Here is a 72,089-nt window from a genome sequence, read left to right on the forward strand (position 1 = left end):
AAAAAACAAAAAAATAAAAAAAAGCAAAAAAAGCAAAAAAGAGAAAAAAAGCAAAAAAAGCAAAAAAGAGAAAAAAGTAAAGAGCAAAAAAATGATTCGCCCTCTAGTGAAAACCTGGTAAACAGGCGCTTTGGGCAAGTACCATGGTGAAAACCTGGCAATCAGGCGCCATGAGTAATGAGATTATTGCTCCGTCATCTATCATGACTTCTAGCCATGTTTTCTCTCGGCCAGTTATCATGCCTATCTTTGACTCAACCCAATGTTTTATTCCAGGCCTGTTATTGGTCAACATCACTGTCTCACTTACTCCAGTGTCTTGTACATATGTTTTGGTCCTGGTTTATGTGTCTTTCAAGTGCGCATTGAGTGCTTTTCCCTCGTCATGATCAATCACTGGAGCATTTAAATCCAAAATGTCCTGAAATAATCCATAAAAATCCAAAAAATGTCCTGAAATAATCCATAAAAATCCAAAAAATGTCCTGAAATAATCCAAAAAAATAAAAAAAAATGTCCTGAAATAATCCAAAAAAATAAAAAAAATGTCCTAAAATAATCCAAAAAAAATCCAAAAAAATGTCCTGAAAAAAGTTTAAAAAATCGAATAATGTCCTGAAAAAAATCCATAAAAATCGAATAATGTCCTGAAAAAAATCTCTAAAAATCAAATAAAGTCCTGAAAATAAAAAATGAACACAAAAAAATTGTAAAACTCGAAAACAAAGCAAAACAAAAACAAAAATACGCATTTTGCAATAAAGTATTCCCTTTGTGCATTGATAGCTCACTGAGTATACATCCAACGACTCGCAATCAAACATTGTGCTTTAATGAAATCACGCTTAAACAGGTGAACTTTTCAATCGAATCAAGTATTCAAACTGATCCAAATTGTCATCTCAATTGCATATCAGTATCCAATTCATTTGTCCTTGTTCCTACTATCATGGGTCTTATACAGGGTGTGGTATACTTGAAACCAGACTGTGTCCTGTCTTAGACGGGGTACCGCATTTCCTGAAACCAGACAGCATGATCATCCTATCAGCACGTTCAACTTTTGACAATGAAGATCACGATGTTTGTTTGATTTGTTGGAATTTGTGCATCTTATCTTTTTAATTGATTTATCTTTGGCTTCGATCATGTTCCTATGTTGCTCGATGATGTCACCGAGTGATTTAGAGTGACCGGGATGGTTCATGATCCTTTTCTTTTTTTGATTGTGATTGTCGTTTGTCTATGTTGTGTCTGTCTTTCGCAAACCGGGTGGCATTTCAGCTCTGGCCTTCAATGCCATGATGCTACGCATCCATTTTGCTAAATAAAAATAAAGGTTCTCACCTACAAAGTGCATTACTGAAAGCAAGTTTTCATTATCTCTAACTGTCTTCTATCTCATTTCTTCTTACTAACACTTCTTCCGTCCGGTCGGATAGTCAGTTCGGTCTAGTGCTCTGATATCCACGCACATATGCTGCATCCTGCATTTGGTTAGTACATTTGCATTCCATCACGTATATTACATTAAGCATTTTTATCCATTTCATTTCATAAATACATAAAAATACATCCATACATGTTCATAAAAAGTGCATAAGTCATCCATACATAGAAAAATAGCTACAAGTCATCACATATTGCATCCAATCATATCGATGCATATCATATCACATATCATAATAATGTCGGAGTACAAAATCGGCCTATCTGTCCTAAGTATGGCCCACAGGCTGACTACAAAATGGCAAACTACATATGTCCACTGTCTGTCCTAAGGAGTACGTGCCTCTGTCATTGGGTGCTCCCTCTGTCCTCCTCATCCCTGCCATGTCTCACAGATGATGTCCCTCCTGGTCCTGGCTGTGGTGGTCTCATCGGTCCACTCACCCCCATGCTGCTCAATGACCTCCGAGAGCGTGACCTGCTCTCTGTCCTCGATCGTGCTCGATATGAAGGTGCTCTCCGCTCCGGTGGAACTGCACCCTCATATAGTGTCCTCCAATACAGTCTCTCCTCGCCAGTTTCTACCAGCATCTGTGCCATCTCCCGTGCACTGGCATCCCTAATCGACCCAATGAACTCAGTGACTCTCTGTCCCTCTCGCTGTGCCTGAGCTAGTGCTGTATCTCGTTCTGTCCTCAAAATGGCATTCTGTCTCTCCAATGTCGCAATATAATCCTGCTGGCTTGCTATGGTAGCCTTGCACCTGTCCATCTCCTCTGTCCTAGCTATCTCTGGCTCTATGGGAATATCCTACAATGTATCCTGATCCGCTGCGTATGGCTCCTCCTCATCCCCATCTCCATCATCTCCGTCCCCGTCATCCTCATCATCCTCCTCATCATCATCCTCCCCACCACCATCTTCCCCGTCTCCGTCATCCTCATCATCCTCGTCATCCTCATCATCCTCATCATCTCCCTCCTCTCCTGTGAGTGGGAAGTCCTCCTGTCTCCTCGGTATTGGAATGTTCGGATCAGTCAAAGGCACTGGCCGTCACTGTGCGAACCATGTCCCATACTCCTCTGTCATCCCAGCATCTACCACATCTGACCACCACTCCCACTATCTCTACTGTAACTGTACAAAGTCGGCATATGCTATACGTGGCTGAATCATACTACCCCACTGACTCGTCTCTCAGTGAGATCGGGCAAAGCATGAAGTCCTCCAAGGAACATCCTGTTACTCTCCAAACTGTCGCCTGACCCTCTCTGGCAGGTACAACTCAATCACTCTCTGACAGTTCACTGGTCACCCAATCAGGTACCTCTCCTATCTGCAATATGGTAGCTCATCATGATCATCTGACCATCCGGGGCAATCTCGATATGGCCTCCATATGAACTCTCTCAGTCTGTCTAGCTCATGTCGCCAGTATAATATGCATCCAAACGGACCCTGTCTCAGTTCTCCACCATAGCTATACACATATGGTCGGTGTGGTACAACCTGTCTATTTGTAATCGGTCGACATATGGCAATATGCTCAAATGCCCATACTTGCAACAATGTAACTCCACAACTCAGCGTCTGCACTCCCTGATATGCTATCTGATGCAGCTGGAAATACAACATAGCAAGTACACATGGTCCCCACACATACACTGTCCCATCTGTCACCATCCGCTCTAGTACTCATCCCCACCCAATAGGGAATCCATGTCCTCGTCTGTCACCTACTAGAAGACATGCTATCACAACTGCTATCACCACATATCGTCGGTCATACTCGGCAGCCATAGTCTCCTAGCGAATCTCCCTCTCGACAATGTCCAGATCATCTGCGTCACACTCAAACAGTCTGCATAACGCGTCTCTCCCTATCACTAGGTCATACTCTATCATCTCCCCATGTATTAGAATGCGGAGGATGCGCCATACATCCTCTAGAGTCACCATCACCTCTCCAATCGCCAAATGGAATGAGGAAGTCTCCGAATGCCATCGCTCTACCAATGCGGTAAGCAATCCTGTGTTTGCCCTAATCTCGGGCATGTATGTGATATAATATATCCCCAGTCCTGCTAATGTGTCTCTCTCTGTGCTCCTGAGTCTATGTCGTAGCATGAAACAGTCTGGTCGATTCTCCCGCGTGATCAACGGATACTGTCGACTCTGCATCACAATCGGGGCATCATTTTGTCAGTTCTAGGGTTTGCTCCTATGAGTTGCATATCCTCTTTTTCATGTCTCAATCAGGGTGTTTTTCATCTGCATTGGCCTATCTCACCCTTGTCCCCCCTTTTCAAGTCATTTGCATGCAATTTTGAGTTAAAATTGGGTCATTTATGCACACTTGTGCCTGTGTCTTCTAACTTGCGCCTGTGTCAGGTGACCTGCGCTTGTGTCTTCCTACACAAGCGCAGAACTCCCTACACAAGCGCAGGAGTCCATTTTTGCATCCCCTGTGGGCCCCGCAATGTCCCATAAGCCATCAAAATTCATGAAATTCAAAACATGGGTTTTCGAGATACATACCGCTGCTCCTGCGTCGTCCGGTCATCTGAATGTGCATACACGTTCTCCAAGGTGATCCGCCATGGGAATGTTTTCCATCTCTCTGCAAGTGTCCTTGTCCAGAGCAACAAATCCTCCTCTTTAGCTAGTGCAAATGAGCAATTTTCACCCTCTTGGTCTCATTTATAGCTTTTTGTCATTGCATAGATGGACGTGCATCCTCTCCATCTTGTGTTGGTCACGGTCTTTTGTGTCGTCAATTGATTGTCCTTCATGCATCCGATCTCCGATTGTCAGTCAGTTTGCTCCTATCATTTTCTATCATTTTTATCGATCAATTGGCCTCTTTTCTGCATGTTTCCGGCCAATTCCTCGAGGGGGCATGCATATATCATTATTATTGTCCAGGGCATTTTCATTACTGTTCTTTGAAACAACGCTTAAAATCGCATTGTCTCAAAGAGGGGCAAAATGTAGACACCTAAAAATGGTCAACACTTGCGAGGTCATACTTTAACATTTGCGCATTGCCTCATTTTAGGTTTTTGCGTCGCATTAACATTTCTCCTATGATTCGCACTTGGTCTTTATCATTTGCAAACATCGAGTCGTTCTTCTACATTCTTCAATCATCTCGTCCTCAAATTTGGTCTTGTCGACAACATTATCCAATCATGATTTTGATCGAGCTTATCTTGTTGCATCAATGTGCATGCTAATTTGTCATCATTTTGGACATCGTCAATCCTAATTAGGGTTTTGTCCTCCTGTCAATCTTGCGATCGATTTGTCATCAATCATTGCTCTCTTATCAATCTTATCATCAATCTTATCATTTTGGACATCGTCAATCCTAATTAGGGTTTTGTCTTCTTTTCAATCTTATCATCTGGTGATCGGTTTATCAATCTTGTCGTTTTACGATCGATTTGTCATCGATCGTTGTCATGTTCGATCTTGTCATTTGCGATCGATTTATCATCAATCGTGGTCATCTTCAATTCTATCATTTTGCAATATATTCTGTCATCGATCGTTGTCCTCTTGTCAATTTTGTCATTTTGCGACCGATTTGTCATCGATCGTTGTCTGTCTCAATTATGTCAATTTGGATCAATTTGTCATTGTTCCTCGTCAATTGGCACATTTTCTTAATCAAATCATTTTGTCGCATTGGTCATTTATCAATTCAAAATCATGACATTAATTATCTTCAATCAAGACCTAATTGTCATTTTCGCATTTCTAATTCGTCTTCTAGGGTTTTATGATTTATTCATTTAACCTAATTTGCCATTTCTTCCTCTAGGATTACTAAATTATTTATTAATCCTAAGTTACAATTAAATCTTTATTTAGTTGGCTAATTATTCTTCCTATTGTAAACTAATTAATAAATGACAAATTGTTAATTAATTTACCTAATTTCTTCTAATTCACTAAATTCTAATTTCCATCAATTTCTAATTCCTAATTTTCATCAATTTCAATTTTCTAATTTTCTAAATTTCTAAATTCTTTTCCCTCCTATTTCATCTCCTAATTCTATGGGAATGACATTTCAATTTGTCATGAAATTGTCATAATTGATAATCAATCAATTTTGACATAGAATGTGTCATAATTTGTCATCAATTATCAATCAATCAAATTGTGCATGGAAAGTGCATAATTTGTCATAATTTGTCATATTGATTTGAATTTCTATTCGAATCACTTTCATGCTAATTTGCTCATTTCTCCAATTCTTCTATAAATTGGATGATTTTCTTCAATCAATGCCTTAATAATCCGAATTTTCTATCAAACTACCGAACTTACACTTCTAGTACTCTTGAGCTTTTCATCAATCTTGCTTTCAATTGTGTGAGCACTTGTAGGTGAGATCCACAAACCCATTGAAGAGGAAAGAACAACAATGGAGCCGCATGGAAGGAGTATTCAATTCTATATCTGGTTTGCATAATTTTTCATCTTTGAATGCTTTGTTTTCATATCTCTATTGAGTGTGCTTAGGATTAGGTTCATTTGCAATGAGTGCTCTCATGATTAAGTTATCATGTCTTGTGTTTTGATTGATCTACTTATCTTGTGATGATTCTTAATTCTTATGCTACAGAAAGATACATCAAAAAAAAAATGGAAGGAATCATCAAATGTCTCCAGGGCCTGTATACATCAAAATAGTAATATGGCATATCAATCTAAGTTGCGCTCCCCCCTGAGGTGGTAGGTCTAGTTGCACCTCCTGCTACTCCCCTAGATGGCCCAATATTCGGATCTCGATGAAGTGGTCCTATAACACCCTTTCTCTCTATACACGATTGACTACATCCTTATCTAGTCCCAGATACCATTGCAAAACTAGGGGCACGTTGATCAATAGGTACAAGACCCTCATATATTTTTTGGTAATACTTAACCTCCTTGGTTGAGTGGCAGATCTCTCTAATAGTGTCACCTATAATGCTCCATGTAGAATCTCTCTCTATCCTATTATCATGAGCCTTAGTACGTCCATAGCATGCAATAGCTGCATATATCTCTATTGTTAGAGAGGCAATATATCCCTAGGCTTGCGCAAGTTGACCCTATACCTGCATAAGCTAACCCAATAGTTGTTGTACCAAGGATTGCAATGCACTAATCTAAGCCTGCTGCTAATGGGAAGGCACCCTAATCTGTATATGTTGTTTTCCAGTCTGTTGTTGTGTTGGATCCTGACTAGGGCCATCTAATCTTCCTATGCCTTATGTAGGAGGGATCCCAGATCTCCTCCTTTGATGTACCCTAGTCTCCCATCCACTAGGCTCATCCTACTACCCTCTTTGTTGACTAGAGTTGTTGGCACCACCTCCACCATCTCCCCCATCATCATCGTCCCCCCCATAATCCCCATCTCCACCCTCTCCCTCTCCACCCTCTCCCTCATCATCTCCATCCCTCCTCCATCTTGGTGCCCTCAACTATGGTCTGCCATCATCATCAAAGGAAGGCATTGACTCATCTAGACAAGAAATCCTTGGTACTGTGTGTGCCACAAAATAGTGTGAGTACTCTGTAGTCATTACTCCATCAATAGTCATTCCTCCATCAATAACATCTGATGCATAATCCCATGTCTATGTTGCCAATCCAAATTACTCTACAAAAATTGTCTCATAGGATATGGTCGGACCCCACTCTGAAACATCCTGCTATCTCTGGGCATATAAGGAAGCTCCATGTGGGACTCCCTATACTTGACCATACTATTTGAACACCCTTGTATGTATAAATATCTTAATGATGAAGGGTGTATTCCCAATCAGATATCTAGAAGTGAACACATAAGGCATCTCAATGGTATCATCTGGACATGGCTTGCAGTCTAAGTAAGGTCGCCATATGATTGTGTCTAGATCATCCAAGACTCATTCCCAGTACTCCAATTTTCCCAGCTTCCATTGGAGAATAACACTTGTACAACCATAGATGTAAGGTATCCCAACTGGTCAATCTTTGCCTACTAATGGGTGGGTGACAGCTATATGCTCCCATGCCCCAATTTGTAACAATGTAACTCCAACTGATATGCTAGTAGCTCCAAGATATACCACCCGATGAAGATCATGATACAAATGAACTAGCATACATGAGCCCCATACATATCAGACTCCCTCAGTGAGCATGCTCTCAGGTACTTGACCCTAGCCAATTTATAGTCCCTTCAACCTATGGTCTGGACATTGGAAGCCTCCAACAAACCCAGCTAGCACAGACAGAAGTGGCTCATAAACAACCAACATATCTTGCCAGGGGATCTCATAACCACATATCTCATCATCATTGAAGATCCTCCTAAGTGCATCGATACCTCCCTTCTTAGTGTGATCATACATAATTAGATCCCCAATCACAAAAATCCTCAAAATCCAGTAGACATCCTCTACAGTGAATGTCATCTCATTGATCGCCAAGTGGAAAGTGTTGTGGTGATTGTGCCACCTTAGCCAATGCAGATAGTAACACCCTGTTTATCCTATATTGGGGCATCTCTAGAAAATATGATAAGTTTCATCTCATAATAATATCCAAATCCACCTGCACTAGATGGGGAATCAATTGCCAAGTCTTCTAGTATCACTCATGAGACTGAAGCACTCCTAAGTTCTCCTATAACCATGACATATTACAGTGTCAACATTCAATCAATCAACTTATCTATCAATCTAATTAGCTCATGTGAGAATTCAATCAAATATCATTGAGCACCTATCATTGACTATCATTCATCATGAGGTCAATCATCATCTATTCTACCAAATACCAACAAGATAAAAGCTAATACAATCGAAAAATCTCAATAGAAAGGAGAAAAATCAAATTTCTATCATTTTGGTGTAGATGCACTAAAATAGTGCTTATATGCGCTAAAAACATATATCTGCCATTTTGTGCATTGGATGCAATACTCTGCACAATCAATGTGCCAAATCAGGCTATGCGCTACATAACCTATTATATGTGCTAAAAATTTCAACCAATGCGCTACAAAACTCTATGCACTGAAAAATTGACTCAATGCGCTAAAATATGTCATGCCCAAAATTTAGGGCAAAAATGGAACAATTTTTTTTTTTTTTAATACTAATATAACTAATTGATTTACAAGTTCACTCACACGACAAGCGTTATTGAAAACTTCCATAATTATACTCGAGCTAATTCTGAAAAGAACCAAGCATCGAAATTTTGTTTAATTTTATTTGCGGAAAGCTATCTAGTTTAATTTTATCTCCACGAGATGCCTAGTCATTAGGTTTATTAAATCCATCACATTAAAGAAAATAGGAGAGGGAATTTAATTCAATTCCCAATAAGACACATAGTCTAAACATCCAATTTAAAATTTAAATACTCTAATTAAATTACTCGGGACAAAATTAAGTATTTATTACATTGAATACATTTAAAATAATAAAGGCTAGGCTTACTTATAATTTATATATTTCACTTCCCTTTTTACTTCCTATGAGTAATCCTACGGAGGTATTTAAATGTTTAAAACTCTATTAAAAAAAAACATTTAAATATTTAAAACTTTATTAAAAACTTACTCCAATTTATAACCAGAATATATATATTTATATATATATATATATATATATTTATATTTAAATATATAAATATATATATATATATATATAATTTTACATTATTTTTAATCCATTTAGAATTATCTCCCCAAGATAATAGTTAATCTGCTTCCCAACCCTAATTAGGGTTTTATATTTTTTTTTTACACATTTTAATAACTCTGAAACTTATCATAATATTTTATTTCATTTACCCTAGCCCTACCCGGGCTAGGGTTTAATCCATTTTTTTTTGTTTATCACTGAGTATTTTTTTACAGGGCCGAAACCCCAAGGTGGCGGCCATTTTCGTTGCAGGTTCAAAGAAGGCGACAGGGAGGGTCGAGGCGCCACTGTGTGGGCGCACAGTGGGCGCCGCGGCACCACTGTGTGTCCACACAGTGGGCGCCGCTAGTGGCTCACACCACTGTGTGGCCACACAGTGGCGGCCGCGGCCGTCCACTGTGTGTCCACACAGTGGGAGCCGAGCGGCCCGCACTGTGTGTTCACACAGTGGGCGCCGCGCGGCCCTCACTGTACATACACACAGTGGGGCCCGCGTGGAACCCAAATTTCCCTCTTTTTTTTTTAATTTTTTTAAAAATATATATATATTATATATAAATATATATATATATATGTATACATATATTTATATATATATATATATTTATATTTATATAAATTTATATATATAGAAGTTTTAAGGGTGAATATATATATATATATATATATATATATTAATAAGATTTACATACAAAATTTTAAACAAAATAACAATGGGAAACACATTATGTAAATCCAAAATTACATGTGCACAAATAAACATTTAAGTATATATATATAATTGATATATAACTTAGGCTCTTTTATTTATTTATTCTAATTGCTGATAAAAGAAATAGAAGTAGATCTTTTGCTAAACTTTTATTCTAACACCTTTTTTTTTCTCTTAAAATACATCATACTATTCTGAATAAAACACATTCATTGATTTTTCCACTAATAAAACAATTACTTAAAACACCCTTATTCTTTTTAAATACTTAGAATTCTTCAGCAAAATAATTCATACTTTTCAACAAGTAGAATATAGATAAAATTTATTTGAAACTAATCTTTCCATAATACTAAAGAAGCTTTTACATGCAACTCAAAGAGGCTTTTCTTTTTCTGAAACCCAAATAGAAGTAGAAATAAAACAAACTCTTTTTTTTTTTACAACTCCAAGATATTCTGCAAATTTTACAGGATGTTTCTTTGTTTAGCTACAACAATAAACCTCAAGTCTATTTTCAAGAATTACAACTTGCTTCTCCTTTCTATGAATGAGGCATACTTCTATAACAAATTTAAACAAATATTTGCAACTGGATTTAAGTATCTTCAACAATAATCTTCTGTGTCTTTTTATGGTTCCTATTCTCTTTCTCCTAACTTTCCTGCATAATAGAAAATACAAATATGACCACGAAGTGCTCACCTCCCAGCCTAGGCTAACTGGTAGCCACCCCCGAGCTCGGAGAACCAATTCCTAGACGGGTAACATACAGGCAAACACATAGAAGGCAAATGCATACAGATTATCAGGCACACTCCCAACTTGGCTTCACAGCACCACACTTTGGTGATGATCTTTTCAAAGGGTGGTAGTGGACCAATACCCTGAGGAGAACTACAAGTATGAAATAAACAAGAAGCCACCTCATGGCACAATAATTATATCAAGAATCTCAACCCCTTATTCCTTATGCCCCCCAAAGGCATTCTAGCCTTATATCCCTCCTTCTGACCCCCATTGCACAAACAGGCCATGCAGCAAGGGTCACACAAAGATCCCTTGTGATCGCTCTCAAAAGAGAGTCTCTCACTCGAGGGTTGTCACTGCTACCACCCACAAGATCCTCTTCTCTCCCAAGAGTAAGAGGTCTTGAGAAAAACTCCCAAAACACAACACAAATCATAATGCAAAAATACCAAAAGAGTTTTCAACAAAAACATTCAAGAAACACAGATTTCTTACACCAACAAACTTCCAGACATAAGCAAGAAGAAGACATTTTAATGAATAACTGAAACCAACCTTAATCTGCCCAAAGGTATTATGATATTTGATGAAGAGCTGCCCAATCCACGAATCTTTTTTCCTTCTACCCTTAATCAATTTTTCTATTCCATAACATTATTTTCTTTTCAAAATTTCTCTTGTCTCCAAAAATGGAGAGTGGGTGATTACCCTCAAAATCTCAAAATCCTGCTTAAGAAGCTCACTCTCTGAGTTCTCACAAGTTTCTAAAACTAAAAGGGAAGAAAGCAAAAATGCAAAAAAAAAGACTTCCATTCGAATAAGAAAAATCTAAATTAGATTTAACTTCTAAATTTTCAATTTTCGCACAACTCAAAAAAGCCAATTTTTAAAGCGTTAAAAAGATCATTATAAAGTAGAAACTTGCCTAAAATTACCCCTAACCCCTAGGTATACCTTATGGGCTTTAGGAAACCCTATTAAACTACCCCTAGGTGTTCATTTAACCCATTTTAAACCCCTCTGAAGTTTATTTTCGGGTCAAACATAAGTTGACCACCCCAAATATTATATTCCCAAAGTATTTATGACAACACATTATTTTATTTAAGAAGAACTATAATTAAACACTTTCCCACCAAGAGACAAAATAAAACATTTAAATTTAAATCCACACATGTGTCAAGTGACACAAATAAAACACTTTTACAAAAATAAAACATGAAATTGTCTCTTGTGGTTTTTACACAATAAATTTAAATAACACTTAACACTCATGCAACATATACTGTTACGAATAAAATACAACACAAATGGGGTGTTGTCTCTCTAAATAGACAACCCCTGGCTTACAAACATACATAAGTCTAGGTTTGATTCTCCATAATTTTCCATGGTCACATGGTAAATTTCCTACGCATCTCAATTTACACATTAGTACTTCCAAATATCCATATATAATATAATTCAATAATATAACAATACACATCATTACTTGCATACAATTTTCATCTACACAGATTGAATACATCTTTTATCCAGCAAATTCACATAAGCAATTTCATCCCCATTCACATAAACTAAACATACATCATAGTTCTATATTTAGAGTAAAGTCCTGCAAATTCAATAATGACATCTATCATTGCAATATCATCCTATCTAACAATCATGTAGTGTTCTACCTCATAAAGCATATAAGTAAAATCATCAAATCATAGCAATGTTATCCAAATCCTGAAATCATATAAGTTCTAAGTCTCAAAAAGCATCAAAATAAAGTATCCATCATAGTCTAAATATAAAATCCACTGAATGTCAGACTGAGTCAAGGTGAGGCCTCACAAAATAGTGCTCTAAAATCTATGCGCTAAAATCATTAACCTATGCACTAAATCAACGTTCGCATGAGCTAAAATGACTAAACCTGCACTAAAAATCAACAAAAACATGCGAAAAGTTTAAAAAAATTTAACTAGAGGGTTTTCGAGGTGCGTACCGAAGTTCCATACGTTGCTAGCCAATTGCATCACCAAACTGGCTCCAATTTGTGAGTATGATATGGGATCACCATTTTGGTCTCCAAGCTCACTTATTCACTTACAATGCACAAATGACAAATCAAATGATACACTTTTTACCCCTTTTAATGCATGAGGGAGGGTAATTAAGTGGGAATTATTTTCCACTTGCTCAAATCTAATCAATCAGCAACATCACTTATTCATTTTATTGAGAGAAGAATTAGTTAAAATCCTCAAAAATTAAAAATTAAAAAAAAATCGTAAAAATTTTGAAAATTTTGAAAAATCCTAAAAATTCAAAAATTTCTTTGATTCATCTCTTGAGGGGGGCATACACGCACTATCAAGCGACGATCAAGATCTGGGGCAAAAAATTGAAATTTTTATCATTGTCTGGGGTATCAAATGAATTTTTCTTTGAATCAACATGTCGCAAACACCTTGCTTCAAAGAGGGGCAAAATGTATACACTCAAAATTGGCCTGGAGAGAATTAATAAAATACGAGTTATTTAATTAAAAAGCCTTTAATTCTTCTACTTATAAATAAATTGAAAATTCTATTTAGATAAATCACTTTTACTTAATTCTTCCTATCATAATTCATTTCTTTCATTTTCCTAATTAAATAAACAAAATCAATTAATTTAATTTATTTTATTTTATTTTATTATCCCTTTCTAATTAATTTGAATTTTTAAATTGTCACATGACTCCTAATCCTAAACCGCCTAACCTAACCTTCTTCTAGCCTAACTTACCATCTAACCTTGGGTTTAACTAACCCTACCCCCTCCAACTTCTTTAACCTCATATGGAGTGTTTGTTCTCCCTTGAAGACACATGGTATCCTTGCCACATGTCCTTCCCCTTCTTGTCACTTTCCCTCTTGTTGGCATTTGTTGGAGATTCCTTTGGCACTTGTCCTTCCAAGGATGATAAATGTCATGTCTCCGAATCTCCTCTCTAACTTCTTCATCTCTCACCTTCCATCTCATCAGGATAAATCTTGACCATTGAAACCTACCACCTAAGCTCATGCCTTGGAAAATTTATAAATACTTTCAATTTTCATTCATGAGCTCTCTTAGATTTTAATCTTGCATCTTTGATTCTACAATTTAGCATACTCATTCTAGCATACTTATTGGCAATTTGGAGGAATTGATTATGTGTTGCAATGATGTTTGTCATTGATGTCAACACTAGATGCTTTGGTTGTTTACTGGTATTTGGTTGGTCCCGGTAGGATGATTGGTTTCTGGTTGGTAAGATCATGTTGATCAAGTATACTCTAGCATGTTTTGGCTTAGATCTGCTATTCATACTACTCACATATATGTTCATTTAGTTCATTCAGTATTTGTTGATCTAGAAGCTATCACTTGTTCTAGTAAGCCTTTTGGTTACCAGTGAGGGTTTCACCAGTAGAGCTTTATTGAAGATCTTTTAATGAACCTGATAAGTGTTGTTGGTGCAGCTTCTAGAAGGGATTCAGGATGTTTATGGTGATCATGTTTGAGCCTTGATTGATTGGGATCATTTCTTTAATGTGTGTGGACCTAAATTGGGTCTGGTGCTATCTAGGTTATGGACCAACTTAAAGTAATGTGTTGTTGTAACTTCTCGATGTGCTTCGAGGATGACTTATGGGTTGGATGATATTTGTTTAGCCTCAGGTCGACATGTTTTGTAATTATGTAATAGGTTTATTGTTTGGGTGGCCAACCTAATTATTTAGGTCTCGAGTTGTATAAATATGATGTAAGATCTATTTGTAGATAAATAAGATCATGTATGGTATGGGTTATGCGATTATCTCTATGCGAACAATGTTGTAATCATATGCAGAGGATTTGGTTGATCATAGGTAATCTATTTGGGTTTTTGGAAGAGGTTTAATGACTCTGGTGTTGAGCTTAACTGAAACTATACTCAGGCATGGGAGATGCTATACTTGCAGTTCAATCTTCATTCCGGATTGTTGTCCGATATTTTTTGTATTCGGTGAGACTCCTTTTGTGATGAGCAGTGTTCTCTAGGTTGTTGGCCTTCCTACATGTGCAGGCTCCTTATTGTAATATTTATTCATCTAATTAGTGGTTAGATATTGTGGGTCTCCAATCCCACCGTCATTTTTCCTCTTTAACATTTTCCACATATAAATCTATTGTGTTATGGTGTTCATCTTTGTGGTTTCTTTGTTGTTGCATTGTTGTTTATTGTTAAATGATTTTATGTTTACCAATTGTTGAGTTATTGTATTAATAAGGTTGAAATTCTTCATTCCAATAGAAAATTGATTCACCCCCCCCCCCTCTTAGTGTTCTTGGATCCCAACAATTGGTATCAGAGCTTGGTGCCTTTGAGTAAGTCTAATAGCTTGAGGAAGATCTTGTAACCGGAATCTATGGAGATAAGTTTAAGGAACTTCAAGTAGCACTTGAAGACTATGATGTTGAAAGATTGAAAAACATGAAGATGGAAGATGAGTTGAGATCTAGGAAGGAATTCATTTTTACTCTGCAGGATAGGTTGTCATCTTCCCAAGCTAAAAGGAAGGAACTTTTACAAAATCAGGATAATGAAGAGAAGGATGCCCTTAAGGAAAAATGTCAGAAGCTGAGTCAAGAGAATGTTGTCATGAAGAAAGAAATGAAAGCCCTAACTATGAGGATGTCCAAGGAGATTGAAGACCAGAAGAAGAGTGAAGAAAATCTTGCTATATCTTTGAAAGACAGGTCTGAGGAATGCATCTGGTTGGTTCATGAGAATGATGTGTTGAGAACTGAACTGGTGCAATCACAGAACAATGAGCAAGAATTGGAAAGAAGGGTAACAATCCTAAGAGGAGATCTGACTGCTGCAAATGAATACAAAGATAAGTTCAAGGTTAGTTTTGCTAAGCTTGATGAATTATTGAAGGATCAAAGGGACATTAGATACACTAGAGGTCTTGGATTTGAGCATGGAAAAAGCTCTGGTACTGCAAATCAGGATAACACATCCAGTCAGAAGGTCAACCGGAATCAGAGGTCACCAGTAAGGCAACCCAATGCACATAAATTTAATGGTAGATGCTTTGTTTGCAACAAATTTGGTCATATGGAAAGACATTGTAGAAATAGAGCAAATCAGAATAATAATACAGTTCTTGGTTAGTGTTCAAATTGTAAGAAGTATGGTCATAGGACAAGAGATTGTAGAATGAATGTGAAATTTCATGCATGTGGAAAATTTGGACATATGGTTAATCAATGCAGGTCAAGGAATGGTCAAGGTTAGAGTAAATAAATTCAGAAGAACAATGTCACTTGTTATGCATGCAACAAAGTAGGACATATTGCTAAATATTGCAGAAGCGAGAACCTATCGGTAGGAAGTGATAAATCTAATGAGAGGGGAAAGACGAAGGTTGATTACATTCAGAAGGAGCATAAGTGGGTTATGAAGTTTGAGGCTCAACTGGCAGAATCAATTGCCCCATATGTTCATTTGGCTCAAGGATATATCCTGGTTACTCAACCAGCATAGCAGAATGTTCCTGCACTCGACAGGAAACTCATTTGGTAACTAAGGAATTCACCTTAGGGGGAGGCAAATTGATGAAAGATCTTGCATTGCCCCTGGTAGTGGTCTGAAAGCCTGTTTCGGGTCTTTGGAAGTCAGTTTGAAGGTTGTTAACTGGCAAAGATTTGTTGGATCTTGCATCTAGTTTGGTTTACTGGTAAGTCACTTTATGAGTTATGGTTTCGTCATACATCTACAGTTAAGTATTTCTGAATCTTTGGTAGTAAATGTTGTATCAAGAGAGATGATTTCATTGGAAGTTTGATCCTAGATGTGATGAAGGAATATTTCTTGGTCATTCTAATAAATACAAAGCATATGGATGTTATAACAAGAGATTGCAAAGAATTGTGGAGAGCACTAATGTCAAGGTGGATGAGAAGAATAGAAGTCAAATCAGAATTTATGAGTAAGAACCGGCAATGGAAATGGCCTTGACTGAACTAGTAACACCTTTATCGGAACTGAATGCAGAACCAGTTACTTCGGCAATATTAGAAAATTCAACAGTAACTAAAGATCAAGGAAGAGGAACAAAGAATCAGAAGATTCCTAGGTATGTGAGGTTGAATCATTAAGAAGATCATATAATTGGACAAGAAGAAGGTTGGTAGCTGATGAGGTATGCTTAATTTCTTTAATTGTACTAGCATCAGTTATTGAAGCTTGTAAGGATGAGTGTTGGATGAAAGCTATGGAAGAGGAATTGGATCACTTAGAAAAAGATAACACATGGACTTGGATATTATTGGAACTAGGCTTGATTGGTTTGCAATGGATATTCTTAGAAGGAAGGAATTGATTATGTTGAATCCTTGCTCCGATAGCCAGGATTTTCAGATCTTTTCAAGGATTTTCTGGTATGGTTTTTATTTTATGATGGTTTTACACTTTGAGCATGTTCAGATGTGGATTGGGCTAGAGATATAGGTAACCAGATAGGCTCATCTGGTGAAGATTTCTTTCTTGGAAAGAATATTAATTCATGGATCAGCAGTAGAAGTCATGTACTTCCTTATCTACTGTTGAAGTTGAGTATGTTGTTGCTACTACTAATTGTACACAAGTTCTATGGATGAAGCATATGTTGAAGGATATATAGCTAGAGTGTAATGTACTGGTAGTTATTCATTCTAATAACTCTGTTGCTATTGACATATCAAATAATTTAGTATTTCTATCGAGTAAAATTTTCTGAACGAGTAGGTGGAAACAAATGAATTCAAATTGGCTTGAGGAATCATTTGAGCATTTGAGAGACAGGTTGAGGTTTTTTGCCCCTCCGGTAGAGACCTGAGTGATGTTGATTGGCATTAGTCTAGTATGCATTATCAAAGCTATCATTCATTCTGGATTGATGTGTTGGTGCTACTACTCAAGGGGAGTAGTTAGTCTTGTGATTCAATGGTTTATGATTTTGCTTTGATATTTATGTCAGAAATCTGGCATTGATGTCAAAGGGGGAGATATATTCATGTGAAAAACTTAAGGAGTTATATACATTAGGGGGAGAGATATTTATGTGAAATACAGAATGTAATAGAGATATCAGTCTAAGGGGGAGATTATTAGCATAAGGAGGAGGAACAAAATTTTGGATTGGTTGTATCCCATTGGAGGAGTTTGGTTCAGGTCTATGGATAGTTAATTGGTATAGAGAAATTTGGTTCAGAACCTCATTGTCATATCATTTTGGGGGATATTGTTGGTTGTCTTCCATTGTAAGAGATTTGTTTGGCATTTCTTGGCACTTGGATGTTTTTCACATCTAGTGTTGCCACCAATGCCAAAGGGGGAGATTGTTGGCAATTTGGAGGAATTGATTATGTGTTGAAATGATGTTTGTCATTGTTGTCAACACTAGTTGCTTTGGTTGTTTACCGGTATCGGGTTGGTCTCGGTAGGATGATTGGTTTCTAGTTGGTAAGATCATGTTGATCTGGTATTATTTGGTATGTTTTGGCTTGTGTAATTGGCTTAGATCTGCTATTCAAGTTACTGAAATATATGTTCATTCAGTTGGTTCAGGATTTGATGATCTGGAAGCTATCACTTATTCTAGTAAGCCTTTTAGTTACCATTAAGGGTTTCACCGGTAGATCTTTGTTGAAGATATTTTGATGGATCTAATAAATGGTGTTGGTGCGCCTTCTAGAAGGGATTCAGGATGTTGATGGTGATCATGTTCAAGCATTGACTGATTGGGATCATTTCTTTAGCGTGTGTGGACCTAAATTGGGTCTGGTGCCATCTAGGTTATGGACCGACTTAATGTAATGTGTTGTTGGAACTTCTCGATGTGCTTCCAGGATGACTTATGGGTTGGATGATATTTGTTTGGCCTCAGGCCAACATGTTTTATAATTATGTAATAGGTTTATTGTCTAGGTGGCCGACCTAATTGTTTAGGTCACAGGTTGGTATAAATATGATGTAAGATCTCTTTGTAGATAAATGAGATCATGTATGGTATGGGTTATGGGATTGTCTCTATGCAAAAATATTATAATCATATGCAGAGGATTTGGTCGATCATAGGTGATCGAATTGGGTTTGTGGAAGGGGTTTAAGGCCTCTGGTATTGAGCTTAACTAGAACGGTACTCAGGCATGGGAGATGCTATACTTGCAGTTCAATCTTCATTATGGATTGTTGTCCAATGTTTTTTGTAGTCAGTGAGACTCCTTTTGTGATGAGCAATGTGATCTAGGTTGTTGACCTTCCTACATGTACAGGCCCCTTATTGTAATATTTATTCATCTGATCAATGGATAGATATTGTGGGTCTCCAATCCCACTGTGGTTTTCCACATATAAATCTATGGTGTTATTGTGTTCATCTTTTTGGTTCCATTGTTGCTTATTGTTATATGCTTTTATGTTTACTGGTTGTTGAGTTGTTGTATTAATAAGGTTAAAATTCTCCATTCCAGTAGAACATTGATTTACCCCCCCCCTCTCAGTGTTCTTGGATCCGAACAATACTAGCATCCATTAGCATATTTTCATTTAGCATCTTGTTCATTTAATCATAGCATAGCAACCATGCATTTCATTTAGATCATGTAGCCACTCATTCTTCAGGTTGTCATTTTAGAGGTCTATATTATTGTGAGCCAAATCAATAGACCCACAAGGTCCTTGGAGATAGAGGACAATGGGACATCATTGGGGCGTATTGCTTTGTTTTATTTATTAATTAGTTTCCTCAATAACATCTCATTGATGTGTGTTTTATAATTGATTCACATATTTTTACACACAGTGATGTTTTCGAAGCTTTAGTGTTGATTTCTAGGATCCGCAGTTGTGTTAAGTCAAGTATGATTGTTTTATCAATGTACAAGAAGGTGTTGCATTCATATACTTTCTAGTACTTTGGTAATGTGGTTCAATTATTAAATGTTATGGATATTTGTTGATGCTACCTTGGGCATTTGCAAGTACTCGTTTTGGTCCATGTTGGAGTTTAAATTATGGTGACCTACACTTTGACAATGTTATATTTTGCACTAGACCTAAAACATTTTGGTTTGTGTGGTGGCGTGTTAATCTTTGGGCATTAATTTAGGATGGACTGAAAGGTATGCTGACATGGTGTGATGGGTCACATGTCTCATTTTGCCTTCTAGATTTTCATTGAAGTTTGTCATTGGCTTAATATTTTTTGTATTTACACTTTACACCTAATCAAGCCTCGACCTAATTAGTGTTCTTGGGGTTGTTGTCGATATATAAAGGGTTGAACCATTGTGGGGTTTTTGGATATATTGTGTGAAGTAATTGTGAAGTGGCACAATGGTCTGAAAGTATATCAAAGCAATGATAAAGATAGATTCAAATGTGTTTTGAATAATGAAATGTGATCAACATTTCAATGGATGCATTTCCTTGCAGTTAAATCCTATTAATGTTTTTGTATTAAAGGTATTATATATTTCCCTAAAGAAGTGATCTTCAATTATTGCAAGTTTCTTTTGTATCTTGCCCTAAGGTTGTGTGCCTTACCTTGCAAGTAATCTCAAAGGCAATGAGCTCCCTGGCCTCTGGCCTAAATGTTGTAATCTAATTATCATATAGATAGTTCTCACTATATTTTTTCCCAATTTGGGTTTTCCACATAAAAAAATTGGTGTTCTTGTGTGGTTACTTTTGTGGTTTGATTTATCTACTTTCACGCATAAGGTAGTTGGAATGAATGATAAGTAAAAGGTTTAATCAAATCAATTTTTAGTATATACTTATTCAATTCCACTCTCAACATCTTTTAGTGTACATGTACATGTGCATGTACATGTATATGTATGTGTATGTGTACATGTATATACACATATATACATTAACTAACCTAAAAAATAAATATTTATTTGCTTAACGTTTGCATTACAATTGCATTCATCTTTATCATTTTTTAAGGGTTAACTACTGTAAAGTGGAAAATTGGATACTAGTGACTCCCCACCTAGGAGAGAGAAAGGAAGCCACTAGGATGATTTTCACATGGGAGGAACTTTACATTCAAAAGAGGGGTTGAATCCACTAGATCCAAGTCTAAGAGAGACAAGGATCTAAATACTAAGTGGATTGCAAGTGGTTGAAGTGATTTACCCTCTTTTGTAAATGAGAAAGTTGACTTGTTGAATATGTGGAAAAGAGAGAGGAAATGAGTTAAATGAGGAGATACCGGTTCAGGATCACGTTGTAACTTTGGATCTGAGCTAATTAAACTAACGCGGATTTTTCCTACAAATTTTGAGAAAATTCGTCAGGACCGTGGCGGGAATGTACATGGTCCACCACAAAATCCATGAAACGAAAAGGAATCTTTTGTCTCTTCAAATGAAGCCCAAACCTGCAATTACAATTGTGCACCTACCACCTACATGTTAGGACCCGGAGGCAACTGAGATAGGGAGTGAATTAGTTGTCTAATAATTTCATCCCAAATATAACTTAATCAAACTTGATACTTAATAATGGTAAACCAAACTTAATGCCGGCAAACAGATTAACATTTAATATCAATACTGGTGAAACTTAATGCATGAAACAAAAAGAGAAACAACATCCACAACAAAAACCATAGAGATTTGTACGTGGAAACCCTGTAAGGGGAAAAACCATGATGGGAAACCTTACCCATAATCAGATGATACTACTATAGATAGTATGTGTATACAAATGGGGTCTGCACATGCAGAAAGGCCAACCTCCTAGAGCTCACTGCTCAATCACAAGATGGGAGTCACACTGACTACAATTGGATGATTAAATCCAATGATAATGTACTACTCAAAGTAGCATCTCCAATGTTGGATTCACTACCTATTAAGCTCTGATTATCTCCTTCTCTATGGTCTTCTCATATGATCTTCAATATTCGCACATACCATGTTACAATACCATAACCATATACCTTCTACTTATTTTTTCACTACTTCCTTACATTATCTCACAAATGAGATCTTACATATATACCAAAACCTAAGACCAAATGTGTAGGTCAGCTCACTAAGAATATTACAATAAAATAAATTACAACAAGTAAATAAAGATGCGATGCATCATTTCGGCTCAACAACAATACCAATTAATTAAACCATCTCCATAATGTGTCATGCTGATCTAGAATGGATAACTCATGTCGGCCCATAGCCTAGACCAATTTGTCAGTAATAGCAAATATGTCAACCTGATTAGACCAATAACCAAATCACCAAAACCAAGTGTCCAAACCATGTCTTTGACATAACCAAGTGATCTCTAGATGATAACAAGTCATCCTTAGTGTCGGTGAATAATATAACCTGTCGGTGAACCAAATACAGGTGACTGTGCATAAGTCACTGAACTTGTTGGTGAACATAACCAAAGATCTCCAGAAGGATAAGTGTTGACATCAATGACAAAACCAATGCAACATATCCATAATACCAACAATCTCCCTCTTTGGCATTGATGGCAACACAAGATGGAAAAACCATCTAAGTGCCAAAGTAGAAACGCCAAAACCAAAAACCAACAATCTCCAGAATAGATCAATACCAGAAATCAAAATACAAATGCAGAGACTAAAAATCTCTACCCCAATGAATAATCTCTCCCAAAAGGATATTGTTTTAATGTTTTTCCATAGATATCTCTCCCCCTTTGACATAAAATACCAAAGTAATACAAATACCAGATACAACCAGTCTATATAACAAATTATAAATACCAACTACTCCCCCTGAGAAGTAGCTCTCCTCCATCAAAGCCAGAAAAAGATTTCTCTATAAATTCTATCGGTTTGATGCCAAGCATCAACTGTCTAAGTCTCTACCGGTGAGGGTATAACCCCAAGCTACTCTCTAAGATACTCAAAAGTTTCCTTAGGCAAAGGATTAGTAAAGATGTCTGCAATCTTCTCTTTAGTATTCGCATAAACCAATCTCACTTCTTTTGCTTCAACATTCTCTTTCAGAAAATTGTATTTGATAGAAACATGTTTAGTTTTAGAGTAAAATACCAGATTCTTAGATATATCAATTGTTGTTGTATTATCACAATAGATAATTATAGGTTCTTTGCATTTTACTTTTATGTCCTTCGACATTTGCTTAATCCATAATACCTGAGTATAATTAGTTGTTGTTGCAAACTATTCTAATTTTGTTGTTGATAATGATGTACAACTTTGTTTCTTGCTCAACCATGAAATCAATCTGCTACCAAGAAAGAATGCCACACCGATGGTGCTCTTTCTGTCATCTACATCTCCTACCCAATTAGCATCGGTGTATGCACATAAATAAAAAATTTCATCTTTAGGATACCATTGTAGACACCTAAAAATGGTCAATGCTTGCGAAGTCATACTTTAACATTTGCGCATTGCCTCATTTTAGGTTTTTGCGTCACATTAACATTTCTCCTATGTCACGCACTTGGTTTTTATCATTTGCGTGCATCGAGTCATTCTTCTACATTCTTCATTCTGTCTTGCTTTCAAATTTGGTCTTGTCGAAAACACTATCCAATCATGATTTTGATCGATTTTATCCTATCGCATCAATGTGTGTGCTAATTTGTTATCATTTTGGACATCGTCAATCCTAATTAGGTTTTTGTCCTCTTATCGATTTGTCATTAATCTTTATCATTTTCAATCTTGTCATTTTGCGATCGATTTGTCATCGGTCGTTGTCATGTTCGATCTTGTCATTTTGTGATCGATTTGTCATCAATCGTGGTCATTTTTAATCTTGTCATCTTGCAATCTATATATCATCAATCCTTGTCCTCTTGTCAATTTTGTCATTTTGTGATCATTTTGCTATCGATCATTGTCTGTCACAATTATGTCAATTTGGATCAATTTGTCATTGTTCCTCGTCAATTGGCGCATTTATCAATCAAATCATTTATCACATTGGTCCTTTGTTAAATCAAATCATGATCGAGTCAATTATCTTTCATCAAGACCTAATTCATCTTCTAGGGTTTCATGATTTAGTCATTTAACCTTGCTTATCATTTTCTTCCTTTAGGATTAATAAATTACTTATTTATCCTAAGTCTTCTCATTACAATTAAATCTTCATTTAATTGGCTAATTATTCCTCTTTGTGAATTAATTAATAAATGAAAGGTTATTAATTAATTTACCTAATTTCAAATTCCTAATTTCCATCAATTTCCTAAATTTTTAATTTTCTAATTCCTAATTTCAAATTCCTCCTATTTCTCTCCTAAATTCATGGAAATGACATAGAAATTTGTCATAATTTGTCATAATTGACAATCAATCAATTCTTGACATAGAAATTTGTCATAAATTGTCATAAATTCTTGACATAGAATTTGTCATAAATTTGTCATAAATCTTTGCATAGCAATTTGTCATAGACATGTCATAATTTTGCTATTCTTGATTTGAATTTCCATTCAAATCACTACCATGCTAATTTTTTCATCTCTCCAATTCTTCTATAAATTGGATGATCTTCATCAATCAAGGCTAATTGGTAATTGGTAATTTGGTAATTGGTAATTGATAATCAGGCTATCAAATCTAAGCTTCTAGTACTCTTGGTCAAGAATCCCGTCTACTTGCTTTCAATTGTGTGTGCACTTCTAGGTGAGATCCACAACTATTTGAAGAGGAAAGAAGAACAATGGAGCCACATGGAAGGAGCATTCAAATCATCATCCGGTTTGCATAATTTCTAGTTTTTTATGCTTTGTTGTCATGTCTCTATTGAGTGTTGTTTAGGATAGATCATTGCAATGAATGCATTTGTGATTGAACCATTATGTTTTGACTTGTTTGTGATGATTTCCTATTTCCTAACGTACATTAATTGGTGAACCCGACGTAAAAAACTAACCTTCTAACCTCTTTATGGTGTTTTGAGTGCTCTCAAGTTGATTTGCAGGCCAAAAAAACCAAAAACAGGGTCGTGCAGGGTTTTCTAGAGACTTCTGCGCCTGTGTCAGACAACCTGCGCCTGTGTTATGCATTTTGCGCTTGTGTTGAAGAAACATGTGCCTGTGTCATGTCTTCTGCGCTTGTGTCATGACTTCTGCGCCTGTGTAAAGTCCCGAACAGAGGTAAAAATGCAGTGTTTTACTTGAAAATTGTCTTGTTTTTGCATTCTGTTTTCTATTTTTTTGGTTTTTGGTACTAATTATCTGTGTAGAATCTTGGCATATGCATGGAAAAGACAATAAATCAAACTACTAACATGCTTTATGCAGAATCGATAGTCAAAGACAACAAATCAAACTTCTAACTTGGGTTTTGCAGGTTGCCTTGGAGAAACAACTAAACTTGGTGTTTGTTATTAATGTTTTAGGCATCTAGTGATTTCTAATAGGTTGGAATGAACATGTTTTTGCTTTGATTGTTGAGTGTGACATTGAAGTAGGAGAGTATGCTCTCATCCTTCTTAGGGTGATCAGAAATCCAGATCTTCGATACCATGCTCGTGTCTTTGATTGTGTGTCTCCTTTAGAGGGCCTGCCTTCTCAACCACTTTGCTTTTGCAAGCAAGTGATAATCGTGAGAAGGGAACGACCCAAAGTGAGTATGGCTAGAATTCCTTGGCATTCTAACTCACTATAAAAAAATACCCGATGAGCGAAAGCTTTGAAGGAAGTGCTATGTGGGAATTGCAGTTACTTGGGAAGTGATGACCCTTAGACTTTTTCTCATATCAACATCTAAGTAGGGCCTCTTGGTCTAAATCATGCTTGCGCAACTACATTTGTTTGGTATCTTGATGGGCTTAATTTCTCAATCACGCTTGCGTGACATCAAGGAGTAATGCTTAACAGAAATCCTTACTAAACACCTTGTTTTTAGAGGCCAAAAACCCTTCTAGTTGCTTGAGAAGGACAAATTCAGATACTTGGAAGAGATACTAAGTTCGCCATGGGGAGATTTCCATGGGGACTGATGCTTGGCTGCCCTGAGAAGTGAGTGCCGTGGAGGGGAGCCCGTGGGGTCAAGCATCTATGTATTCTCCTTGAATCCCATAATGAGTCTACCTCTCAAGTACCTAATGTCTTTGCCTATCATAAGAAATGTGGAAATGAGCATGATTGTCTTGAGTCTAAGTTGCAATATCTTGTATTCTTTGCTTGTCAAAAGTTGAATTGCATCCCATTTCAAAAGCAAAACAAATTGATCCAACATAAGTTTAAACACAAGAGACATTCATCCAACAAAAGTTTATCAAGATTTAAAACTTATCTTCAAACATGGTTGTCAAATATTGTTCAAAATCTTGTCTCAACAAGCATGTCACTTACATTTAAGTTCATCAAAGGTTGCATTTTGCAAAAGTCATTGTCAAGTACCAAGGTTAGATTTCACCTAAGTCATATTCCTTTGCATATCAATAAGAGTCATCCATTTGCATATGTCCTCTTGCATTAAAGTTATATCATTGTCATACATTACTTACCCTAGGTCTCTTCATTAAGCTTAGGTCATTATCATATCATATTAAGGTCATTTGCATAGTAATTGTCCCTTTGCATATAGTGCCAAAATTAGGTTTTGTCATACTTGAGTAGTCCAAATCTTTGATTAACCCTAAGTCATTGTTAAGAAGTCTAGACCTTATCAAACCTTTTGTCCTTTTGTCATCCATGTCATTTCGTCAAACCTAGCTTAGTATCCAAGCATATAGGGGAGACATTGTCATCTTGTCCTTTTGTCACTTGGTCCTTTTGTCCTTTGAGGTCTAGACATCATTTCAATTTCCTAAGGGTCTCTTTCTTAGATTTGCATTCCAAAAAGTTTGTCAAAATCTTGAAAAACAACCAAAAACATAGATTGCATTTTCATCTATTTAAGTTGGCATTTAGTTGCATATCATACATTGCCCTTGAAAAATTCCAAAAATATTGTATTTGCATAGTGACATGTCTATTGAAACAAGGTTCCAAGCACCAATGATGCAAAAAAGTTTGACATATCAACCAACAATGCAATCACAATTCTATCCAACCCAACAACAAGGCAATATCGATCAAACTCTTTATGATGAAACAAGTCTCCAAATACAAAAACTAGAGGAGAAACTAGCTCAAGAAGAGGAGATATTGGAACAAAGAGTGAAAAACATTGAGAAGAGTAGATCACAAATGTCCAAAGTGTTTTGAAAATTTCCAGGTCGAAATCTAAATATTGAGCAAATTTATTTAAGATCTCTTATCGAACGATCAAACATACCAGCTCTCCTCTCACAAATATAGATGATGAAACAATTTCAAGAAAAGAGACAACAACATTATGTGCCTCCACAAAAAGAACAAGAAGGTGTTTACTATCAATCACATTTTCAACCATCACAACCAATGGTTCAACCAATTGTCCAACATATTCAACCAACACAACCAATAGTCCAATTTCAACAATATGTCCAACCAACTATACAATGTCAACAAATAGTTCAACCAATGGTGGAACATCAGTAAGTTCAATCAACATATCAATGTCAACAACCACAACAAAACATTCAAAAACAAAGCTTGCAACATGCACCAAGCCAAATTTTGAACATGTCAAACCAATTTGAGCAACATCTAGTTCAACATCAAAACATGACATCAGATCATAACCAAATTATTTCCAAACAAGTTCAAATTCCAGATACAACTATGTCAAAACCTCGAAAGAAAGGTGGCTTTATTGCAATGCTCTTAAGGAAATTACCAAGTGAGTTTATTGAGGAAGATCAAGATAATACACTTATGTCTAGCAATGCCTCATCCCCCCATAAACAAATTCACTCTCCAGTGGCATCTATCCCTACACCTCTAGAAGTTTCACAAGAACCTTCTATATTGTCCTCATCAAACAATACATCCAAGGATGCAATTACCCAAGGGCTATCCATAATTTATTGCCAAGATAATCCAATTCATGATGCACATCATTGTCATGTTTCAGAAATACAAGACCCAATGCCACCATGCACTTTATTGCCATTACCTGTTTTAGAGGATCCCATTCGAAGTCCCTCTTCCTCATGTTCAAGCATTGATTCCTTGCCAGAATCCATCACAAATGTTTAAAGTGCATTTCCTTCATGCCAAAACATTGATCCCTTGTTAGAATCCCCCATGCATATCCAAAGTCCAACCCCATGTCAAGAGGATAATTTAGAGCATGAAGAAATGTGTCTTAAAACAGATCAAGATCAAGATCTTGAAACCTTATCATCCCATCCAATTGTTGACCAGGACTCCATTTTCCCAGACACTCATGATGATTCCCATATTCTTGTCCATCCTATCCAAAGTCCTATTGACACTCCATTCCCTGAGCAAGATCAAGATATCCCAGTTCATCCAATCCCAAATGATCCCCTTCCATTTCATGAACAAAATGTCCTTCCAAATCCCATTGACATTCCACTTCCTGAGAAAGATCAAGATATCCTTTGCATCCTTTATGATGATCCCATTGAAAGTCAAGAGCAAAGCACCTTTAAAGAGGATTCCAATGATATTCCTCCTTGTCAAGATCAAATTATTCCTTCAGACCCTCCACAAGATCCTTTTGTTCCTCCATCTCCTTGTCCTAATGCTCCATATACACTCCAAGAGTGCATTTCTTTTGATGATCCCATTATTTCTCCCATTCCATCTCTTGAAGAGCCTATCATTGAACCATGTCCACTACAAAATCCTAGTCCCTCTCATGATCCTAGTCCCCCTCATGATTCTAACATGTCAGTGCAAGATGTTCATGAACCCTCGACATGCATATTGGGTTCTTCCACTTTGGTCCAATCCGATCCACTTCAAGATCTCATTATTTCTCTCATACCATGTCCACCTCATAATGGACTCGCGTCTTCTTCCCAAAGAAAAGAGTATCCTACAAGTCAAGATATTCATAAAGGTAAAGGAGTAGACCTTCATGAGCAAGAATCCCTCCATATCAAAGAATATACTAATGGTCATGGCTATAGAGCTCACTCTCAAGATGTTGGTATCCCTCCATCAAAATAAAAACATATCCCTTCCCCATCATCCCTTCCATCCATCTTAGGTCCTTATATCCCTTCATCCTTTATGCAAGGTCAGCAAAGGCACACATCCTTGAGTAAATTTCATCAATCCAAAAGAACTCCACTTCATTCCTATCCATCCATGCATTCCTTTCCCCCTCCAAGCAATTTGAATGCCAAGTATAAAAGTCATAAGTCTAGAAATCCACATGTATTCAAGGATCAACATGTCCAATATAATCGACATGTCAAAACAAATAAAAATTTGATCTATAAAGAAAAAGAAATATCCCATAGGCCACAAAGGCCCACTAAGCAAAATAAAGCAAAGTCAAAATATATATGGGTTCCTAAATCCCTAGTGCAAGCAACGCACTCCAAGGAACCACAAAAGCATGAAAAATCAAAAACCATGTGGATCCCTAAGCGGCTCCTTGAAGCATAGAAGCCTAAAGAAACATCCAACTTGGCATCCAAAGTTGCTATTCCTCCATCGAAACCTCTCAAATTTGTCCCTCCATCACCTTCTTTATCCATTTTGGGCCCTTATGTCCCAAAATCCATAGTTATTCCTTCATCAAAATCTCCATATCCAAAACCCACTCTTCCTCCATCAGTCCATCACCCCTCAAGGTGTGTGCTAATGTCAATATTTCCTTCATTTCCATCCACTCAAGCCCAATTCTTCCAATACCCTATCCATTATCCAATGCATATTTTCCATCCTTCCATCCCTCTAGTCCAATCCTTTGCATAAATCCTTGCCTTAGTTTCATCTCATTTTCCATGTCCTTATCCTACCAACGTCTTTGAGCATACTTTTAAAAGTCATGGTCCATTTTTTTTCAAGGCTACTATCCAAAAAAAAAAAAGACGCTTGAGTCCTTCTTCCATCCCCTATCATGTGTCCTTCTTCTATTGAAAAAGCTCAAAAAAAGTAAAAAAAAAAAAGTGAAAAAAAAAAAAAAAAGTAAAGCAAAAAAATAATTCGTCCACTGGTGAAAACTTGGCAAACAGGTGCCTTGGGCAAGTACCATGATGAAAACCTGGCAAACGGGCGTCATGCGTAATCTATGAACTTCTTGCACACCACACTTGGGGGCAGGTTTCCTCCTTCATATCCTATCGCCCTTCACTATCCTATCAAACCCTTGTCATTACCCTTCATATCCTATTGTCCCTCATGTTCAGTTTCCCTTTCCACCTTTGATCTTGACAAGGCTGAGGATCATCATGAGCATCATGCATCTTGTTTCCAGCTTTTAGTCTATCATAGCTTTTGGTCATTTATCCATTTGCTTATTATAACTTTTCATCCATATTCCCTAGCTTATTGCAACTTTCTGCCACTATCCCTTATCCTATCCTGACCTTCAGCCCATGTCCCTTATCCATTCTTGGTCTTGCTTATCCTATCCATATCTTATCACTATCCATACACTCTTTTTCATTCCTTGATCTTGATCTGACATAAGGATGCAAAATTTAAACATGGTTTCAAAAACCTCTTGACATGTCCCTCATGCCATGTCACTGCTTTACATTGTCATATCCAGTCTCTTGTCCCATCACGCAATAGCCCTTGAAAATTGCATCTGTATTGTCTCCATAATAAAAGGCCTTTGTCTTCCCTCTATCCACCATCATTTCAGCAAGCCTATTTATTCACCTATCATATTCCTTGCCTTGCTAGACACTGGGGGCAAAAATCATAAAATGTCATGAAAAAATCATAAACATTTAAAAATGTCCCGAAAAAAATCTCTTAAAAATTGAAAAATGTCCTGAAAAAAATCTCTTAAAAATTGAAAAATGTCTTGAAAAAAATACTCCTAAAAATTGAACAACGTCCTGAACAAATCTCAAAAAAACATTTTAAAAAGTCCTGAAAAAATCTTCAATTCAAAAAAAATCAAATAAAGTCCTGAAAAAAGCATCTAAAAAAATTGAAAAAAATGAAAAATCCCTAAAAAGTCATATAAAGTCCTGAAAAAAATGAACAAAAACATTTCAAACATTAAAATCCAAAAAACAAGCATTTTGTCAATAAAGGATCCCTTGGTGCATAGACAGATCACTGAGCATCCAATGCCTCGCAATCAATCGCACGCTACGCTTTTAATGAAATCATGCGTTAACAGATGAACTTTTTACTCAAACCAAACATTCAAACTGATCAAAAATTGTCATATCAATCAACCTCAATATCATTCGTCCTTGGCACATTATCATGGGTCTTATATAGGGTGTGGTATACTTGAAACCAGACTGTGTCCTATCTTAGACGGGGTACCACATTCCTTGAAACCAGATAGCATGATTGTCCTATCAGCACTTTCAACTTTTGACAATGAAGATCAAGATGTTTGTTTGATTTGTTGGACTTTGTGCATCTTATCTTTTTATTGATTTATCTTTGGCTTCGATCATGTTCCTATGTTGCTCGATGATGTCACTGAGTGATTTAGAGTGACCAGGATGGCTCATGGTCTTTTTTCTTTTTTGATTGTGATTGTCGTTTGTCTGTGATGTGTCTGTCTTTTGCAAAAAGGGTTGCATTTCAGCTCTGGCCTTCAATGCCATGATGCTATGCATCCATTTTGCTACATAAAAATAAAGGTTCTCACCTACAAAGTGCATTACTGAAAGCAAGTTTTTCTTTGTCTCTAACTCTCCCTTGTCTCATTTCTTCTTGCTAACATTTCTTCCGTCAGTCCGGATAGTCAGTTCGGTCTAGTGCTCTGATATCCAAACACATATGCTATATCCTGCATTCATTGTTTAGTACATTTGCATTCCATCACATATTACATCAAGCATTTTATCCATTTCATTTCATAAATACATCAAAAATACATAAAAATACATCCATACATGTTCATAAACAAGTACATAAGTCATTCATACATAGCAAAATAACTACAAATCATAACACATTGCATCCCATCATATCGATGCATTTCATATCACATATCATAATAATATCGGAGTACAAAATCGGACTGTCTGTCCTAAGTATGGCCCGCAGGCTGACTACAACATGTCAAACTACATAATGTCTACTGTCTGTCATAAGGAGCACGTGCCTCTGTCACTGGGTGCTCCCTCTATCCTCCTCATCCCTACCATGTCTCATGGATGATGTCCCTCCTGGTCCTGGCTGCGGTGGTCTCATAGGTCCACTCACCCCCATGCTGCTCAATGACCTCCGAGAGCGTGACCTGCTCTCTGTCCTCGATCGTGCCCAGTATGAAGGTGCTCTCTACTCTAGTGGAACTGCACTCTCATATAGAGTCCTCCAATACAGTCTCTCCTCTCCGATCTCTACCAGCATCTGTGCCATCTCCCGTGCACTGGCATCCCTAATCGACCCAATGAACTCAGTGACTCTCTGTCCCTCTCGCTGTGCCTGAGCCATCACTGCATCTTGAGCCGCTGTGAGTCTAGCTATCTCCACTCTGAATTGATCATGCTCTCTCTCTAAAGTCTTAATGTGATCCTGCTGACTCGCTATGGTAGCCTTGCACATCTCCATCTCCTCTATCCTAGCTGTCTCCGACTCTATGGGAATATCCTGCAATGTCTCCTGATCAACTGAGTCTGGCTCATCATCATCCTCCCCACCATCATCTCCCTCATCCCCATCCCTGTCATCCTCATCATCCTCGTCATCCTACTCGTCCTCATCATCTCCCTCCTCTCCTGTGAGTGGGAAGTCCTCCTGTCTCCTCGGTACTGGAATACCCGTGATCAGTCAAAGGCACTGGCCATCATTGTGCAAACCATCTATCATACTCATCTGTCATCCCAACATCTGCCACATCTGACCTCCAATCCCACTGTCTCTGCTATAGCTCTACAAAGTTAGCATATGCTATGTGTGGCTGAATCATACTCCCCCACTGACTCGTCTCTCTGTGAGATCAGGCAAAGTGTGCAGTCCTCCTAGGTACATCCTGCGTCTCTCCAAACTGTCGTCTGACTCTCTCTGGCAGGTATATCTCAATCACTCTCTAGCAATTCACTGGTCGCCCAATTAGGTACCTCTCCTATCTACAATAGGTTAGCTCATCACTATCATCTGACCATCCAGGGCAATCAAGATATGGCCTCCATGTGAACTCTCTCAGTCTGTCTAGCTCATGTCGCCAGTATAATATGTATCCAAATGGACCCTGTCTCAGTGCTCCACCATAGCAATACACATATGGTCGGTGTGGTACAACCTGTCTCTCTGTAATCAGTCGACATATGGCTATGTGCTCAAATGCCCATACCTGAAGCAATGTGACTCCACAGCTCAAAGTCTGCACTCCTTGATACGCTATCTGATGCAACTGAAAATATAGCATAGCAAGCACACATGGTCCCCATGCATACACCGTCCCCTCTGTCACCATCTGCTCTAGCACTCTTCCCCATCCAATAGGGAATCCATGTCCTCGTCTGTCTCCTGCTAGCAGACATGCTATCACAACTACTATCACCACACATCGCTGATCATACTCTCTTGCCATAGTCTCCCAGCGGATCTCCCTCTCGACAATGTCTAGATCATCTGCGTCACACTCAAATATCCTACATAATGCATCTATCCCTGTCACTGGGTCATACTCTATCATCTCTCCATGTATCAGAATGCGGAGGATATGCCATACATCCTCCAATGTCACTGTCACCTCGCCAGTCGCCAAATGGAATGAGGAGGTCTCCGAATGCCATCGCTCTGCCAATGCGGTAAGCAATCCTATGTTTGCCCTAATCTTGGGCATGTATGTGATGTAATATATGCCAAGTCTTGCTAATGTGTCTCTGTCCGTACTCCTGAGTCTATGTCGTAGCATGAAACAGTCTGGTCGATTCTCCCATGTGATCAACGGATACTGTCGACTCTGCATCACAATTGGGGCATCTTTTTGTCAGTTTTAGGGTTTGTTCCTATGGGCTACATTTCCTTATTTTATGGCCAAATTCGGGTGTACTTTATCTATTTTACCCTATCCTACCCTTGTCCCCCCTTTTCAGGTCCTTTGCATGCAGTTTTGAACCTAAATTGAGTCTTACATGCACAATTGAGCTTGTGTCTTGCCTCTTACGCCTGTGTCTTGACTCTTGCACCTGTGTACCCTTACACAAGCACAGAATACCTAACACAAGCGCAAGATTTGCTCTGCACAGGCGCATAAGTCAGTTTCTACATCCCTTGTGGGCCCCGCAATGTCCCGCAAGCATTCAAAATTCACGAAATTGAAAACATGGGTTTTTGAGATCCATACCGCGGCTCCTGCATCGTTTGATTGTCTGAATGTGCGTACATGTTCTCCAAGGTGATCTGCCATTGGAATGTTCGCCATCTCTCTGCAAGTGTCCTTGTCTAGAGCAACAAATCCTCCTCTTTAGCTAGTGCAAATGAGCAATTTTCTACCTCTTGGTCTCATTTATAGCTCTTTGTCATTGCATAGATGGACGTGCATCTTCTCCATCTTATGTTGGTCGTGGTCTTTTGCATCTTCAATTGCTTGTCCTTCATGCATCCGATCTCCGATTGTCCGTCTGTTCGATCCTATCATTTTTATCGATCAATTGGCCTCTTTTCTGCATGTTTCCGGCCAATTCCTCGAGGGGGCATGCATATATCATTGTTATTGTCTAGGGCATTTTCATATGTCATTGTCAGCATCTGAGGCATTTTCATTGTTGTTCTTTGAAACAACGCTTAAAATTGCATTGTCTCAAAGAGGGGCAAAATGTAGACACCTAAAAATGGTCAACGCTTGCGAGGTCATACTTTAACATTTGCGCATTGCCTCATTTTAGGTTTTTGCGTCGCATTAACATTTCTCCTATGTCACGCACTTGGTTTTTATCATTTGTGAGCATCGAGTCATTCTTCTACATTCTTCATTCTGTCTCGCTTTCAAATTTGGTCTTGTCGACAACACTATCCAATCATGATTTTGATCGATTTTATCCTATCGCATCAATGTGCATGCTAATTTGTTATCATTTTGGACATCGTCAATCCTAATTAGGGTTTTTTCCTCTTATCAATTTGTCATTAATCTTTATCATTTTCAATCTTGTCATTTTGCGATCGATTTGTCATCGGTCGTTGTCATGTTCGATCTTGTCATTTTGCGATCGATTTGTCATCAATCGTGGTCATTTTTAATCTTGTCATCTTGCAATCTATTTATCATCAATCCTTGTCCTCTTGTCAATTTTGTCATTTTGCGATCATTTCGCTATCGATCATTGTCTGTCACAATTATGTCAATTTGGATCAATTTGTCATTGTTCCTCGTCAATTGGCGCATTTATCAATCAAATCATTTATCACATTGGTCCTTTGTTAAATCAAATCATGATCGAGTCAATTATCTTTCATCAAGACCTAATTCATCTTCTAGGGTTTCGTGATTTAGTCATTTAACCTTGCTTATCATTTTATTCCTTTAGGATTAATAAATTACTTATTTATCCTAAGTCTTCTCATTACAATTAAATCTTCATTTAATTGGCTAATTATTCCTCTTTGTGAATTAATTAATAAATGAAAGATTATTAATTAATTTACCTAATTTCAAATTCCTAATTTCCATCAATTTCCTAAATTTTTAATTTTCTAATTCCTAATTTCAAATTCCTCCTATTTCTCTCCTAAATTCATGGAAATGACATAGAAATTTGTCATAATTTGTCATAATTGACAATCAATCAATTCTTGACATAGAAATTTGTCATAAATTGTCATAAATTCTTGACATAGAATTTGTCATAAATTTGTCATAAATCTTTGCATAGCAATTTGTCATATGCTATTCTTGATTTGAATTTCCATTCGAATCACTATCATGCTAATTTGTTCATCTCTCTAATTCTTCTATAAATTGGATGATCTTCATCAATCAAGCCTAATTAGTAATTGGTAATTGGTAATTTGGTAATTGGTAATTGATAATCAGGCTATCAAATCTAAGCTTGTAGTACTCTTGGTCAAGAATCCCGTCTACTTGCTTTCAATTGTGTGTGCACTTGTAGGTGAGATCCACAACTATTTGAAGAGGAAAGAAGAACAATGGAGCCGCATGGAAGGAGCATTCAAATCATCATCCGGTTTGCATAATTTCTAGTTTTGTATGCTTTGTTGTCATGTCTCTATTGAGTGTTGTTTAGGATAGATCATTGCAATGAATGCATTTGTAATTGAACCATTATGTTTTGACTTGTTTGTGATGATTTCCTATTTCCTAACGTACAACCATAAACCAAGCTTTGTTGTGCCTTGTAAATACCGGAAAATCCTTTTCACAGTTGATTCATGATTTTATCTAGGATTACTCTGAAATATTGAAACAATACATACTGCATTCATTATATCAAATCTTGTTTGTGTCAAATACAGTAAACCTCCAATCATAGATTTGTATCTTGTCGAATTAACATGAGCTGAATCATCCTTCAATGATAGTTTATCAGTTATAATCATAGGAGTACTTACTAGTTTAGAGTTTTCCATACCAAATTTCTTCAATAGTTCCTTCAAGTACTTTGATTGACATAAGAATATACCTTTATCAATCTATGAAATCTGAAATCCTAAAAAGAATTTTATCTCCCCAATCATAGACATTTCAAATTCTTTTTGCATCTTATTAGAAAAGTCTTTACACAATCCATCTTCTCCTCCAAAAATGATGTCATCAAGAAAAACTTCAATAACCAAAATGTCTTCATTTGTCACTTTGGAATATAAGTTGTTGTCAACATTACCTTTAGTGTAACCAAGCTTCAAAAGATATTTTTCCAATCTAGCATACCAAGCTCTAGGAGCTTGCTTCAATCCATATAAAGCTTTCCTTAATCTGCAAACCATATTTTTATCATTTGTCAATGAAAATCCATCAGGTTGTTCAATGTAAACTTTCTCTTCAAGATCACCATTTAAAAATGCACATTTAACATCCATTTGATATACTTTATAGTTCTTGTGTGCTGCAAATGCAAGAAATAATCTGACTGCCTTAATTCTAGCTACCGGTGCAAAGGTTTCATTGTAATCAATTCCCTCTTTCTATGAATATCCTTTACACACTAATATTTTTTTTTTTTTATTACCTTACCATATTCATTAAGTTTGTTTCTGAATACCCATTTAGTTCCAATTACATTTTTATTTTTAGGTCGGGGAACTAATGTTCATGTATTGTTCTTTTCAATTTGTTCCAATTCATCTTCCATAGCTTTAATCCAATTTTTATCTTCACATGCCTCAATGACAGATGTTGGTTCAATTTGAGAAATTAAACATACCTCTTCATTTGCTAGTCTTCCTCTTGTCATAACTCCTTGATACTTATTCCCAATTATCTGACTTTCAAAGTGATTCAATCTTACATACATGGGTGTGTTCACTTGTTGTTGTTCTTCAGACACTGTGGAATTATCTGATGATGTCGGTGTGACGAGATCAATATTCTGTATCGGTGCACTCTATATAGGTTCATTTGTGATTATCTCAATTGCCCGTTCAGATTCCATAGACCTTGAATTTCTTCTAAAGTGTTCATCTATCTTCACATTTGCACTCTCAATGATTTTCTGCAATCTTTTATTAAAACATCTATATGCTTCGCTCTTAGATGAATAACCAATAAATATTCCTTCATCACTTCTAGGATAAAATTTACCAATATACTCATCTCTCATAATGTAGCATTTGCTTCCAAATATTCTGAAGTACTTAAGAGTAGGAATATTACCAAACCATAGTTCATAGGGTGTTTTACCAGTTTCACCTTTGATGTGAACTCTGTTGAAAGTGTAAACTGTTGTATTCACTGCTTCTCTCCAATATACATGAGGTAGATTTTCTTCTGATATCATGCTTCTAGCTGCATCCAGAATAGTTCTATTCTTCCTTTCCACAACTCCATTTTGCTGAGGTGTCCGGGGTGCTGATAGTTGTCTTCTAATTCCATTTATTTCACAAAATATATTGAACTCTTTAGAAGTAAATTCACCTCCTTGATCTGATCTTAAACATTTGATTTTCTTACCGGTTTCATTCTCTACAAGTACCTTGAATAATTTGAATTTCCCAAAAGCTTCTGATTTCTCCCTGAGAAAACTAACCCAACACATTCTAAAGTAATCATCAATGATTAGCATAAAGTATCTATCTCCTTGTAGACTTCTTGTTCTTGTCGGACCACATAAGTTAGTATGAGTTAAATAAAAACACCATTGGTTTTCTCAAAAATACTCTTGAAAGTTGTTCTAACTTGCTTTCCCACTTGACATTCCTTACATACCGGATTATAAGGTTTTACAATCTTAGGTAAATCCCTTACTACCTTAGATGAACTAATCTTTACAATGCAATCAAAATTCACATGACAAAGTCTTTTATGCCATAACTAACTTTTATCAATATGTGTAGTCAAGCATGTCTTTTCATTGTTATTCAAATGAAAGATATTACCTCTAGTCTAATTACCGGTTGCAATTTCCAAACCAGTTCTATTCATGATTTTGCATTTACCATTCTTGAATTTTAGCTGAAATCCCTTTTCAACTAATTGACCAACACTCAAAAGACTATGCTTCAAACCTTCAACATAATAAACATTGTCAGTATTGTGCTTACCATCAAAAGATATAGTGCCTTTTTCCTCTGGTCAAACAAGCTTTGTCATCTCCAAATCTTACTAGACCTCTAGTGTATTCCTGAAAAGATAAGAATTCACTTTTATCACCAGTCATATGATGTGAACATCTGGAATCTATAATCCATTCATCCTTTTCTTCAATTTTAGCTACCAGGGCCTGCTCTATCAGTGTAATAGTAGGTGTCATTTGATCTTCTGTTATTGCAACAAAAGCCCATCCATTGTCTCTCGGTTCTTCATCAGAATCATCAGTAACTCCTTCATCAACATAATAACATTATTTGTCTCTATTCTTCTTAAATGTATATCTCTGATATTCAGGATTAGGCTCATATGTTCTTTTAGCCTCTTCTCTCAATCTTTCATGTCTATCAGGACATCTAGATGACATATGACCAATTTTGTTGCAGTTGAAACATTTAAAGGGTGTTTTACCTTCATACTTACTTCCAATAGGACATTTAGGCATTTTCCTTGCAAATAGTGCTTCAAGTTCTTCCAGTTCTTCATTTTCCCTCCCAATGTCTTCAAGTTCTCTTGCATAAAGTGATTTCCAATCAGATTTATCAGCTGATGATGAAGATGTTGCAGATGATGATGCTTTGAAGGCTAAATCTGTTTTAATCGTAGCAATAGGACCAAATTCCTCAAGCTCAAATGTTGAAAGTTTTCCAACCAAGGTATCTCTAGATACTGATGTATTAGGCATAGTTCTTAATTCATTAATAGTAGTTACTTTCATTTTGTATGCTGGTGGCAATGCTCTTAAAACTTTAGAAACAATTTCATCTTCACTTAAGGAACCTCCACAGCATTGTATTCCTAAAACAATTTCATTAACCCTTTCCTTAAAAGCAAAAATTCTTTCATCTTCTTCCATTTTCAGATTTTCATACCTGACCCAGAAGCATTCAAGTTTTGCAATTTTGACAATGGAATCACCTTCATTCAATGTCTCCAATTTATCCCAAATAGCTTTAGCAGTAGATCAGCCTGATAATCCCATGATTTGCTGATTTGACAAGGTGCTCAAAAGTGCTTCTCTTTCTTTGCAATCATTCTCTTGATCCTTACCTAATGTAGGTGGATTAGGTTGACTCTGTGTAGGACCAACATAGCCATTTTGTGTAATATCCCATTTGTCTTTTCCAATGCAATTCAAATGTGTTTCCATTCTAATCTTCCATATACCATAGTTCATCAAGTTTCGGACTGTCCTTCCTGAAATAGTTAGTTTCCATAGAATCTCCTCAAGTTGTTAAACTTCTGCAAGAAGAGGACTTAGCTCTGATACCAATTATTAGGACCCGGAGGCAACTGAGAAGGGGGGTTGAATCAGTTGTCTAATAATTTCATCCCAAATATAACTTAATCAAACTTGATACTTAATATCAGTAAACCAAACCTTGATGTCGGTAAACAGATTAATAGTTAATATCAATACCGGTGAAACTTAATGCATGAAACAGAAAGAGAAATAACATCCACAACACATAAAACAGAGATTTGTACATGGAACCCTTGTAAGGGGAAAAAACACAATGGGAAACCTTACCCACAATCATATGATACTACTGTAGATAGTATGTGTATACAAATGGGGTCTGCACATGCAGAAAGGCCAACCTCTTAGAGCTCACTGCTCAATCACAAGTTGGGAGTCACACTGGCTACAATCGGATGATTAAATCCAATGCTAATGTATTGCTCAAAGTAGCATCTCCAATGCTGGATTTAGTACCAGTTAGGCTCTGATTATCTCCTTCTCTATGGTATTCTCATATGATCTTCAATATTTGTACATACCATGTTACAATACCATAGCCATATACCTTCTACTTATTTTTTCACTACTTCCTTACATTATCTCACAAATGAGATCTTACATATATACCAAAACCTAAGACCAAATGTGTAGGTTGACTCACTAAGAATACTACAATAAAATCAATTACAACAAGTAAATCAAGATGTGATGCATCATGTCGGCTCAACAACAATACCAATTAATTAAACCATCTCCATAATGTGTCGTGCTGATTTGGAATAGATAACTCATGTCGGTCCATAACCTAGACCAATTTGTTGGTAACAGCAAATATGTCAACCCGATTAGACCAATAACCAAATCACCAAAACCAAGTTTCCAAACCATGTCTTCAACATAACCAAGTGATCTTTAGATGATAACAAATCATCCTCAATGTCGGTGAATAATATAACATGTCGGTGAACCAAATACCGATGACTGTGCATAAGTCATTGAACTTGTCAGTGAACATAACCAAAGATCTCCAGAAGGATAAGTGTTGATAATTTTTTACATCAATGACAAAACCAATGCAACATATCCATAATACCAACACTACACACAGGAAAAAAGAAGAAAGGGGGTTGTGGATAGGGGTTTGCCTTAGTCAAACCCCGGTTGAGGAATCAACCTAGAAAGAAAGTAATTGCAAACGCCTGAATGTAAACAATGGAGATGTATACCTTGTAGATCTGCAACTTGTTGATGATGATTGCTTTGCTTCTTGAATGTAATCACAAATGTTGTATGAAATGGAATATAACATGACAAAACCCTAACACACATACATTCTTGAAAATGAATGTTGTAATGTTTCTCCCATGGATGAATGGAGAAGACTTGAATGCTTGATGATGACCTTGAAATCTTGTATCTTCTCCTTATACTCTTTATCTCTCTATGTGCTATCCATTCATCTATCATCTATCCTCTTGAATGAGGGTATTGAATTCCCTTTTATACATGCCTCAAGGATTAACTTTCAACCACCGAAGGCCGACAAAGAGGAATAACAAACCCTGAAGACAAGAAGTGCATAGGAGACCGGGCAACCCACAAATGGGACCACCCTAGGAGATGGGGACAAGGGTGCTACGCTATTGTCCTAGGGGGATAGTGGTGCCACGCCCTTATCCTAGGGCAGACAAGGGTGCCATGCCCTTGTCCTGCCCTATTTTGGGCCCTAGATAGGATACAGAGAAGCCACAAGACATAAAGGAGGAAAGGAGAAGGGTTGGAAATGCAGAAATAGGTCTCAATTAGGGAAGGAGATGTTTTCGCCAAGGTGAGGACCCCAAATGTGGTTAAATTTGTAGGGGTCACAATTTTATGACACTACATTTAGCCCCCACTTTAGCAGGAGTATGGCTTACACCACTACTTCTAGTAAAGTAGAAGAAAAGATGAGAGATGCAGAGAAAAACCACAAGGAGTATAAGACACCACTAAAATTGAGGAGCAAAAATCCCCTCAATCTTAGGATCTTAACTCATGCCAACATATGCAAGAGCACACAAAACAAAAGGCACAAGACACACAAAAACAAAGACAAAGCACAAAAAGATAGGACAAGAACAAGACACAAGACGACAAACTAACTAGCCAAAGAGATCTCAAGCTTAGATGTCTCAACAACTAATCAGGACACAAATACCAATGCCATCACATAAACACAAGTGACCACATAAAAGAGAAAATTTGACATCATCCATGAACTATCAATTGTAAAACTATGAGTTCATGAGAGGAATAAGAGAGAGAACATGAATACACACTTTGGTGATCCATGAGAAGAAAATCGAAGAAGAAATAAACCATGGATATCTCACCCCTAAAAATGGGTGATCCATGGAGAGAATGACATAGAAAATCCCACCCCTAGAGCTTGCCTAGGTGATCCATGTAAAGAGAGAGAGAGAGAGAGAGAGAGAGAGAGTAAGAACTTTGTTAGTTCCACTCAACCTCATGCATGTGTGTGCAAGTGAGGTTCGAAGCGCCTCATAGGATTCTATGCCCGAGTACACTACAACCTGTATAGAATGTATAGTACAAGTGTCAAGAAAGGTGCAATATCTCTCTCTATGATATTGTGCTCTGGTTCTGAGAATAATCACCCAGCATAAGAGAAAATGTTACGTCATCTCGCTCTAAGAGATTGTGCTCTAGTTCTGAGAATAACCCACTCTACAAGAGAAAAGTGACAACATCTTTCTCTAAGAGGTTTCTCCTTGGTTCCAAGAATGTCTCATTGTACAAGACAAAAAGAATTTAAGACATCTCACTCTAAGAGACCGTGCTCTAGTTTCAAGAATGACCCACTGTACAAAAAGTGACAACATCTTTCTCTAAGAGGTTTCTCTCTAGTTCCAAGAATGTCTCACTGTACAAAAAGTGTCAACATCTTGCTCGAAGAGGTTTCCCTCTGGTTTTAAGAATGTTTCATTGTTCAATGCATCAAATAAGTATGGTATAGAGGAGCAGTGTGGGTGCCCCCCTTAAGATGTCAGCATAGGTTGATGTTGATATCTTAAGGAAAGAAGAACAAGGATACCTACCTTCATCACAAAGAAGATATCCGCCATGCAACAATGTCATAAATCCAAGAAAGAGAGGGAATACTCTTCAAGCAAGAATAAGATAGTTGAAAAGAGATATCTTGTTGTAAGTGTAAAGGTGGTCCTTGGAGGAGAAGAGATCTTTGTTCAAAAAGACATCTACCCCCAAGAGGTGTTGTCTTAGAAAAATATAACATATTCTAGAACAAGAAAAGGAAAGAACAAGAATGCAATCATTCCTCCTATTACTAGGTGAAAGGGATTCTTGATGAGGGATGAATCAATTTTATCCCCCAGAGGGATGGGTGAATCTATCATAGATGTGCATTACCAAGTGTAATAAAGGTCATAGTCAAGGATTACCACTTCTTGTATAAGAGAGAATCCTTAAGCGAATAACCAACAATTCTATACAATGAATGACATCAAGTAATATAGCTCACACCATCCACTTAGTAGGACAAAGTGGATCCATAGAGAAAGAGAGAGAGAAGGATCATTGCCCCCCAAGCTAAGGGATAATGAGAAGAGCTTACACAATCTACTAGAGAGAGATTAAACATAAGCAAATGTGAAATGAACTTACATGAACACATGCAAAAAAATACATTAGTAAATTGAAAATACATGTCTCAAGAAGTGGCAATCTTCGAAAGGAAGAGAGAAAAAGGCATCATAGATTTCCCAAGGGGGATTAATCATAAAAGCATACCATTGTAAGAAATGATAATCAGATATGAAAAATACAGTCCCTAAAAGAAATGTTAGAATATTTAATCTTTACTTAGCTTAGGTTTATTTTTTATTTAATTTAGGATATTCCTTTGGAATTCCTACATGTAATTTGTCCTCTAGTACATGTGTGAGGACAAGTCATTTCTTTTATTTTCCTTTATTAAGGAATATTAGATTTCCTCCATAAGAGGATGTGGACACATGGCACACACATTTTATGAATGGTGGCATTCATAGATTTGGGAGTTACTTTGTAACTCCTCTCCTCATCTCTATTTAAGAGATGCCTCCTCTCTCATTTCTTCTTAATGACAATATTGTAAAGAGCTTCTTGCTCTCTCTCTCTCTCTCTCTCATTTTTAGGCATTGCCTCATTCATAATATCACAAGGGGTTTTTCTTTGCTTTTCCCCTTTCAAAAGTTCTTGTGCCTCCTTCTTTACATTTGGGTGATGCTCCAAGGTCTTTGCTTTTCTCATGGTAACTATTACTTCATCATAAACTTTCTTGGATTAATTTTCCTTTCCTTGCTCTTTTATTTCCTTACATGGTATCAGAGCAGGTTTCTAATCCTTGTTTTAAGTTAACATTGATGAAGGTTACCATTCAGTGGAGTTCACCTTGTTGGAGGCTTTTTTGAGAGGAGAAGAAGTTCTTTTACTAATATTTTCTATTGTGCAGGTTTTGGTTTCAAATTTTAACTTTTTTTTCAAACTTGTTAACAAGTTTGCCTGCATGTTTAATCTCCTATTCTAGTTAGTTTTTTATTAAAAAGGGCTTTGGAAGGCTTGCCGCCAAAGTTCCTTCTTTCTAGTTCAAATTTAATTATTTTTAAAGTTTTGGAAGGCTTGCCGCCAAAACTCCGGTGCTAACTTCTTTTCCTGCATATTTTAGATTTCATATTCATTTAGTTTGGAAGGTTTACCGCCAAACTTAGTCTTCTTAATTTATTTGGTCGGCTTGCCGCCAAAACTAATTTATTATTAAATTTCATTTCTGATTCACTTGCAGATTTTAACTCTTTTTGCTTACAACTATTCTGATTCAATTTGTTTGAATCTGCCATTCAGTCCTAACATCTTTATTTGCAGGTGTTATTGATAAATAAAAGGGTTTATATTGTAAAAATAACTGATTGTAGCAAGCTATTATAATTTCTCTTTAAGGCAGATATAATTTATTCTTTATCAGTTTATTTCAAACCTTCTCTGTATTTAAGCATTTTGAAAATTTAAAATCTAAAATCATTTTCAAAGTAAAATCTAAATCTCCATCCATCAACTCTAAAATCAAAATTTTTTTTAACTGTTAAAAGCGGCTTGAGAATAGATCTTTAAAAGAACAAGTTTTGCATAACCCTCATAAGACAGTAAAGCCAGAGGACTGGGCCAAAATTGCAGTCATCTCACTGTAAAAATCTTATAGAAATACAAAGAACAATGACTTATAATCGCTGTCAAAATATAGTCTGACCGTGTACAATACCTTACGACAGTTAGAAGAACCAAAAGGCCGTAAGAACCCATTGCAATATTATTATAAAGACACAAAACAGTGACTAGAAGCCGTTGTTCATAAGGAAGATAGTCTCATACTTAACGCAGATTAAAAAAATTACTGTAAGTTGCATGTTTGATAAGAAAATCTGATTATTGCATAATCATTCTGAATAAACCTCACCATTTTGGGTGCATCCACCAAAGCCCGATTCTGGTCAACACTATCCACGATCACAACAAGCTTGCCATAGTCTGGGCCATAGTTGATAAGAGCAATTTGCCCAATTTCCGCATAACGTCTGAAAGGCATGGCTGACTCTGTTCTGGTTCGTTGATTAGTGCTCCTCTTAGCACCATTGTTTCACATTTCTTAACTCATTACACCATTGTTTCTGTTAATTCCGACAGCTCTCTTCTTAAACACCCAGAAAGCTCAAATCCTCCACCTCTCTCTGTGCCTTGTATTCCTCGTGAAATTTCGCAGACCTGAGATCTGGAGTTCGAAGCTCAGGAAACCAGTCGGCCGTTAAACACACTGGTTTTGCAAGCAACCGTTGTGACGTAGAGAGCTGTGCAATTCCAACGTGGTTAGTCTCACAAGACAAATTTAATGTTCAACCCTCAGGCCTCATTAACTCTTCGATCCCTTCAAACCATATGTATAGTTCTATTTCACGTCAGGCGGGGGATTCAAACTGGTAAACTTCCTATCAACAGGGATTGCATCTTTCCGTTGTTAAACGTTTTTTTTTTCTGTGCAGAGTTTACTTTGGTGGCTGTGAAGCATTATAATTGAGAATTATTTCTTTGTTGTGCTGTCGAGAATCTTTTATATCCAATCAATATTTAATAGAAATCATTCGTAGTGTTTTATTTATGCAAATTAAGTCATTCAGATTTCTGCATGGAGGTTAAGGTATCCTTTAATGATCATTTTCTACTGTAACTTCCCTGTGCTGCACTGTGTATTCCCTGCAAACTTATCATAACCTGCAAAAACATTTCTGTCACCTGTGCCTCTGCATTTTCTACAAATCAGTAACGCCTCTGCCTTTCATTTGAGGCGTTTCTTCATATTATTAAGTTCTTTTCTTATTAATCCATACATTACAACGTTTATACATATTTTTAATATATATAAAAAGTTTTTTTTAAAAAGTTTTTTAAAACAAAAAAAATAATTTTTTTAATTATATAAACCTTGTTTATATAAATAGTTTTTTTTTTAATTAAAAATTTAAAGTTGTTTTAATATAGTTTGTTTAACTAAAATTTAAGTTTTTAAAATTTATTATTACAAATTTTTATTTTATTCTTCTTTCATAAATATTTTTAAATATTTTGTTATTTTAAAAAAAAATAAAATAAAATAAAATAAAATTTTTGTTAATCAAATTTGGTTAGTTTTTTAATCAAGGAGGTTAAATTTTTTTTTATTTTTTATCCAAGAGGGCATTTTTTTTCAATATTAAGCATAATTTGTTCATTATTTTGCTATCATGTCTACATTAATTCCAGAAATTAAATTAAATAGTTCCAATTATCATTCTTGGAAAACACATATCTCGTTTATTTTTCGTTTCAAACACCTTTTGGATGTTGCGACTGATAAGACATTTGAACCCGCTACATCTGCTCCTCAAGCCGACATAGATAGATGGAAGGCTCAAAATGAGGAAGCACTTGGTTTAATTGGTATTTCAATGGTTCCTGATTTGTATGTTTTAATTGGAAATTGTACAAAAGCGCATGAAGCTTGGGAAATTTTAAAAACTACTTATGATAGCTCAAATGAATCCCGAAAAATTCAACTTCAAGATCAACTTGAAGATCTAAGGTATACGGATTTTAAAACTATGGATGAATTCTTATTAAAATTTGATTCTGTTAATAGTCAATTAACTGGTTTAGGAGTTACTCTTGCTGATTTACGTTTAATTCATCTTATTCTTAAAAAATGTCTTCCTCGTCAATTTCAACAATTTATTACGAATATTCATGCTCAACTTGCTATTCCTAGCTTAGCTACTCAATTAACATATGATATTTTTCGTAATTTATTGCGTCAAGAGGAAGCTAAATTAATTCAATTTGGTACTCTTAAAAGTAGCGAACATGCTTTTATGTCTAAAAATCAAAATCATAATAATAACTTTAGATCCAACAATAATAAACATAATCATAATCATAATAATAATCATCATAACAATCACAAATCTTCTAATTATCAATCTCATTCTAAATCCTATCATAATAATTCTCATAATAATAATCATAATAATAATCACAATAATCAAAGGAATAATTCTCAAACAAGACCCCATTGCACATATTGTGGGAAAGATGGACATATTACTAATAATTGTTTTAAGAAACAAAATGGTAAAAAGCCCATGAATCAAAATAATCAAAATAATCAACATAAACCTCATTATAAGAAGGGTAATAATAATAATGGTAATTCATCTCGTCATGCATTTACATGTACTTTTAATGTTTCTCAACCACTTGAGTGGATTATTGATTCTGGTGCATCTCAACATGTTACTTCTCATAAAGAATGTTTTGAATCTTTGCATCCCGATACTTCTAATATTCCTGTTCAATTAGCTAATAATCATAGTTGTAAAGTTGAAGCTATTGGTGATGTGAATGTTCCTAATGGGAAATTACATGATGTTCTTTATGTTCCTGAATTAAAATCAAATTTGATTTCAGTTCCAAACTTTGTCAAGATTATAAGATTAACTTTTATAGGGGCATATGTTATATCATTGATCCAAACACTAATCAAGTTATTGCTACTGCTAAAATGGATAGTGATAACCTATTCAAGTTCTATGAATTTGCTCCTCCAAAGTATTCTTTGCTTACTACTGTTGATTTTACTATATGGCATGAAAGACTTGGCCATCTCAATTCTGATTATATTTCACTAATGCAAAAAGCAAATATGGTTGATGGATTGCCTACTATTGTTCCTTCTCAAATTGTTTGCAATGGTTGCATGAGTGGTAAGATGCATAGGGAACCCTTTCCTCATGGTCAATCTTGGAGGGCATACACTAAATTGCACCTCGTTCATAGTGATCTCTTGGGTCCCATGGAGAATCCCTCCATCCAAGGTTCAAGGTATGCACTTACCTTTGTTGATGATTTTTCCAGAAGAACATGGATATATTTCCTTCATAATAAGGATCAAGTGCTTGATGTTTTTACTGAATTTCATATGTTTGTAGAAAGGCAATCTGGTTCTAAAATTAAGATTCTTCGTACTGACAATGGAAGAGAATATGTCAATAATGCATTTAATGCTTATTTAAAATCTTTTGGAATTAAACATGAGCTTACCGTTCCTTATACACCACAACAAAATGGTGTGGCAGAACGGAAGCATAGGACAATTGTTGAAATGGCTAGATGTTTATTGCATGCTAAAAATATGGATTACAAGTTTTGGGCTGAAGCTATGGCTTGTGCAACATATTTAATTAATAGAACACCTACCAAAGCCTTAAAGGATAAAACTCCTGAAGAAGCTTGGTCTGGTAGAAAGCCTAATTTGCAAAATTTAAGAATTTTTGGTTCCATAGCTTATGTTCACAAACCTAAGGAGAAAAGGAAAAAATTAGATGCTAAATCTTCTCTGTTTATTTTTGTTGGTTATGATGAAAATACTAAAGGTTATAGAGTTTACAATCCTATTACTAACAAGGTAAAAGTTGCAAGAGATGTTTGTATTGCAGAAAAGGGCATTCATGATTGTTCTAAAGTGAAGGATGATGAACTTGGTCAAACCAAAGTTGTGCTTGTGGAGGACCAACCTCCTTCTCTTAACCCTACTCCTAATGCATCTCTTTCTATTCCTTCTAGTGATAGTGATGATGATAATAATAACTCTACTCCTCATGACTCTTCTTCTAGTGATGAATCCATTACTTCTAAAAGAATACCTAAATGGTTTAAATTTTTAATTCAAGATAGTGATGAATACTTAGCTAGAATGGATAAACTTCAAGCTAGGAGAGTTAATTATTGTAATTATGCTTTAATGACTACTATTATGAATTCTAATGATCCTAAAACATTTGATCAAGCTAAAAATCAACCACATTGGCAAAAAGCAATGAAGGAAGAATATGATACTTTAACTTCTAACCAAACTTGGGATTTAGTTCCCTTGCCTCATGGTAAAAATCTTGTTTCTTGCAAGTGGCTTTATAAAACTAAATTGAATGCTAATAATCAAGTTACTAAATTTAAAGCTAGATTAGTTGCTAGAGGTTTTTCTCAAATTGAAGGCTTAGATTATAATGAAACTTTTGCTCCTGTTGCTAAAATGCCTACAATTAAACTTGTGCTTGCTTTAGCTTCTAGAATGAATTGGCCTATTCACCAAATGGATGTTAAAAGTGCTTTTCTTAATGGTGATTTACATGAGGAAATTTATATGTCTCAACCTCCTGGTTTTATTAAAGAAGGTAATGCACACTTAGTTTGTAAATTAAAGAAATCAATTTATGGATTAAAGCAATCTCCTAGGGAGTGGTATGCAAAGATTAATGAATTCTTTCTTTCTCAAGGCTTTATTAGAAGTAAAAATGATCCTAACTTGTATATTAAACATAGTGAAGATGATATTATAATTATTATCTTGTATGTAGATGATTTGATTCTTACTTCAAGTTCCAATACTTTGATTTCTGATATTAAGTTTCAACTTAATCAAAAATTTCAAATGACTGATTTAGGTCTTTTACATTATTTCTTAGGAATGCAAATTTGGCAAACCTCTAAAGGAATTTTCCTATCTCAAAGTAAATATGCTCAAGATCTCATAGATAAGTTTAAAATGAATGATGCTCATCATGTTTCAATTCCTATTGAATTAGGCACTAAGTTAATGCTTGATATGCAAACTCCTCTTGTTGATGCTACTTTGTATAGACAATTAGTTGGAAGTTTAAATTATTTAACTCTTACTAGGCCCGATATTGCTTATAGTGTTGGTTTGGTTTCAAGATTCATGTCTAAACCTCAACAAACACACTTTAAAGTTGCTAAAAGAATTTTAAGATATATTAAAGGAACCATTAATGTAGGTTTGTTTTATGATGCAAATTCTGATTTTACTTTAAAAGGTTTTACTGATTCCGATCTAGGTGGAGATCCCAATGATGGGAAATCTACTTGTGGTTATTGTTTTTTTGTTGGTTCAGGAGCAATTTCTTGGAATAGTAAAAAGCAACAATCTACCTCTCTTGGATCCACTGAAGCTGAGTACAAAGGATGCACTAATGCTTCCAAAGAAGTCTTGTGGCTTAGAAGACTACTTGAAGATTTGGGTCTACCTCAACACGAACCAACTCCATTGTATTGTGACAACCAAAGTGCCATTGCCTTGGCTAAAAATCTAGTTTTCCATGCAAGGACAAAACACATTGCTCTCCAACACCACTTTATTAGAGAACAAATTGAAGACAAGCAAGTTTCACTCCTCTATTGCAAGGGGGAAGACCAAGTTGCAGATATTTTGACCAAGCCACTTTGTAAAGAAAAATTCCAATTTCATTGTAAAAATCTTGGATTACAACCCATTGAAGGGTTTGATGTAAGCTCCCCAAGTAAAGCTTAAGGGGGGGTTTTAGAATATTTAATCTTTACTTAGCTTAGGTTTATTTTTTATTTAATTTAGGATATTCCTTTGGAATTCCTACATGTAATTTGTCCTCTAGTACATGTGTGAGGACAAGTCATTTCTTTTATTTTCCTTTATTAAGGAATATTAGATTTCCTCCATAAGAGGATTTGGACACATGGCACACACATTTTATGAATGGTGGCATTCATAGATTTGGGAGTTACTTTGTAACTCCTCTCCTCATCTCTATTTAAGAGATGCCTCCTCTCTCATTTCTTCTTAATGACAATATTGTAAAGAGCTTCTTGCTCTCTCTCTCTCTCTCTCTCTCTCTCTCTCTCTCATTTTTAGGCATTGCCTCATTCATAATATCACAAGGGGTTTTTCTTTGCTTTTCCCCTTTCAAAAGTTCTTGTGCCTCCTTCTTTACATTTGGGTGATGCTCCAAGGTCTTTGCTTTTCTCATGGTAACTATTACTTCATCATAAACTTTCTTGGATTAATTTTCCTTTCCTTGCTCTTTTATTTCCTTACATGATAAATGAGAAAGGAAGAAAGGGAAAGGAGTGAAAAATCCTTGCCCCCCAAGTGAGGAGAACAAGGAGAAATATTACACATGTTTTGATGGTGATTATTGTCAAGTGATATGTCATCCTAGTGGTACAAATCCTCTCAAGGAAAGGAAACATACCTCCCAAGAGATCGTTCCTTTCTAAGGGGCATATCATACTTGAGAATAATTGAAACCATAGAATAGGTAATATTTCCAAGAAAATGAAGGAAAGAGAATAAGTGCATTACTCATTATAGATGCCCCTCTCCAATTATATGCTCATATAAGAATAACCCTAATCAAGAAAAGAGATCTAATAATGAATAATGCACAAAGATAGAGATAAATGCATAGAAATAAGAAGAAAAATGGACTTCATGTTGCTTCCCCAAAGTATGTTAAAGTAAAATACTACCACCACTAATGATAAAGAGCCCCAATGAAATGGGCTAATTATGCCATAGGATGAAGAGAAACATGAAGGGAAAGGAAGTGCTAAGGCACAATGTTTTTACCAAGAAAGACAGTTAGATCTTCCATGAGACAAATGTGTGTAAGATCATATTGTAGTTGAACAAATTTCTTAAATGCATAATATTTTCCAATAGAATGTGAATATAAATCATGCAAAATGCAATATTCAGTACCTTTCACTTGCTTAATATTTTTTTACTTTTTTTGAGGAGGAAAGGAAATATTCTTGTCATATTTCAATCTCCAATAGATTCTTGCAACTAATCTATCAGGATAGTAAATATCATCTTCCCATGAAGAAGAAGGTTTGTTAGGAGAAGGAGTTTCATTATCCACAATTCTAATTTTGCCACTATCTATGCCATCTTGAATATATTTTTAAAAATTAGGGCAATCATCAGCATTATGGTCACGGGTTTGATGAAATGAACAAAAAGGATGCTTTGAAGAAGAAGCATTCTTGTGGGCTCTCTTGATTTGTTGTTGTTGAAGGTAATCCTTAAATTTTTGAAGTGTAAGGAATTCATCCATAGAAAGAGGGGTACCACTTCCTAGGCCTCTTGTAGTAGTTTATGTAGGAGGGTTTATAGGGACACGAATTCCATGCTCAAATTTCCCAATTCCTTGTCCTTTAAAACCTTTTTTTGTAATTATATGAAAGCCATGAATATAAGAATGTTGCAATTGACTAGCTGGAGGAATAGGATTATGAATTACTTTGAAATCTGATGTGTAAGGAGGTAGAAAAGTATTTGTAGATGAAGGAGGAGTATCATGTGGAATGAGAATCTCTTTGCCTTTATCAAGCTTATCCTTTTTGGAAGATTGGGGAGGAATATCTTCATCATTCAAAAGCTCATTGTTAGTGATTTCTATGCAATGAGAAAGGTCATGAATAAAATGCATGACATCATCCTCCCTACATAGACTTTGATGTTGAAGATAGGTCCTAGGAGAATAAGGAGGATCTAAAGATGTAAGAATGTTGATGTTGTCACATTTCCCCTCTTGCTCAAGGGTATGTGTATGAGAAGAAGATGGATCTATGTTACTTTCCAATGCTTTCTCTCCTTTAGAGAGATCATTGGTTAAAGCACTAGGTCTCATCTCATTCACACAAGATACCCTAGGAGAGGTACAAAGATTAGGATCTTTAGGTTTAGGATCTACAAGAGCCTTAAGGTGATTAACATAGGAAATAAATTATGTTAATAACATCACCATAATGCAACATGAATGATACATGAAAGCTTTGAGATCTAATAATTTGGAAATCCTAACAACACAATATGACCAAGTGCTATGAAGAAAGAGAAGCAACAAAAAATGGAAGAAACTCTTATCTGACACATGATAAATGTATACAAAAATTAATGTAATCACATGTGAAAGAGCAAGTAAATCCAATTTATTAATCACCTTTAAAAGTCTCTTAATTGAAATATGAATTTGCAGGAAAAGCAGATCTAAAATTAGGACCTTTTTATGAAAATTAATTTTAAGAAGTCAATTTGATGAATTTTGAATTTGTGTTTGACCTTAGAGAGTGATAAAATTGATAAAGTGCGCTGATTTTCTAGATCTAAGCAGAAAAATACAGTCAATTCCGTCTCCCGAAATTTCAAGAAAAAACTTGAGGACCGTGGCAGGAACGCACACGGTCCGACCAACTTTTTGTGAAATTTTTAGGGATGATAGATATTATGATTTTAATGCAGAATCCAAAAAAACAGCCAATTTGGAGATGTCTAGATCGGTCAAAACTGTAGTCAAAGGTCAAAATTGAAAAGATCTTAAAAATTGGGGTTTTAAGATTTAACCACTAAATTTTCAGAATAAAGAAATAGATTTGAATTGCAATTTTGAAATAGAAATCAGATCTGAAATAAGCAATTAAAATTTTACACCTCACAAGCTTAATTTGTTCAAAATGAAAAATTAGGGTTTTTAGGCAACTAACCTCTAAAATTTGCAAATAGATTAAACGTGAAAATAAAAATTTGAAATTCAAATTGCAATTAATTAGATCTAAGAATGAGAAATCAGAATTAATGTGTAAGAGGTCGAGTTCACCAAAATGTAAAGTGGAAAATTGGATTCTAGTGACTCCCCACCTAGGAGAGAAAAAGGAAGCCACTAGGATGATTTTCACTTGGGAGGAACTTTACATTCAAAAGAGGAGTTGAATTCACTAGATCCAAATCCAAGGGAGACAAGGATTTGAATAATAAGTGGATTGCAAGTGGTTGAAGTGATTTACCCTCTTTTGTAAATGAGAAAGTTGATTTGTTGACTATATGGAAAAGAGAGAGGAAATGAGTGAAATGAGGAGCTACCGGTTTGGGATCATGTTGTAACTTCGGATCTGAGCTAATTAAACAGATGCGGATCTTCCCTATAAATTTGGAGAAAATTTGGTGAGACCATGGCGAGAATGTACATGGTCCACCATAAAATCTGCAAAATGAAAAGGGTTCTTTTGTCTCTGCAAATGAAGCCCAAACCTGCAATTACAGCTGCGCACTTGCCACCTACACACAAAAAAAAGAAGAAAGGGGGTTATAGATACAGGTTTTCCTTAGTCAAACCCTGATTGAGGAATCAACCTATAAAGAAAGTAATTGCAAATGCTTAAATGTAAACAATGGAGATGTATACCTTGTATATCTTCAACTTGTTGATGATGATTGCTTTGCTTCTTGAATGTAATCACAAACATTGTATGAAATGGCATGTAACATGACAAAACCCTAACACACACACACATTCTTGAAAATGAATGTTGTAATGTTGCTCCCATGGATGAATGAAGAAGACTTGAATGCTTGATGATGACCTTGAAATATTGTATCTTATCCTTATGCTCCCTATCTCTATATGAACTATCCATCCATCTATCCTATGTCCTCATGAATGAGGGTATTGAATTCCCTTTTATACATGCATCAAGGATTAACTTTCAACCATCGAAGGCCGACAAAGATGAATAACAAACCCCGAAGACAAGAAGTGCATAGGAGACCGGGCAACCCACAAATGGGACCACCCTAGGAGATGGGGACAGGGGCACCATGTAACTATCCTAGGGGGATAGGGGCACCATGCCCTTGTCCTAGGGGAACAAGGGCACCACTCCCTTTTCCTACCCTATTTTGGGCCCTAGATAGGATACAAAGTAGCCACAAGACATAAAGGAGGAAAGGAGAAGGGTTGGAAATGCAGAAATAGGTCCCAGGTAGGGAAGGAGATGTTGTTGCCAAGGTGAGGACCCCAAATGTGGTTAAAATTGCAAGGGTCACAATTTTATGACACTAAAACTACATCACTGGCATTATACATATTTGGTGATAATTGAACAAAAGATTACATTTTTCTTAACAAATTTATGTGTTTATGAATGCAAATTTTATTGTTCATAAGCACCCAACTGATAACTTGATAGAACAAGCACCCACAAAAAACCAAACCAACAACATATGAGAACAAGCACCCACAACATTAGAGAACAATCGCCCACAAATTTAGAGATTATTATCAATGCAGATTAAGAAAAATGATTAAAATTTGAAAAACAATGCCAATAGTGGCATGTTGTGATGGTTAAGTTGTTGTGTTGTTATTCTTGCCATCAAGGTTTAAATCCCACCAGTTCATAGCTCTGGATTAAAAGTGTTTACCCCTTAAAAAAAAAATTGAAAAATAGTATAACAAAAATGAAAAGTTGATAATGGAAGGCCTTAGTGAGGAAGAATCCTCAACTGGGTCGAAGAATACAACTCCAAAAAACCTAATTTTGTGTGTGGGATGGCCTTTGAATCCTCTTCTCCATACCTGCAACCAGAAGCAATCAGAAGAAAATTTAGGTAAGAAGGATTTGACATTATAAATGTGAAGAAAAACAAGTAGCAAACAACCACAAACCAAACATTTACCTACGCATTGCAATGTTGAAGAACCAAGGTATAACCATCATCGAACTGACAAGTCATAGCCATCAACAAAGTTGCAAGGAGATTGGTGTCTGAAGAAAGCATGTTCTGGATGAACACCTTAAGTTGCAAAGACCCCAAGTGAACATGTTCTAGTAAATAAACAAAAGAAGACTCAAGAAGACACTAAAGGGAAAGGAATAAAAATTAGCTCAAGTGATGAGGAGGCAAAAGAATTGAATTATTTTATGCTCGAGATTTGCAAGGAATATGATGGAAGTAAGGAGAAGTGACACAAATTTAATACCACTCAAGTGAGAGATCTAAGAAATGGATTCCCCCTTGAAGACGTGATAGAAAAAAAAATGATTTTTGAGAACCAAAGATGGAAACTATCTTTCAGAAATAGATGATCCTTTACTGAGCAGGCCATTTTGTGGGTTGATAAATCAATTTAAATCATCATGAATTCTACCTCCAAATGATTCTACCAAGAAATTGCATAAGAACAAACAATTGCAATCGAACAACCATGATTCTACCAACCAACTTGATCAAATTTCCTTAATTCAATTAGAAAATACAAATAAAATCATTCAATCATGAAATGAAAAATAAAAATTATTTTCAAATGGTGGTTGGATCAAATTTGTATCTTCTTACTAGAGGAGCAAGAGAAAAGAATTTTTTTAGATGATGCTACATTGGAAAAATTTATTGCCAAGCTTTGAATCTATCTATCTGAAAGATTCATTGAAATATGTTTTGAAAACATTGGCCCTAACACCTCTAACTGGAAGGATAGAAAAGAAACCTCTTCTTGTGTAAAAAAATATGCACTATTTATTTGTTGCATATTTACCTTAAACCACCAGTACAAAATCTGAATTGCTTCTTAGCGTTCTTCCTATAGAACAAGCTTTGCTTTATGAGCGATTTTTTAAATGAACTCAAAAGTACTCCCAAATTTTGTAGTATCTATGGATGTTAAAGAGATTCCTAAGAATATTTCAGATAAGGACATTCCTTATAAAAAGGGAGGCACTAAAAAGAAAAGCACAAAAGAAACTTGACCAAGATTTTTAAGATTTTTTTAATTTTTATGCTATTTATCTAAAAATCATGGAATTTAAGAGGAAACCAATTGTTAATGATTATGAATCTCGAATTTGAAATTTTAATAAATTTATTGTACCTAAATGGGCCTCAACCATAATATCAAGTATTCATGCTATCGTGGTTATCAAAGATTGTCTAAAAACTCATCCAAAAAGGGGTGGGCATTTAATTATTATAAAACCCTTTGAAAAATAAGAGAACTAGAGCTTGAAGATGAGAAAAAAAAAAAAAAAAAAGGAATTCTAAAAGGAAAATGTGTAGGGTGATGACACTCGATAAATGCGCACAAGTTGGATTGAAGGGTTTCCATGTGATGGAATGCCATGTTGCCACCATGTCCATTTTGGACGATGTGCCATGCTAGTTTTAGGGATGGGCTCGTGCAAGTAATAGTCAACACACCAAAATGGTGAATTGACACCTTGATGAATCATCATTGTACACGTGGCAGATACACAAAAAAAAATTAAAAGGATTTATTCCATATCAGCACTCGTATAGGCTCCACATGGGCAAAAAAATCACTTGAAGGTCCATGTGGACCTCTAAAGTTAAGGTGCCCATGTATAGGTTCCCCTCCCCTACCCCATTACTCCTCACATACCAAATCATCTCATGATCTTGTATGTATAAACAATCATAGATTATTAGTAAACATCTAATTTAGATCAATGCATCTCATTATAAAACATCCACACTAAAGCATTGCATTAATACAATCTTAATATTTACATCAACATTAAATATCATAAGTGTTCCTTCACTTGCTTACTATATTTGATTGTACAATGCCAACAAAGAGGCTCAACTTATTATTAAGGAAGTTCAAAAAATCTTCCATTTGCACATAATAGACTCTACAATGGTTTTCAACAAAACCCCTTGTTTGAAAACAAGGGCTATGACAAGAACAATCAATACAGGAGGAATTCATTGTAAATGGATTAGATTGAATGGAACAAAAGTATACTTTATCACAACCTAACACAAAAAGAGTTTCAATTTGCATTCATTTCCATCACAAGCTACATAATACAATTTTTTAAATTTTTTTAATTATGGATGTCAATCATAGTTATACAAACAAATCTTCACACATTGACAACAATAAATCATTCAAGGGCTAAGCAGCTCTAACTTCACTTTTGTCATATACATATTTCAATATAAGATCTATATTGATTTAGATATAGTTCAAAAACATTAGATTTCAACAATCCATAATGATTAGTGTGCTATGATTCCAAATTCAATTGCATAATATTTATTCACATAAACATTTTAGATCAGACTCCATGATTCGTCATCAAAATAACAGCGTTGTAGAAAGAAATGTATGAATTGAAAACCAACATATGTTAAAAAGGTATGGAATAAAGAAAGGGTTGCACGAAGTACAAAGATGGTAAATTAAATAATAATAAAAAATTAAAGAATACACAATAAAAACAAAAGAAAAAAGATGAGTAAAATTGAGAAATCTAAAAATTAAGTGATTCGAGTAAATAGAAAAATGTATAATAATTAATGTAAGGGAAAGAGACTAGCTAGAAAGATCAAATTAAATATAATATAAATAAAAAATAAAATAATAATCATAATAATAACAATATACTAAACATATAGTCAAGAGATTTTTTATCTAGTCTATAGAATTATTGTGATTATTGATAAGGTTTAAAGATAATAACAATAACAAAAGAAATAATTTTTTTAAAAAAATAATAATAATTAAAAGAACTTAAAAAAAAAGATAATAAGGAAAAACCATGAAGAAATAATTAAACAAAATTTAAAAAAAAAAGAAAGAAAGAAAGAAAGAAATACACAAAACAACAATTATCTAAACTAAGGAGAGCGATAGAATAAATAAAAGACTAAGATAATATGAGGAAAAGAGGATAGAAGATAATAATAACCTAAACAAAAAGAAAAAAGAAGAATATGAAATAACTAAAAATCCTACAGACAAATGCATATGTATATGTGTGTATGTGCATGTGTATGTATACACATACATACACATAATTATATTATTAGATATATATTTTTAAACATGATTGAATTCAATGCTTCTCGTGATAGTTGTGGTAAATTTCTTTTATTAACTTCATTTTGTTGTTCTTTAATAAGAATTAGTCATGCCTTTATAGCCATTTTCAGCTATATGTCGTGAATTCTTCCTCTTCCATCCTGCATGATGTAGGTTTTGAATAGTGAAGCTTTGTATCCCCTACATGTAGCCAAATCTGAGTGTTGATAAACCCTCTCAACATGTCTATATTTATTATAAAATCATAATTTGGATGGGATACTTCCAAAATTAATTAATTGTTACCGCTCTATTCTATTTTTTAGGGGCTTCTCCAAATCCATGTTGATGCAGATCCTGGCATAGTTTACGACCTATGAATTCATAGCGATTTTTGAGGTAGGGATAAATTCTCCAATAGCATAAAGAAAGTCCTACTCATACTAGCACATATGTTGCACACCGGATGTTGAATCAACATAATTAAAATCTTATCAAATCAGATTGTTTGTAATATATCAATCATCCAATTCATTGTGCAAGAAAGTAAATAACAGAAATGGTAAATGCATCCACACATGAACACCAAGATTTTTAAGTGAAAAACACAAACAAGGAAAAACCACAGTGAGAATTTGACTCCCAATATTTATCAATAGTTTGCAAAGAATATGGCTTCCTACCAAAGAGCTCACTTCTTTGGACTTGTAGGCTAAAGCGCAAAACCTTAGGCAAGATACAAAATCAGGACTTTCTCTACTGAAGATCACTTCTTTAGGGAAAGATACAAACAACTATTCAAATACAATAGAAATGATGGATTGAACTGAAGGAGAAAAGCATCTATTAGAATGCAAATAACAATTCATAGTTTAAGAACTCATATGACTGGTCCAAAATATTTTTGGATCTCTAACTAACATTTACTTCGCATCATATTCGTACAACATATATCTTTTTGTCACAGTAACATTTCTCTCACCCATTGCATAACAATTCTGGCATATATATCATTTAGACCAATAGAAATATTGTGAAGTCGGCCTAGAGTAGATGTACTGTGTGTTCTACCATCGGACCAAAAACAATCAATTCCACCAATTGTGAAATGCACAAAATCGTGTAGAGAGCTTAACATGGTCAGCTTCATCATCTAAAAGAGCTCTATCCATTCCACACACAACAACATAGCTGAAAATATTTTCAAGGGATAGGCCAATATGCACTAGCCCTTAATCCAAACCAAAGTACATTCTCCATATATTCCAAAAACACATCATGATAACTTTACTTAATCTTTTGAACATCTTTAGATAGACTCTGATCATCTGAATAATATCTATCACAAATATACATAAATTGTGTTTAACCGGACCAAGCTAAATATCACTGGACTACTTCCAGACCTAAGGGTTGACATCAATGACAAGTTGAGGGCATATTTGCAACAATATCCCCCTTTTTCATTGATGGCAACATTGTGCCAACAAAAATCAAAACTCCAAAAACTTCTTCAAAGACACAAATCCAAAATCTCTCCCCCTTTGACAACAATGACAAAGGGTGCACTAGACAACAAACCTTCTCCCCTTATGAACAATATTTCATAAGCAAAAATATCCAAGAAATTATATACAACAAAAAAAAAGTTGTACCACTAATGTTTACAAACTTTGTAAGGCAGGAGAAATGATAGCATTGTTAACAATTCTCAATGTTCGTCGGGCAAAAATTCAATCGACTTCAACAAATGCTAAGATATTAATCTGACTTTCCATTTCCATAATAAACTATTCAACAACATTGCATTCCATCGGAATTGAAATAGATGCACACAAGTTTTACAAGTCTTTCATAATTTTCACCATACTAGTGAGATGCATATCCACAATATCTCACAATTTGTAGAAATCTTTCTTCACAAGATCTCTCTGACTTACTAGTTCATTCAACTATTTGTATAGCTCTTCAATTTCCATTTTTCCATTAGAGTCCTCATCATTCTTTAAATCAATGAGTTTTGGATGACTCCATAATTTTAGCCTCAATCACTTCAATTTCATTCTAAATCTGATTAGTGGACTCAGGCCATGAGTGACAAAACCTATAAACTTGAATCACACTATCCACACTACTCAACTTTTGCAATGCAGTCCTTCAGTCAATTGTGTGTCTTATCACACTTATTCTTTAACCACTGCAGACAATTACGAGTCAGTTTCTTTTCCAAAGTGTGTGAAATTGTTGTCTCAAAGTTCAAAGCCGATCCTTTCAATCTTTCAAATGTCACTTTCAACTAATCTTCATTACTGAAAGAAACATCAATTTGCACACCTAAAAGTTTCTCTTGGAGAAACCTCAACATTTCTTCTACCAAATCTCTACACACATAATTCTTCTTGGTTGCTTCCAAATGCAAAACGCTGCTCAACTCAAGCATTTGTCGAGGGGACAATTTTCCCAAATCCAATCTTCCTTGAGTAATTGGTACATGTAGTACCTCAGATAAATTATTTCGTTCAATAACCACCTTTAGTTTTTTTGTCTCGGACACAATGAGAGGTTCCTTCACACATGTTCTTTCTGTCTCAAACTAAACATCTTTCAGACCTCCCATGTTTTTTTCTCTTTTCTCCACCTATAATAGACTTTGTTGGTATTTTGATGATGATGATTAGTTGTGATTTTCATTGATGGACACACACTTATTTGATGTATGAGTTATTCTCAACGGGTAGTTGTTCCAACCGGTATTGTATGTCATTAAATGTATAGTCTTTGTTTGTTGAAGACTATTGGTGATTTGCAGAAGATGCTTACTGGTCACAACATGACCGAAGACCCCAAGCGGTATGAAGATCTCAAGCGGAATGAAGACCTTGAGCGGTAGTTAATCTTTTGATCAAAAAACTATGTTCCAATTTTCCAATCTTCATTTGTCAACCGGTAATCGGTATATTGTATTAAACTGGTATAATGTAATGTGTGATGATTTATCATCCACCAACACTTTGGCGGTGTTTTTGTGTCGTGTTACCAAATGTATCTAGATGCACTATACCTAGGAAATTGTAGTCTAATCTTATTGGACCGACATGAAATCAAATTCCTATATGAGGACATCATGTCTAGGTTTTTAAAGTAGTAGTTATGTGTGTGAATGTTGAAGAGAAGATTAGGTCTGTGCGATAAAAGGTATCTCACAACAAAGATAGAGAGTGCAAAATATAGAAGACTGAAGCAATGTTGGAATTATTTAACAGGGAGTTGTCAAGGATCTAATCAAGCATTATGTGCTACTCTCTAGATCATTCACTTGTTGATTACAAAACCTTTAACCACGTAGGCCCAGCCAAGCCTATTGTAAATCCTTTAACAAGGTGGTTCATAGTTGTGGATCTAAAGTCCTCTAATAGGGTAGTCTTTAACATGACTTATCTCCTAACAGAGATCTAGATTCCTAACAAGATTTGTTCTAGTGAAGAATATTGTAAGGCCTTAACCAGTCTGGTTACTATTCTGTAGATAGTTGACTTGTGAGTTTTACTCACCATGGTTTTTCCCATTTGGGTTTCCACATCAAAACATCTTGTTTTATGGTGATTGTGCTTTTGTGGGTGAATGCTTTATTTTTTATTTGGCTTGTTTATGTTTTAACTAGTTTATTGTTTAATCTGCTACATTGATCTGCAGTTAAACTGCTTAAGAGTTTGTTTAAGTTTTTGGGTATACTAATTCACCCCCCCCTTCTAAGTATTCATCAATTGGTATCAGAGCTTACCTTTCTATAAGTCTAGCCACTTGGAAGGAGATATGGGGGAATACAGCATGAGAGAACTCACTCACCGTCTTATTGAGTCTGAGAGAGCCTATGATGAACTCAAAATCAAGTATAAATCCTCTTTAGCCAAGAGAAGAGAACTTGTTGAGCAACTGATGGAATTTACTAAAAATAGCTCTTCTGATGAAGAAGACATGGAGGCCCTAGTCAGAGAAGTGGAAAACTAAATGAATCCAAAACTAACCTAAGGAGGGAGTTGGAAGGACTGACTATTAGGATGAGTCGGGGGCTAGAAAATAGAAGAAAAGCTGAAGATTTGGTAAAAGACAAGGAGCATGAGATCTCTAAGTTGAAACAAGAAATTGGTACCATTACCGCCTATCTACAGGAAGGTAAAGAAGAGAAAGAATAAATACAAGTTGAACTAAATGTAGCTATTTCTCAAACTGAAACCTTTATGGAGACCAATGTTGCTCTTTCCAAGGAACTTGCTGAGACAAAGAAGATACTTGCTAAGTTCAACCGGAGTGCTGCTAAGCTGGAACAAAATTTGGAATCGGTAAAGCCATCAAAGGATATCATTGGACTTGGTTTCTCTGGATACGAGGAAGGTGAGACCTCTGGAACCAAGAATGATGCACTAAAGAATCAATCGGCACCTAAGAACAACAACAGAAGTAAAGGTAAGCAAAAGTTTAAACCAGTTTGCTTTAACTGTCTTAAAGAAGGACATACTGCCAATAAATGTAGGAGCAAGGCTTACAATAACTTTCCTTACTTTCAAAACAATGTGGCTAGATCTGGTAGATTTAATGGTCACTGTTATGCATGCAACAAGTTTGGGCATAGAGATTTTGAGTGCAAGTCGGTTATGAACAACTCTAGAAGTTATCCACCAAGATCTTTCCTCTGGATTGTAGTCTGTATTTTTATGTAGTCAATGAGACTCCTTTTGTGATGAGAAGTGTGCTCTAGGCTATTGGCCTTCTTGCAAGTGTAGGCCCCTCAATTGTAATTACATACTTATTACAGAAGTATTATCTGATTGTGGGTAGGCTTCCCACCATGGTTTTTCCCTTTACCAAGTTTTCCACGTACAAATATTGGTGTCATGTGGATGGTATTTATTATCTAATTATTGTTTATTCTTAATTGGTATATCTATTATTTCGGTATTTGGTTTATGCATTCCGGTATTGATCTTTTGGGTTTTGGTATTAAACTTTTAATTGCTTAAGGTTCTGGTAATCTGGTGACAATTGATTCACCCCACCCCCCTCTTTGTTGTCTTTCAGTTATTTGAACTATCTAACAATTGGTATCAGAGCTCTAGTCCTCTCTACAAAAGCTTAACTGCTTGAGGAAGATCTTATGGTGACTAATAGTTCAAGTTCATCTGTTGCTATCTTTTGGAGAGATATTCCTAGGCTTGATGGAAAAAATTATAGAGTATGGAAGATTCAGATGGAGACTCATCTGAGATGTCTTGGTAAGGATATTTGGGAAATCAAAGAGAATGGTGTTACACCTTATAATCTGGCATATGATAATCCTCCTTCAAAAAACTTAGATAAGGAGCTTGAGAATTATTGTAGAGCAAGAGAAGCCCTCTTGTGTGCACTTTCTGATCAACAAATAATGGGATTAACTGACAAATCATCTGTAAAGGCTATATGGGACAAGTTGGAGACTCTTAATGAAGGTGACCCTACTGTTAAGATTTCTAAACTTGATGGTTACCAGGTGAGATATGAAAACTTGAAGATGGAAGAAGATGAAAGGATTACTAGATTCATGGAAAGGGTAAATGAAATTGTTATAGGAATTCAATGTTGTGGTGGAACTCCGAGTGAAGATGAAATAATTTCTAAAGTTTTGAGAGCTTTGCCACTGGCTTACAAAATGAAGGCTACTGCAATTAATGTATTGAGAACAATGGCTAATACCTCTGTCAATAGAGCTACCTTGGCTGGAAAATTATCTTCTTTTGAGCTTGAATAATTTGGACATTTTGGAGTTGTGAATTCTAAACCTACTTTTCATGCATTTACATCATCAACTGGCAAGCAAGATTGGAAAGCTTTGTATGCAAAGGAATTGGATGATATGAAGAGAGAAGATGAAGAATTTGAGCAACTTGAAGCCCTATTTGCTAGAAGAGTACCTAAAGGACCGGTAGGAAGTAAGTATGAAGGAAAAACACCTTTTAAATGTTTTGCATGTAATAAGATAGGTCATTTTGTATCTAGAAATCTTGAAAGGAATTTAAGATTTGAAGAAAGAGCCAGAAGATATTTTAACCTTTACCCTGAATATTAGAAAAAGTATAAGTATAGGAAAAACAAAGATAAATCATGCTACATTGCAGATGAGGAAGGTGTGACTGATTCTGATGATGAACCGACACAAGACTCTGCTAGTGGTTCCAACAATGGAAAGGAATGGGTGTTCCTGGCTATCAAGGAAGATGTTCTAACACTAGAAGATAATTTACTTGAAGAGAAGGCACTTGCTACTAAAATTGAAGATAAGGATGAATGGGTAATTGATAGTGGATGTTCACATCATATGACTGGAGATAAAAGGAAGTTTCTATTTTTGCAAGAATTTGATGGTGGTCTGGTTAGATTTGAAGATGATAAATCATGCATGATCAAGGGAAAAGGAACTATATTATTGGATGGTAAGAACAATACTAATAATGTTTATTATGTTGAAGGCTTAAGGAATAATATTTTGAGTGTAGGACAATTGGTGGATAAGGGATTTCAATTACAATTCAAGGATGAAAAATACAAGATCATTAATAGATCTAGATTAGAGATTGCAACCGGTAGTCAGACAAAAGGTAATATATTTCATTTGAATTATGATAAGAAGACATATTTGATTCCACAAATTGATGACAGTTGGATATGGCATAAAAGGCTATGTCATGTGAATTTTGATTGTATGGTAAAGATCAGTTCAACTAAGGAAGCTAGAAATATACCTAAGATTGTGAAGCCCTATAATCCTGTATGTAAAGAATGTCAAATGGGAAAATAGGTCAGAGCCTCTTTTAAGAGTATACAAGACAAATCTAATGATGTTCTTGATCTTATTCATATTGATTTGTGTGGCCCTGCTAGAGTTAAAAGTTTTCAAGGTGATAGATATTTTATGCTTATCATTGATGATTATTCTAGAATGATGTGGGTTACTTTTCTAAGGGAGAAATATGAGGCTTTTGAAATGTTTAAAATATTTAAAGCTAAAGTTGAAACTGAGACAAGATTGAAGATTAAATGTTTAAGGTCAGATCATGGTGGAAAATTCACATCTGGGGAGTTTAATAACTTTTGTGAAAAGCATGGCACATGGAGACAATTTTTTGCTCCTCGGACACCTCAGCATAATGGAGTTGTGGAAAGGAAGAGCAAAACTATCTTGGATGCTGCTAGAACCATGATGATGGAAGCTAATCTACCTCATATCTACTAGAGAGAAGTAGTGAGAACAACGGTTTATACATTCAACATAGTACATATCAAAGATAGAAATTGGTAAGATACCTTATAAATTTTGGTTTGGCAATACACTTACAGTTAATTATTTCAGAATCTTTGGTAGTAAATGTTATATCGGGAGAGATGATTTAATTGGAAAATTTGATCCTAGATGTGATGAAGGAATATTTCTTGGTTATTCTAATTAAAGCAAAGCATATAAATGTTATAACAAGAGATTGCAGAGATTTGTGGAGAGCGCTAATGTCAAGGTGGATGAGCTGAATAAAAGTCAAATCAGAGTTTATGAGCAAGAACCAGCAATGGAAATGGTCATAACTAAATGAGTAACACCTTTACCAAAACAAAATGTTGAACTAGTTACTCCGGTAGTATCAAAAAATTCAACAATAACTGAAGATCATGGAACAGGAATAGAGAATAAGAAGAATCCTATGTATGTAAGGATGAATCATTCAAAAAATCAGATCATTGGGGATAAGAATAATGGAGTGATGACAAGAAGGAGATTGACAACTAATGAGGTATGTTTAATTTCTCAAGTTGAACCGGTATCAATAATTGAAGCATGTAAAGATGAATGTTGGATGAAAGCCATGGAAGAAGAATTAGATTACATAGAAAATAATAAAACATGGAATTTAGTTCCCTGACCTAAAAATAAGAATGTTATTGGAATTAAATGGATTTTTAGGAATAAATGGAATAAAGATGGACAAGTTGTAAAGAATAAAGCTAGATTGGTTTTTAAAGGATATTCTCAGAAGGAAGGAATTGATTATGGTGAAAATTTTGCACCTGTAGCTAGGTTTAAAGCTATAAGATTATTTATTGCCTATGCTGCACATAAAAACTACAAGGTTTATCAGATGGATGTTAAGTGTGCCTTTCTGATTGGGGATCTTGATGAGGAAGTTTATATTGAGCAACCTGATGGTTTTTCACTTTCAGATGATAAAAACATGGTTTGCAGGTTAAAGAAAGCCTTATATGGATTGAAACAGACACCTAGAGCTTGGTATGCAAGGTTAGAGAAATATCTTTTGAATCTTGGTTTCACTAAAGGTAACGCTGACAGTAATCTATATTATAAATTCACTGATGATGATATACTAATTATTGAAGTTTTTGTTGATGACATTATTTTTGGAGGTGGAGATAAGTTGTGCATAGAATTTTCTAAAAATATGGAGAAAGAATTTGAAATGTCTATGATTGAGGAAATAAAATTTTTCTTAGGTTTGTAGATTACTCAGACTAATAAAGGTATTTTCATCTGTCAAACTAAGTATGCTAGGGAATTGTTGAAGAAATTTGGTATGGTAGACTCTAAATTGGTAAGTTCTCCTATGGTTACAAGTGAGAAATTGACAAGGAAAGATGAATCTACACCAATAAATCCTACAAGATACAAGTCTATGATTGGAGGTCTACTATATTTGACTCAGACTAGGCTTGATATAATGAATTTTATTTGCATTGCATCAAGATATCAAAGCGATCCTAGATAAAATCATGAGAGTGCGGCGAAAAGAATTTTTATATACTTGCAAGGTACATATGAATATGGTTTGTGGTACCCTAAGGATGATGACTTTAATTTATGTACATATACAGATACAAATTGTGTATGTGATGTTGATGACTGAAAAAGTACTTCTGGTGGAGCTTTCTTTCTTGGGAAGAAGTTGGTTTCATGGATCGACAAGAAACAATCATGTACTTATTTATCTACTATTGGAGCTGAGTATGTTTCTACTGTTACTAACTGTACACAAGTTTTATGGATTAAGAAAATGTTGAAAGACATTAAAGTGCATTGCATTGGATTGATAGTTATTCATTGTGATAACTCTTCTACTATAGACATATCAAAGAATTTGGTATTTCACTCTAAGACAAAGCACATATCTATCAAGTATAACTTTTTAAGGAGAAGGTGGAAGAAAATGGGGTTAGACTGGTTTATGTGAACACTAAAGAGCATATTGTGAACATTTTCACTAAACCTTTTCCTAAAGAATCATTTGAGTACCTCAGAGAAAGATTAGGGGTTTCTGCCCCTCTGACAGAAAATTGATTGATACTATTTAGCATCAGTCTGGTATGCATTATTAGAGATATTATTCATTCCAGATTGATGTGGGGATGCTACTGCTCAGGGGGAGTAGTTAGCCTTGTGTTTTAGTGGTTTATGTTTTTGCTTTGATATTTATGTCAAATTTCTAGCATTGATGTCAAAGGGGGCGAGATATTCATGTGAAAAACTTAAGGGATATATACATTAGGGGGAGAAATTTCAGAACTTCATTGCTATATCTTTGTGGGAGATTTGTTTGGAATTTCTTGGCACTTGGATGTTTTTCACATCTAGTGTTGCCATCAATGCCAAAGGGGAAGATTGTTGACCATTTGGATGAATTGATTATGTGTTGCATTGATGTCAACACTAGCTATTTTGGCTATTTACCGGTATCCTTCTGGTCCTGATAAGATGTTTGGTTTTTGGTTGGATTAGATCATGATGATCCGATATGCTCCAATATGTTTGGGTTATGGAATTGGATTATTCATGCTACTTAGATTTATGTTTAGTCAGTTGGTTTTGATATGGTGATCGAAGGCTATCATGTTTGCTGGCAAGCCTGGTTTGTTTTTCCGATGAGGGTTTCACCGACAGAGCTTTGTTGAAGATCTTTGATGATATGCATAAGTGGTGTTGGTGTAGCTTCTGGTGGAGTTTTAGGATGCTGATGGTGATCATGTTCAAGACTTGGTTGATTGGGATCATTGCTTTAGTGTGTATGGACCTAAATTGGGTCCCTACTTATATAGGTTATGGACCGACTTAATGTAACGTGTGGATTGGACTTGTCGATGTGTTTTTGGGATGTCTTATGGGTTGGCTATTATTTGTTTGGTCTTAGGCCAACATGTTTTGTAATTATGTAATTGCTTTATTTTCTGGTGGCTGACCTTATTGTTTGTGGTTGAGGGTTTGTATATATATGATGTAAGATCTCATTGTAGATCATGGGAATATATGTGAGGATGAAATGGATGTATAGGAGCGAATAATGTAATAATCATTCATGCAGAGGATTTGGTCGATCATTGCTGATCGAGTTGGGTTTATGTAAGAGGATTTATTCCTCTGGTATTGAGCTTAACTGAAACTGTACTCAGGCACAGGAGATTCTATCTTTGCAGTTCATTCTTTCCTCCAGATTGTAGTTTGGATTTTTATGTAGCCAGTGAGAGTCCTTTTGTGATGAGCAATGTGATCTAGGTTGGTGGCCTTCCTGCAAGTGTAGGCCCCTCAATTGTAATCACATACTTACTACAGAAGTATTATTTGACTGAGGGTAGGCTTCCCATTGTGGTTTTTCCCTTTACCAGGTTTTCCACATACAAATCTTGGTGTCACATGGATAGTATTTATTCTCTAATTATTGTTTATGCTTAATTGGTATATCTATTATTTCGGTATTTGGTTTATGCATTCTGGTATTGATCTTTTGGGTTCTGGTATTAAATTTTTAATTTCTTAAGGTTCTAGTAATCTGGTAACAACTAATTCACCCCCACCCCTCTCAGTTGTCTTCTGGTTATTTGAACTATCTAACAAACTTCTATTTTGTTATTTGTCCTTGATGTCAAAACTATAGGTTTGGTATTGCCTTGGCATCTTGGTGATTGATACATAATATTGGCCCTCTTGTTCATATTGAGATTTGGTATACTTGGTTTTGGCCTTCAGTATTCTGTTAATGAACAACATTATGATATTGGTTTCCTTTTAGATCTATATTGTTGTAGTACTGATCGTGGTGGCTCCATGTGTAGACAGAAAGCTATCCTGCTCACAGAGTAATTATTTTGATCTTCACAGGTGATATCGTTTCTATGTTTGGGTACTATATTGATTTGAATTTAATAATAGTTGGTACTCTTATATCTTTTTTTATTATATCTTGTTCACATTACTTGGTGAAGGTTATTGTTCTATTAGCACACATTATCTTTTACTTGATCTTCACTTATATGCCATTTATATATTGTGCTTGAGCTTCCTTGACAAAGTTAACACTTGGCATATTGTCCATTTGTTAGAAGTGTTATTAGGTAAATTGTTTTAACTAGGCAATATTATATTGTGAAATTGAATTCTATATTGCACTTAAGCCGACTATGGTATGTGTTGTTGAGATTCACTCTTATTAATTCACAAGCTATAATATGTACATTGCATCGGGTTCTAATTTCTTTACTTGGTTTTGAATTTGATAGTTTGTTCTTGTGGGCTATTGGCATACATATAATTGATTCATATGGACATAAGGTATCGATCTGGTAGTGACATACATAGAAGTCAAACATAGAATGATGATTGTTTGGCAATCCACATGGGCAGTGATTTGAAAAATGATTATGTTATTATTCTGTCAGTAATTGATAAGATCCAAAGTGATTATATGTTTCAATTACAGAATTGAAATAATATTCATTTTGTTTTGGGGTTCAATGAGCAAATAGGGTAAAAAAAATTTGGTTTCTCATTTCGAAGGGCAGGCCCAAACCCTAGCCACCATGATGAGATTGCAGTTATAGGTTGTGAGTGTTCTAGCTAGTATTGAGTTTTGGTTTTTAGATATGCAATAGAGGATTTTATGGGATTGTGTTTTTCATTTGAACCACCGTAATAAAGGTAATATCTTTACATTGACTTGGTCTTTCAAAGGTAAATTTGGTAAATGGAAAAGTAAACTGGAAAAGATTATTTTGATTCAGTTTCAAACAAATCTCTTTAACCTTTCTTTGTATTGAAAAAGAATGAAATTACTATGTAAAAAAATAAAAGAAGGAGATAGAAATTGCAGTTGAAAAAATGTGTTTTATTTTGCATCTGTAAGTTGGTATTTTTGTGTGGAAACCCTAACTTGAAGTTTTGGTTTTGAACTTGGGTTTTACAGTTTGATTCAAGGGTTTCATTTTTACTCTCTCTATAAATTCATGGCTTTAAGTCATTTTGTTGGTATGAAAAATATAGAACATAGTAGTATTGAGGGATTTATTGTTCCATTTGAAAGTTTGTAAAAGTTTGAACAAGAATTTTGTGGTCTCTGGTTTTCACAATAGAGAATTATATCTTAGTTTGAGATAGATTTTGTGGTACTGTTACATACAATACATATTGTAGTTGGCAACATTAAAAATCATATTTCTTTTTGTATTCATTGATTATTTTAGGACTAAAAGTTTGATGCAGTTGTAAAGTCATTATTGATTACAAACTTAGACAGTGAATTTGTATTTTGAGGGGTTGGTGCTCCTAAGAAGTTGGTATTTCAGAAAAGGTGTTGAGTTGTAGCTCCACCATTGTTACAAAGTTGGTGCTCTTTGATTAATGAAAAGAAAGTTTTAGGAAGTGGTTTTTAATACCCCATGAGGGTTTTTCCACCCAGGAAATATTTGTGTTATGTAATGTTATTTGTCTCTCATTTTGTTACATGTTAATGTGTTCATTTAGTCAATGCTCTGATACTTTTAAGTTTGTTCAAAAAGGGTTCATATTTCAAAGTGTTCAAATTTGTCATTGTTCAAATTTGCAAAGTTAAATCATTTAAATGTGTTTATAAAAGTCTTCCATAAAGCAAATCAAATATTGTATTGTACAAAGTTGAAGTTCTGTTTCAAAAGCATAAACAAGATTGTTCGTACAATAATGGACCAATGTTACACAATGCTTTTAATATGAGTTATTAATGTCACTCATTAGCATATCATTCTCAAAACTTTAAGTGTTCACTTGCATAAGCAAATCACTCACTTTGGTTCAAGGTCAAAAATTTTAGTTGTGCATTCAAGTCAGAAGGTTCAAAAATATATCACTCTGATTCACTCCCCCTCTCAGAGTGAATCCAATTCCAACAGAGAGATCATGAATGAAATGCATGACATCATCTTCTCTACAAATGTTTTGATGTTTAAGATAGGCTCTAGGAGAATAAGGAGGATCTAGGGAGATAGAAACACCAACATTTTGACCTTGCCCCCCTTGCACAAGGGTAT

The sequence above is a fragment of the Cryptomeria japonica genome, chromosome 11, assembly GCF_030272615.1.
Source record: "Cryptomeria japonica chromosome 11, Sugi_1.0, whole genome shotgun sequence".
Classification (NCBI taxonomy): domain Eukaryota; kingdom Viridiplantae; phylum Streptophyta; class Pinopsida; order Cupressales; family Cupressaceae; genus Cryptomeria; species Cryptomeria japonica.